The sequence below is a fragment of the Salmo salar genome, chromosome 09 (genome assembly GCF_965601325.2).
Source record: "Salmo salar chromosome 09, fSalSal1, whole genome shotgun sequence".
NCBI classification, from domain to species: Eukaryota; Metazoa; Chordata; class Actinopteri; order Salmoniformes; family Salmonidae; genus Salmo; species Salmo salar.
In genome coordinates this window covers 12,584,516-12,656,604 of record NC_138299.1, presented here as the reverse complement: position 1 = coordinate 12,656,604, position 72,089 = coordinate 12,584,516, and the positions used below count along the sequence as shown (strand labels likewise).

Genomic DNA, 72,089 nt, shown 5'->3' with positions numbered 1-72,089 from the left:
CCAGGAAGTAGAACAACCACTGTATGTGGTGTTCTAATACATAAGTCTTGGGGTTGGGTGTGTTCAGTTTCAAAATGGATGTTCAATACAGCTATTGGGAGAGATAAGTGGCCACAGTAGGCATGTACATACACTAAACTAAATTACTACTTAGAGCTGGGTGGCTGTAAAACAGTGATGTTGACAACCAGCAGCTGAGAGAGATGAGCACGGGTTGCAGTTCAAACCCTCTATCCTACCTGCCACCTGTGCAGCAACCTTCCTAACCCCTCCAACCCCTATAAACCCTCGCAAAGTTTTCCTGAGATAAAGACACTATCTACATGCTAAGTGCTACAAAAACCCAGGAGTTTACAAAGTAAGTAAAAGCTGGGACTACTGTATTTACTAATCAAACACAGCCCACAGATGCTTCTTAGTGATGGCTGTTTTGGGATGTGTGGTGGTTACGGTTGCCAAGAGAGGATGCACTCTCACCAAGGAGGAGAGCGAAACAAAGTCCTTTGGGGGCTCCAGTGGGTCCGGAGGCAGGAGGGAATCGCAGGAGTCCGAGGCAGGGGTAAGGGGTCTGGGCTTGCAGGGGCTGGGGCGGTGTTGGCCCCAGGAGCTCATGCAAACCAGAGCCTCAGCAGCCTCCAGGTCTGTGTACTCCAGGTTGCAGCCTGGGGAGGACTGCTTACTGTCATGTCTCCTCCTCTTCAGATAGGAGCCACACTGGTCCATCACCATCCCTTTTGCCTGGGGAGGAGAACAAAGGGAGAAAAGGAAAGAACATTAGGTCTGATGATGACATCACGTAATAGAAGACTGGTGAGTTACCATAGGGATGAATCACCACAAAAACTGGGAAACGTGTAAGGGAGACCCAATCAAGATCATACAGCTAGATACACATTAGCATACCAAGGGAAGCTTCCAAAATGACTTCAAATGAAGAGTTTATTTTCTCACCAGTCACTGGCTTAATGCTCAAGCACCTGTTGCTTAGATGTTTGTCTCAGAGGGTAGATGGAGCAGGCTTGAGACTACACCCCCATCTACCCTAGGCAATGCGCCAAGCCATCTCCCATTGTCATATTGACCAACTAGTGACATCTCCCTACCACTAGCCACGTGAGACCCCCATGCACAGGGGATGTAAACCAGTGTGAACGCTGTATCAGGAAGTGCCTTGTCTGCACTGACACTATGAGTGATCCTATTGCAGGGTTCCCCAACTTGAAGCCCAGTTGGTGATTTTATTTGGCCCCCCAAGTAATGAGCAAAAAAAAAGTATATATATAATTGTTTTAAAAAATCTCTTCAAAGTATTCTTGCGGTCAATTTGCGGTCTACAACTTATTTGTAATTATGTTCCTGCCCCCTGATCATCCGCTCAAGAAAAACAATCGTCTACGCGGCTGAATGTAGTTGATGATACCCGTCCCATGGCCACTCCCCAGATAAAATTATGTGACCAGTTTCACATAGTGAAAGAGTAGCCCACCAAGGCAAAACAAGACTACTCTACTAGGCTTAAATGGTTATCATAAATTGATGTTGGGTAACATTAATAAATGATTGCATAATTCTGTCAACTGGTCACAGTTGATTTAAAGATATTAGACAAACAGTCAATCATTGGTAACGTTAAGTCATTGGATAATATCATTGGATGTATTAATGTACCAGCTGTAATAACAAATAACTGTCTCAATAAAACAATTTAAAAATCTCAATAATTTTGACATGATTCATTTACAAATTAAATAATATTGTAACCTAAAAAGTAAAGTGCTACTAATAAACTGGAGCCACAAACAAAAACAGTTAGTAGCCCATCCATTTTTCGAATGCTGGACGTTATTCATATGAAATAACACGCTTTAAATAATAATCTTCTTACCCCACATGAGACTTCAAATTCTGAACATTTTCGTGAAGGCATTGTTGAGATATATTTTATTTCAGTTTTGTGTCAAGCCGACAAAAGAACAAAAAAAGCGATGACACTGCCCCCGCTCAGTTAACTGACTGTTGAATTCGTCTTTCACTAGGTCCTCTCCCAGCTGTGTAAAACATGAGGATAAAAAAAGGAAAACAACATTCACAACACACTGCGGGGAGGCAACATGCCACCAATGAAAAACAAATGTGTGTGAGACATTAGCCAATGGCAGGAGAGATGACGCGTGATCAGTGCATGGTCGCCTGAGGATTGGAGGAAATAGGGTGCGTGGCTGTTGGTGGGCGTGCAGGGGGAGTCATCGGTGTCAGAAAGAACCTGATGAACTGCAAGTCTGAAAACTAGGCGAAAGGTCGTAGTGGCGAATTAGGCGAAACCTGAGTTTCTCCCATGTGTTTTTGGCGTACTTTTTTTTTTTTTTTTTTACAGGTTATCTTATCTTTTAGAGTTGGCCAATAAAGGCACACATTCTTTGTCAGTTAGAGTAGCTGGTCAACTGCTATTTAGTCGTGCTTGTGAAATGTAAAGCGCCATGCTCTATTTTACTCTTATGATTTCCCTCCAAAATGATGTGCATTCCAAGATACAACTGTGTTTCATTCTATCAGATCCCAGTTACATTCATGCTCTAGCTGCTACTAATTGCTACTTATAATATATATGTTACTGTATATTACATGTTTAGCACGTGTTACATTTAATTTTTCGAATACTATAAGACCAACAGGAACTACAGAGGCCTCAGGATGCCTAAAGCATCAAATGTATAACAAAAAAAAAACGATTAAAACTAAAACTATAAAACTAAAAACTATTCATCTAAAGAATATTGGAAATTCAACACCCCACAATATTATACACATTGTTTGCTTATATTGGAATTAAAGAGTGTTTTTAGACATAGGATAGACCACTTTAGATCCATACCCTCCCCCCTCAACCCCAGATTTTGGCCTATGGTCTTGAACTCCATGACTTCTACTATGGTTGACCCAGTAAAACAACACATTTCACTGCACCTATTCGGTCAGTGTATGTAACAATAAAAAATCGTAATGAATTCTTCCATTGTAAATAACATCTTTCAAGGAATTCTAGGGTGGAGCTTGTGATCAACCTCACTTCTCTGTTTTAGTCCATAGAGGCAACATTTTCCCCCCCAATCTCATTTGTTATGGTACTGAAAAACAAAGTATGTAAGATATATCATCTCAAAACGTCAGGATGTTTTATAATTAAGCAATAAGGCCCGGGAGGCGGTATATGGGCAATATACCATGGCTAAGGGATGTTCTTAGGCAGGGGCGCAACTTTCACTGGGGACGGAGGGGGGAATCCCCAGTTGTATTATTGCACTGTGATACAAAACGTAGCAGCGGTGTGCTTTAGGAACATGTGGATGCCTCGGAGTGGTCAGATAGGCTGTTTTCCAGTTTAAGACAGCTGGATTTAGGACACCACAAAGCAGAGTAGAGCTTGCAGACAGTCTGTGTGAAGGCAAAGCTTCAAAAAGGATGCCGTATAGGACCAGTACGAGAGGCAGCTGGTGTCTATGTTGTCTATGTTGTGCTTTTTCTCCAAGTTTTAAAAGAAAATAGATCAACATGGGCTATTCTTCAGTTGACTGATCTAGCTGGCAAGGTAACTGCTGTTTCACATAAAAAATCTATTTATTCCCAGTGCTGAATTAGTAGTGTAACTGACATGTTATGTTAGCTAATGTTTCATCCCCTCTCGGTTGAAGTGAACTACTAGCAGCTAGTTAGCTAGCTAGTAGCCATCACAGGCAGTTCAGCTCTAGCTAGCCTCTAGCGATCTGTCAGGTAGCAGTATCAAACAGCTGTTGTGTATATGGAAATATTTTGTAGCCTTTGTTTAAACAGAAGTAAATTTGACCATATACCATTGTACCATTAGCTAGAGCTAGGCAAAAGTTGGCTAACGTTAGCTAGCTCACTAACGTTAGCTATTATTTTTGCCGCAATCACCCTAGACCTGAATCAAACGATGAAACCAGCAGCCAAATGATTGAAGACCGATATTAGGACATTTTTTCAATGCAATGTGAGTTTTATTAGCAAGTATAGCAATAAAACATTATTGATCTGTCAGTTTCCCTAACTAATCCCCTACTTTTCACACTGACACGGTATAAACAGCTCTACAGGCTTCACCGTCATGGTGTACAGTCAGTACACAACACTATGCTTATCATGTCTTAGCAGGATCAGATGGAGACAGGTGTTCGTCCCTGCAGGGTCAGACAGCCAGGGAAGACCAGTCTACGGAGCTCAGGTGAATTTTGCAGTATATTATAACAATCAGTGAATGGATACAAAGCTCCATCTTGAGCTGATGGGTAGGCTACAGTCTGAGATCTGGGAACAATGGTAATTTCAATTATTGAACCATTGATTCGATTAATGGATAATATAATGTATAAATGTACCCTAAGGTCATTCTTTGTCATGCCTCATCTGAGCAGATGATGACAGGATGGTGACAGGAGTCTCATCAGGGTCAGGCAACCAGGGAAGACCAGTCTGTGACAGAGCAGAGGTGTACTTTTGCAGATACAACACTTTATTCTTTCTGTGCAGCAAACACTGGACAAGCAAGAAGCTTCAAAGATTGAAACTATTTTAAGGCAGTCAGGCAAACCTCTAAAGTTGATTTCCAAACTGTATCAATGGTTGATAGAGGCTTTTCCCGATGACACAAAATATTTAAAACAAAAACGTGAGGAAGACCTGGGAGACACTACTGATGATTATGAATGGATACAGATAGGTTAGAATGCCCAGTCGTGTTCCTATAATCTCAGACATAATTTACTGCAGTTTAATACCATCCATAGAACATACTATATGCCAGGGAAACGGAATATCTGCAGGAGATATAAAACACAAAAGGGACATATTTGCATATGTTATGGTCTTGTGAAGGCTGGCTGAATTCTGTCAGAGAGTATGTTATTTTACCTCAGCATGTCTACAGATTCTCCCTTCTCACTGTTTTTGTTTGTGTGGAAATGTTGATACCGGAGACTGTTATCAGAAGAAACTGTGTAACCTAGCATTTATAGCGGCTAAGAAATGCATTGCCTTTAATTGGAAGGTTGGTTATCTACCCACAATGGATGGGAGAAATATCAAGTTATGTATCACTAGATTTTATTTATTACAAGATTAAGGGTGTTCTGTGCAATTTTCACAAGAACTGGATGCCTTATATGGAATACTGTAAGATAAAAGGAGTCTGTATTGAAAACATGCCCACATCAGGGGAGATACCTATTTAGATCATCCCTAGCTGCTGGGCTGCTCAGTCCTGGCCCTGGGGGTCTCCCCTCCTGTTGATTGTCACTTTGGCCTTGGCCTAACACACCTGAATCCAATATTGAATGTTTCACTAAGATCCTAAAGCTAAGTGGGGTGTGTTGGGTTGGTGTGCTGCAGGGCCCTGGATCCCTAGGGGCAGGACAGGGTGACCCAGCTATATTGTGTGCAAGTAAAAAGAGCTCTACAGTACTATTAGGCCAATGATATGAATTATATGGGTGTACTGTTTCTGATTTAATATGTAGGTACATATGTGTTGTTATTTAACCTTTGTTTTCCAAATCTTTACCTTGAGTCGAAGGGGTTGAGGTCAGGGCTCTGTACAGACCAGTCCAGTTCTTCCAAACCGATCTCGACAAACCATTTCTGTATGGACCTCGCTTTGTGCACTGGGGAATTGTCATGCTGAAACAGGAAAGGTCCGTCCCTAAACCTTTGCCACAAAGTTGGAAGCACAGAATCGTCTAGAATGTCATTGTATGCTGGGCCTAGCCCCAGACCATTATTCCTCCTCCACCAAACTTTACAGTTGGCACTATGCATTGGGGCAGGTAGCGTTCTCCTGGCATCCGACAAACCCAGATTCGTTCATTGGACTGCCAGATGGTGAAGCGTGATTCATCACTGCAGAGAACGCGTTTCCACTGCTCCAGAGTCCAATGACGGCGAGCTTTGCACCACTCCAGCCAATGCTTGGCATTTTCACTTCACAACAACGGCACTTACAGTTGACCGGGGCTCAGTGCTCTTCAGTAAGGCCATTCTACTGCCAATGATTGCTCAATTTTATACACCTGTCAGTTAAGTGGCTGAAATAGCCAAATCCACTAATTTGAAGGGGTGTCCACATACTTTTGTATATACAGTGTATAATCTAAAAATGGCAGGATGTTGTATAATTAAGCTATAAGGCCCAAGGGGGTGTGGTATTTAAATGATAATACCCCAGAAGCCGGTGTTCAGAGGATATATTGGCACGAGTGTTGTTAGGCCCGAGATTTCACCTTGCATGGAAAATGTGCTCACTCGTCAGGACACTGTTGTTCAGAGGAGCTACCCAACAACACAGCTAACACAATCACTTCAAACTGAAGCTGGAAAAACTGCAAAGTAGCTGCACTTCGTTTCATTTATTTGTATATACAGTGCGTTTGGAAAGTATTAAGACCCTTTGACTTTTACCACATTTTGTAACGTTACAGCCTTATTCTAAAATTGATAAAATAAATACAAATCCTCAGCAATCTACACACAATACTCCATAATGACAAACCGAAAACAAGGTTTTAGAAGTTGTTGCAAATGTATTCAAAATAAATAACTGAAATATAAAGACCCTTTGCTATGAGACTCAAAATTAAGCTCAGGTACATCCTGTTTCCATTGATCATCCTTGAGATTTTTCTACAAATTGATTGGAGTCCACCTGTGGTAAATTCAATTGATTGGACCTGATTTGGAAAGGCACACACCTGTCTATATAAGATCCCACAGTTGACAGTGCATGTCAGAGCAAAAACCAAGCCATGAGGCCGAAGGAATTGTCAATAGAGCTCAGAGACAGGATTGTGTCGAGGCACAGATGTGGGGAAGGGTACAAAAACATTTCTGCAGCATTGAAGGTCCCCAAGAACACAGTGGCCTCCATAATTCTTAAATGGAAGAAGTTTGGAACCATCTAGACTCTTCCTAGAGCTGGCCGAATGGCCAAACTGAGCAATCGTGGGAGAAGGGCCTTGGTCAGGGAGGTGACCAAGAACCCGATGGTCACTGACAGAGCTCTAGAGTTTCTCTGTGGAGATGGGAGAACCTTCCAGAAGGACAACCATCTCTGCAGCACTCCACCAATCAGGCCTTTATTGTAGAGTGGCCAGACGGATGCCACTCCTCAGTAAAAGGCACTTGACAGCCCGCTTGGAGTTTGCCAAAAGGCACCTAAAGACTCTTAGACCATGAGAGACAAGATTCCTGGTCTGATGAAACCAAGATTGAACTCTTTGGCCTGAATGCAAAGTGTCACGTCTGGAGGAAACCTGGCATCATCCCTACGGTGAAGCATGGTGGTGGCAGCATGATGCTGTGGGGATGTTTTTCAGTGGCAGGGACTGGGAGACTAGTCAGGATCGAGGCAAAGATGAATGGAGCAAAGTAAAGAGGGATCCTTAATGAAAACCTGCTCCAGCACGCTCAGGACCTCAGACTGAGGTGACGGTTCACCTTCCTAAGCACACAGCCAAGACAACGCAGGAGTGGCTTCAGGACAAGTCTCTGAATGTCCTTGACTGGCCCAGCCAGAGCCCAGACTTAGACCCGATCGAACATCTCTGGAGAGAACTGAAAATAGCTGTGCAGCAACCCTCCCCATCCAACCTGACAGAGCTTAAGAGGATCTGCAGATAAGATTCCCCAAATACAGGTGTGCCAAGCTTTTGGAGCCAAAAGGGTTCGACCTGGAACCAAAAATACTTCTTCAAATAGTTCTCAAATGGGGAGTGGGGACAGCCGAAGAACCCTTTTAGGTTCTAGGCAGCAAATTTTTTGTGCTAAGAATGTACAATTTGATTGAAGTTCACCTGTGGCCAATTCAATTGTTTGGACATGATTTAGAAAGAAACTCACCTGTCTATATAAGGTCCCACAGTTGACAGTGCATATCAGAGCAGAAACTATACCATGAAGTCCAAGGAACTGTGCGTAGATCTCTGAACTCAAATTTTGACGAGGCATATATTTGGGGAAGGGTATAAAACATTTTCTAGAGTGCTGAAAGTTTCCAAGAGCACAGTGGTCTCCAACATTGGGAAAAAATGTCTACACAGATTCTGCATAGATCTGGCCTTCCGACCAAACTGAGCAACCGGGCAAGAAGAACCTTGACCACTCTGATAGAACTACAGAGTTCCTTGGCTGAGATGGGAGAACCTGCCAGAAGGATAATAGTCTGTTTCTACAGCACTTCACCAATCTTTACTTTATGGGAGAGTGGCCAGACGGAAGCCACTCCTGAGAAAAAAGCTCAGCACAGCACATGTAACTCAGTAAAATCTTAGGAAAGAGTTTCAAATGAAAGTTATCTTCATTCTCTTTGTAATTCAATAAACCAGTTTTCACACCCAAATGGCACAGTCCTCAGTCTGCCCTGTGGCCAATGGGAATGTGGCAGGTGTGCCCGCCTGGCATCCGGCGTGGCAGGAGTTGCAGGGGAGGCAGTGCCCCGATGTGAGTCACATAAGCAAGACCTCAGGACCTCAGGCAACAGGGCTGAGTAGGGCTTGGTTGTGCAATGCAGCCCAGTGCCAGCAGCGCAGAAGCACGCAGTAAGTAGTGAGAGGTGTGGAGGGAGGAGGAGGAGGAGGGCTAGAGAGAGAGACTGCAGCAGCAGCAGAAACGGTTTGTGATATAAGCGGGGTAGAACCGCATGAACTCGGCCAACAAGGAAACTGGAGGAAAGGTTAACGCTGGTCATATCTAGGCTCATACCGCCCCTCGCCTGCCAATTCCTCTTCTTGCGAACTTCCACGAGGGGGACAAAGGAAGGGGGAGTTGGGGGTAGTCGCCTCGCTAGAGTTAAATATAGCATGCACCCCCAAGGCCATAATTGAATCCCAGCCACACCTTAGCACTGATATGTAGAGGAAATGTCATTCACACAGGAATAGCCCTCTCAGATATGCGTTATTGAAAACTTGTGCTGACTATACTCCAAATAGTGTGTATTAACCATAACAAACATGCTTGGATTTGTCAAGACTCAGGAGTCAGCGCCACAACAGACGGTTTGGTTTAATCAGCTGGTGTGATGGCACAAGGGACAGGAATTTTGTTTTGGTAGCAACATGAGAATAATGATCAAATGCCTCAATGGAACACACAGACAAGGGGCCCTCAAAATGATGGATCAGCTTATCAACATGGTGCATGACAGCATTATAACAAACTACTACTGGGGTAAAGTTAATCCCACAGGCACAAATTAAATGGATGACTTAGAGTTCTAATTGTAACCAATACCCTAATGTTGATTAATAAATAATAGTTTGTTGATAGTATGACCATCTGTAGATCATCTATATGGCACTATCCCAATAAAGTGTGACCGTAAATTCAAAGCCCTTATTAGGACTAATTACTATGTATTATAAAAAGCAAATCATTTTTCATAGTAAATTAAATGTGTGTTCTTCTAACACTATGTCCAGTTCATATGATATCAGCATCTAGTTCAAAGGTGAGAACTGTGTATGGCTCTGGGTTCCAGTGTCCTGGAAAGTACACCAACAGCAGCTGTTGACATCTACATACACACCTGTCTGCACCTGCACTGGTGTATTTCTGCTCTGTCATTCCAGACAGGCAGCCAGGAGGAACGCTGAATCCGTCCCCTAGTGGAAGCTTCACTGGGCATGGGACCATGAGGTCCCGAGGAGGGCCTTCTGAAAATACCTCAGAGAGAGATGACATGTCACTCTGACAGTCGGCCATGACAGTCATGGTCGCCACAGGGGAGTTGGCATCTGGGTGAAAGGACACCAGCATGGGAGAGAATCTACTGTGCCACATGTCCCTGTGCCATACCTGTCATGCCCGGCATAGGTAGGGGATTAGTAGTACCTCTTCCTTTTACGTCATTGATAAATTGCCTATGCTAGGCCTATGCTCTACTTGGATGTCAATCAATGTGTTAGCCTAGAAAATAGTTTTGGCTTGGGTTATGTCATTTTTCCATGGCGCTCATAAAGTCTTACCCTTAAGACTGACTGACTTGACCCCAAGCTTCTTTGTCCCTCCATATTCTATTTCTTTGTCCATTAGATTAATACAAAATCAGGATAAAGATCAAGTTCAAAATTAATCAAATTAAGCATGACAGACAGCAAATTATTAAGCAAATGAATGGCAATACGCAGTTCTCACCAGATTTAAACGTGCAATGCTCGTTAAGCAACAATCTAAATGTTCAGCTGAACCATATTCCATACTAGGCTATCCGTTAAATCGTCCAGATTTACTGTCTATAAATCACCTGACAACAGGCCACGCCCCCCACAGACACAGCAATTCACAACAGGATTCACGCAGGATTGGTACGTATTGGATGCCAAAGCCAATCTGTTACCATGACACACGAACACATTAGCTGCTAATTTGCCGGCTGTTGTCTAGGTAACGGCGGGCGGCGAGGCAGGTTTGAAGGCTTGGCGGTTCACTAGTGGCGCTCCATTGAGACGGTCTGGACATGTGTGGTGTGTCTGATGATTACCTCTGCAATGGAAGGGAATAGGAGATATTTATATTTGGACAAGCTATTGGGATCTGTCATCCACTGTTTTATTGTGTGTAGTCCTGGAAGATATGGGATTTTGGCACCAGGATCAATAAAAAGATAGCAGCATCTGCCATCCATCTGTGCTCCTCATCTCTCCCTATTTAGCAAAACTCAAGCTGAATCTGCAGTTGCATTGATATTTGTGGTGGTTCTTGTATGTACGCAACAAATGAATAAACCAAACCTCTAACTCCAGGGTGTCGAACTCCTTCCATGGTGGGCCTAGTGTCTGCAGGTTATTTGTTTTTCCTTAAAATTAAGCCCTAGACAACCAGGTGAGGAGAGTTCCTTACTAATTAGAGACCTTAATTCATCAATCAAGTACAAGGGAGGAGCAAAAATCCACAGACACTTGGCCCTCTGTGGAATGAGTTTGACACGTGATCTGATGGAACCATCAGGTGGAAGAGATATTGACATCTACTATGGTCCTAGCTCCATGACAACTGCAGATAAAAAAAGAATCGGGTTTCTCATTCTTCATGGGTGCTCTACCGAAAAGTGAATCTAATTCTAAACACTCTAATAATCAAAATAAACTGTGCCCACTAACCAAATATACATTAAAGGCCTTTTTCAGACTCCACTCTGTGAAGATCCCTCCTTGGCCAAGTGCACTTAAGCCCAGTAATGTCACATATGGATCTCCGCTGGACCTCCACTGCCAGCTCACTGTGTTATGTATGGACACATCAGGATCTATGTGCTGTATATACTGTAGACACTCACTGATAGGCTGTGTGTGTGTTTAAGTGTGTGATAGATAGGTGGATGAGTTTATTAGTCACATACACAGGGTTGCAGATGTATTCGCTGGACACAGTGAAAGTCTTCATCTCTGCGCTTCAACAGTGTGTGTGTGTGCGTATTTGTGTATGTGTGTGTATGCATATATATCTGTATGTGCGTGTGCATATACGTGCGTGCGTGTGACAGATATACTGTATCTTCACCCCAGGTCACTGAGCTTAAGTACCTGCAGGCTTAAGGAAACAGATCAACAGTGAGTTGGAAAAGTCAGGGCTTTCCCATGACAGACAGGTTTGGAATGTATCTCAAACAGGGTTCATTCGAGGATTCAGTTTATTTTTGTGTGTGTAGGTCAAATTACCACCAACTAAATAATCATTGTACGTATTCATGTAAAACATTATGACGCTATCTATATATCTATCTATGTGGTGTCCCACCTAGCTATCATAAGATGAATGCACTAACAGTATGTCGGTCTGTGACTAAAATGTAAATGACTAAAATGTAAAAATGTAAACAGTTTTCAAGGAGTGAGTCAGTGAGTGAGTGAGATGACCTCACAAGTGGTTGAGTGCATTCAGTTGTGCAACAGACTAGGTATCCCCTTTCCCATCCAAGACTAAAAAAGGACTTGTTTAAGGGCAGGGGGCTCGTCTAGATCTTGAAGTATGGCTACAGCAGTCTGCAGGGGTTCTGAGAAACTACATTGTATACTGTATACAGGAATTCTTTCCACATGACTTTATGTAATGTCACCATTTCCCAGTAGTATTTCAACCAGCGTTGTTAATCATGACTTGTGTGATCGAGAATGTCCTCCTACTATATGACCAAACACCTAAGAACCGACCAATCATTAATGAAGGCCTTTCACAGAGTCAATAGTCCTCACAATGAGTCCACACACGAGGATAGACTAAACAACATTATACAACTAATACAGGATGTTGACTCCAATGGACTCCCTATAAATATCTCTTCAATCTCGCACAGACACACAGACTAAAACAGAACTATCACTGATTAAAATACACATGTTGACCCGCATTTGAGGTCAAAAGTCTGTCTTACTGTCCAAACAAATAAACATTATACAGTCAGGCTTTCCCTGGGTTTTCTCACAGTAGATCATTCCAGAGTTACAAGCCCTTGGAAGCAAAACAAAACAAAGATGTTATTATTATTAATAGCAATTAATAATGAGTATTAATAGCCCACATAATGTACATACTGAACTGTTCAAACTCAACCTGAATGTGTGTTTTGAGCAAATAATGACTTGTTATGGAGATAAAGACTCAAAACAAACATGTGAGTGGCAACAGGTGAGACAAAAGAGTCTTTGGGGTAAAAAGCAGAACATTCTGAGAAAATGCCACTCAAGCTGCTAAGCAACCATGTCACCATGTCTTCCCCATCCCCCAGTCTACAGCCAGGCCCAGTCAGTCTCTAGTACTACTTCCCTCAAGCTATTCAAGTCCGTCTCTCTCTCTCTCTCCATATAAGGGCAGAGTCTATGGACCCCAGCCAATAAGAACTTTACAGGAGGTTGCCTTTCTTCTCGGGTGTTCCTCCTCTACCCAGACCTGTGCCAGACAAGAGAAAGGGAGGGAGAAGAGAGCAGATGGATTAGGGCTCAAGGGTAGCGCCTGAGGCTCGACTGGGTGGAAGTAGAACTAAATTTGGCTGCCTTACCTTTGATCTCCATATCCAGAAATCTCAGTTAGTGGCTCAGTCATGGCTGTATACCTCCATTCTGTCCACCCACTCAGCCCCAGATTTAGATTGCTTTCACAAAATCATGCTTTGGTTATAGCAGGCCAGGCCCATTCACATCCATAGCCATTTAGGGGTCTCTGACGATCGGTCTTGTTGGATGGTGTACTTAGAGTGTCTAGGATCCAATGAGCCACTTCAAACACACTAAAAAGAAAAGGTTCCTGGAGTATCATTTAGGGGTTCTTCAAATTGAAACTGTGGTGGAACTCCTATAAGATCTTTGAAGAACCCTTTAAAAGGGTTCTTCAAATAACCCCTTTTAATGGACCCTCAAAGAACCTTTTGAAGAACCTTTTGGGGTTCATTTTTGAACTATACATAACAATAACAACAATAACACAATATTTTAGTTGTCAGTGTTTATGATTTTAGTGGCAAAGCAGAATAAAAAAATCGAAATATGAGGTAAACTCCCAGCAGAGCCCCAAGTCCAATGGGTATATCCTCTGGTCTGTTGATGTTAATGTCTTGATGTTCTCCGTATCCATAGCCAGAATAATTTTGCAGTACATGGTGATCGAACAGGTTTCCTGTTAGAATCAGAGGTGTAGGGAGGGTGTAGTCTGTGTATCCAACATTTAATTATACAGATGATTAACATCTGTATAATTATTCATACCTTAGTTTTTGTACCTTAGTTTTTGTGGTAAATGTGAATGAAAATAAACTGTTTTGATAATTATCAGGAATCAAGGTAAAACCCAGATGCAGACTGTCAAAGTAACAATGTTTATTGTAGCAAAAGGGGCAGGCAAAGACAGGTCAAGGCAGGCAGGGGTCGAAGATCCAGGGTAAGGCAAAGGTACAGGATGGCAGGCGGACTCAGGGTCAGGGACGGCCAGAGTTGAGTAATCCAGAGGTGGAGCAAAGGTACAGGACGGCAGGCAGGCTCAGGGTCAGGCGGGCAGGTACAGGGTCAGGAAATGCAAAGGTCAAAAACCAGGAGGACGAGGAAAGAGAGGCTGGGAAACGATAGGAGCTGACAGGAAAAGCTCTGATTAGCTTGAACGAACAAGACGAACTGGCAACAAACAGACAGAGAACACAGATATAAATACACAGGGGATGGTAGGTAAGATGAGCGACACCTGGAGGGGGGTGGAGACAAGCACAAGGACAGGTGAAACAGATCAGGGCGTGACAATGATTTTCATACACATACCTTGTCCATAATGTAAAGGCCTATGGGATGTTCATTGAATAGGTAAGGAAGGAGGATGGTAAATGTGATCTGCATAACATACCAATAGACATACCTTTGTATGCCTCCTCGTCTGTATACCTGCAGGCACAGACACAAAAGTGAGCAGTTCAGTCATCTGCACCCAATACAGCTAGCCTTCAACATATTCTTACCTCTATCCATTGAATTGTGTCCATTTTCAGTTTTTAGAAAGATTTCCACAAATATGAAAAGATAGATGGTGTCATCATAAAACAATATCAATTGAGAAGAAACATTATCTTAAAATGAGGAAATCTTTAGATTTGAGTTAAGTGCTTGCACCGGCTGTACTTTCAAATTCAAATCCAAATGTTTCAGTTGGGCATTTAGGTTCCTGCAAGAACCCCCGCCGGCTAAGGAGGTTCCTCGAATAACCCCACCTCCTATGGGGTTCTTGGAAGAACCTTTTGTAAGAGCCATTTTCAGTGCCAAGAACCCTAAGGTTGTTCGAAGAACTTTGAGGATCTTAGAAGAACCCTTGTTGAACCACAATTGTTTTTGAGTGCATCCTTCAACATATTCTTATAGCCTACTGTCATAATTGTTGCCGTGTTGAATTGACCAAACCGCAGCAGGAATGTGGATACTCATCTTTTTAATATTTTAGAGCAAAGTATACACAGAAAACAATAAACACGAACGACTCCAGACAGGCTAACAGGCTACTTACAAAATCATAGCAGTGTTAACACAACCACCCACAAACCCAAGTGACAAACATACTCCTAAATATATGACTCCCAATCAGGAACAACGATAACCAGCTGTCCCTGATCGGGAGCCACACAGACCAACATAGAAACACAACACCCAGAACAAACATACACAGACATCTTCTGCCACGTCCTGACCAAAATACTACACAACTACACCCTCTGCTGGTCAGGACGCGACACCTACATATTATTACCTCTTTGTTGATTGATATCCATTGAATTTTTCAGTTAAGTGCCTGCACCTGCTGTCCTTTCAAATTCAAATCCAAATGTTTCAGTTGGGCAGTTAGGTTCCTGCAACAACCCCCACCAACTAAGGAGGTTCCTCAATGAACCCCACACTACCTGTTGAATGAGCTCGGTTTGTTGTTTTGGAAAGTTTGTTGTTTTAAAGTGTATTTAAATGTTTATTAGTAGCTAGCTAACTTTTTAGTTTGGCATTCGTTGCTGGGACTGCTACTCTCTGTCCAGTGATCTGACCAAGGCCGGGTCTGAGGAGCTATTTGAGGTAGTAGCTAGCCTAGCTGCTAGCTAGCTGCCTATCAAGCTAGCGGGATTTCTTGAGGGCTTGAACGTAGCCCGCGACGCAGTTAGCCATTGTGGCAGATTGTCCCGGGTTTGTTGCTGTCTAGATCTTTGCAGTTTGTTGTTTTAAAACTTCCCGGCAAGATTACAGAAATCTGTAAGTCATTGAGAGAGAGGACATCAGTTCTGTGTGTGAGTCCATGATAACAATGACGGATAAAGCAGACAATCTCGAGGGACAATCAAGGCGGAATAACATGGTTGTGGACGGAATTGCAGAATCTCCACATGAGACCTGGACAGTCTGAGGACAAAGTGAGGGAAATTATCTCAGAGAAATTGAAGATGGACCACAGGAAGATTGAGGTGGAGTGCGCCCAAAGGACTGGAAAACCCACCATCGGCCCAGCTGACAGGCCCAGGCCGATAGTGGTCCAGTTCCTGAGGTTCAAGGACAAGATAGCTGTTCTGGAAAGAGCCAACAACTACAGAGGAACGTTAATCTTCCTCAACGAGGAATATCCTGAAGCTGTCATCCCTTCCCAGAAGCCTGGAAGGGATGAGAGAGCCAAGCCTATGGGTTCATAGTTTCATAACATTCATATATGAACCATTTCTGAGACTCACCTAGATAATTTATTTGATGATATAGCAGTAGCAATACAAGGATATAACATCTATAGAAGAGACAGAAATGCTTATGGGGAAGGTGTTGCTGTATATGGCTCTTATGGGGAAGGTGTTGCTGGATATGGCTCTGTATATATTCAGAGCCATATCCCTGTAATGCTTAGAGAAGATCTTATGTCAAGTGTTATTGAAGTGTTGTGGTTGCAGGTTCAGCTGCCTCATCTAAAGCCTTTTCTTTTGGGGTGTTGCTATATACCAGGTGATAACAGTCAGTATCTAAATAATGTGTGTGAAATGCTTGATAGTGTATGTGATGTAAACAGAGAGGTCTACTTTCTTGGGGACCTGAATATTGACTGGTTTTCATCAAGCTGTCCGCTCAAGAGGAAGCTTGTCACTGTAACCAGTGCCTGTAATCTAGTTCAGGTTATTAATCAACCTACCAGGGTGTTTACAAACACTAAAGGAACAAGATCATCCACATGTATCGATCACATTTTTACTAATACTGTAGAACTTTGTTCTAAAGCTGTATCCGTATCCATTGGATGCAGTGATCACAATATAGTGGCCAAGAAAGCCATATATATCCAAGAAAGCCAAAGTTCCAAAAGCTGGGCCTAAAATAGTGTATAAGATATCATACAAAAGAGGTTGTTGTGAATCTTATGTGGATGATGTTAAACATATTTGTTGGTCTGATGTGATTAACAAGGAGCATCCAGGCTCTGCACTTGATGAATTTATGAAATTGCTTCTTCCACTTATTGATAAACATGCACCTGTTAAGAAACTGACTGTTAGAACTGTTAAGGCTCCATGGATTGATGAGGAATTGAAAAACTGTATGGTTGAAAGAGATGGGGCCAAAGGAGTGGCTAAATCTGTCTGCACATCTGACTGGCTGACTTACTGCAAATTGAATTGAGAAATTATGTGACTAAACTCAACAAAAAGAAGAAGAAACAGAATTATGAAGCCAAGATCAATAATAAAAACTTGAGTATTATGGGCAGGAAGACAAATACAACTGCATCTTTCATTGAATCAGATGGCTTATTCATCACAAAACCATTTGATGTTGCCAATTATTTTAATGATTGCTTCATTGGCAAAGTGGGCAAACTTAGACAGGAAATGCCAACAACGAACAGTGAGCCATCGTATTCATGCATAAAAAAATGAATAATGAAAGAAAAACATTGTAAGTTTGAATTTTGTAAAGTTAGTGTGGGGATGTGAAAAAATAATTGGTGTCGATCAATAATGAAAAACCTCCTGGCATTGATAACTTTGATGGAAAGCTACTGAGGAGTGGCTATAGAGTCAGCTGCCACTCCTATCTGTCATATCTTTATTCTGAGCCTAGAGGAAAGTCTTTGTCCTCAGGCCTGGAGGGAAGCCAAAGTAATTCCACTACCCAAGATTGGTAAAGTGGCATTTACTAGTTTAACAGCAGATCTATAAGCTTCCTTCCAGCTCTTAGCAAACTTTTGGAAAAAATGGTGTTTGACCAAATACAATGCAATTTCTCTCTAAACAAATTAACAACAGACTTTCAGCATGCTTATAGAGAACGGCACTCAACATGTACTGCCTGACACAAATGACTGATGATTGGTTGAAAGAAATTGATAAGAAGAAGATTGTGGGAGCTGTACTGTTAAGATTTCCGTGCAGCCTTTGATATTAATGACCATAACCTGTTGTTGAAAAAACATGTGTTATGGCTTTTCAACCTCAGCTCTGAATCCACGATATGGCAATCTATCTAATAGAACTCGAAGGGTTTTCTTTAATGGAAGCTTCTCTAATGTCAAACATGTAAAGTGTGGTGTACCGCAGGGCAGCTCTCTAGGCCCTCTGCCCTTTTCTATTTTTACCAATGACCTACCACTGGCATTAAACAAAGCATGTGTGTCCATGTATGCTGATGATTCAATCATATACGCATCAGGAACCACAGCTAATAAAGTCACTGAAACCCTTAACAAAGAGTTGCAGTCTGTTTTGGAATGGGTGGCCAGTAATAAACTGGTCCTGAACATTTCTAAAACTAAGAGCATTGTATTTGGTGCAAATCATTCCGTAAGTTCTAGACCTCAGCTGAATCTGGTAATGAATGGTGTGGCTGTTGAACAAGTTAAGGAGACTAAATTACTTGGCGTTACCTTAGATTATAAAGTGTCATGGTCAAAACATATACAATTGAAGTCGGAAGTCTACATACACTTAGGTTGGAATCACTAAACTCGTTTTTCAACCACTACACAAATTTCTTGTTAACAAGACATCTACTTTGTGCATGAGACAAGTAATTTTTCCAACAATTGTTTACAGACAGATAATCATACCACGCAGACATCATACCGCTCAGGAAGGAGACACGTTCTGTCTCCTAGAGATTAACGTACTTTGGTGCGAAAGGTGCAAATCAATTCCAGAACAACAGCGAAGGACCTTGTGAAGATGCTGGAGGAAATAGGTACAAAAGTATCTATATCCACAGTAAAACGAGTCCTATATCAACATAACCTGAAAGGCCGCTCAGCATGGAAGAAGTCACTGCTCCAAAACCGCCATAAAAAAGCCAGACTAAGGTTTGCAACTGCACATGGGGACAAAGATCATACTTTTTGGAGAAATGTCCTCTGGTCTGATGAAACAAAAATAGAACTGTTTGGCCATAATGACCATTGTTATGTTTGGAGGAAAAAGGGGGCGGCTTGCAAGCTGAAGAACATCATCCCAACCGTGAAGCACGGGGGTGGCAGCATCATGTTGTGGGGGTGCTTTGCTGCAGGAGGGACTGGTGCACTTCACAAAATAGATGGCATCATGAGGGAGGAAAATTATGTGGATATATTGCAGCAACATCTCAAGACATCAGTCAGGAAGTTAAAGCTTGGTCGCAAATGGGTCATCCAAATGGACAATGACCCCAAGCATACTTCCAAAGTTGTGGAAAAATGGCTTAAGGACAACAAAGTCAAGGTAATTGGAGTGGCCATCACAAAGCCCTGACCTCAATCCTATAGAAAAGTTGTGGGCAGAACTGAAAAAGCGTGTGTGAGCAAGGAGGCCTACAAACCTGACTCAGTTACACCAGCTCTGTCAGGACAAATGGGCCAAAATTCACCCAACTTATTGTGGGAAGCTTGTGGAAGGCTACCCAACACATTTGACCCAAGTTAAACATTATACAGGCAATGCTACCAAATACTAATTGAGTGTATGTAAACTTCTGACCCACTGGGAATGTGATGAAAGAAATGAAGCTGAAATAAATCACTCTACTATTATTCTGACATTTCACATTCTTAAAATAAAGTGGTGATCCTAACTGACCTAAAACAGGGAATTTTTGCTAGGATTAAATGTCAGGAATTGTGAAAAACTGAGTTTAAATGTATTTGGCTAAGGTGTATGTAAACTTCCGACTTCAACTGTAGAATCAATGGTTGTAAAGATTGGGAGAGGTCTGTCCGTAATAAAGAGATGCTCTGTTTTTTTGACATCACACTCCAACAAGCAAGTCTTGCAGGCCCTAGTTTTGTCTTATCTTGATTATTATCCAGTCGTGTGGTTGAGTAATTCAAGGAAAGACCTAGTTAAGCTGCAGCTGGCCCAGAACAGATCGGCACGTCTTGCTCTTCATTGTAATCAGAGGGCTGATATAAATACTATGTATGCCATTCTCTCTTGGTTAAGAGTTGAGGAGAGACTGACTGCATCACTTCTTCTTTATATTAGAAACATTGTGTTGAAAATCCCAAATTGTTTGCATAGTCAACTTACACACAGCTCTGACACACACACTTACCCCACCAGACATGCCACCAGGGGTCTTTTCACAGTCCCCAAATCCAGAACAAATTCAAGAAAGCGTACAGTATTATATAGAGCCATTATTGCATGGAACTCCGTTCCATCTCATATTGCTCAAGTGAATAGCAAATCTGGTTTAAAAAAAAACAGATAAAGCAACACCTCACAGCATAACACCTCTCCCCTATTTGACCTAGATAGTTTGTGTGTATGTATTGATATGTAGATTACGTGTGCCTTTTGTATTTTTTTATCTATGTAGTTCTATCGTTGAGCTGTTGTCTATTAATGTTCTGTATTAAATCATGTTCCAGGTTCTGTGTGGACCCCAGGAAGAGTAGCTGTTGCTTTTGGAACAGCTAATGGGGATCCTAATAAAATACCTCCAAAATACCAAATACGTCCTTTGGGGTTCTAGGAAGACATTTCTGGGGGCCATTTTCAGTGCCAAGAACTCTAAGGTTCTTCGAAGAACTTTGAGGGTCTTAGAAGAACCCTTGTTGAACCCCTACTTTTTAGAGTGTAGGCCCAGGTACAGTTTGTGATAATACCATAGGCCACAGAAATAGAATCAAGATTATTTTTCTATGCCATAGGCGCCATGGAAGTATCTAGTCTTCTGAAGTCTGAGGATTCTACATCACTTTGAGCTGGAAAAAGGAAAGCCCCGATCCTTACTTCTAATACACATACTTTCAACTGTCACATTAGCAGTAGGCCTACTGTGCCTTACTGTGTGTGCCTATGTCTCTGCTGCATTCGCCTGTTTCTCTAGCCAAACATGTTTGAAAATGGTCCTGTAGTACCCAAATATACTTCAGTCTGAATAGTGTGGATGTACTGTACCATAAATGCCTTACCACTACCGTTGTATCTTTTGTGGAGACAGGCAGATGGAGAGACTACGTTAGCGAAGACATTGGCGTGTTTTCGGAGCAATGTTTCCCTGTCAGTTGGGCTTTGGGGTTGGTGCCCAGACATATGGACCTGTGGAAGACTGGGGCTCCAGCCACGGCTGAGTTTGCTCTAGGGCTGAAGGGGAATGTTAATGAAGCCAAGGCCCAACACCGAGGCTTACATTCCAAATGGCACCCGATTCCCTATATAGTGCACTACTTTTGACCAGAGCCTCTGATCAAAAGTAGTGCACTATATAGGGAATCGGGTTCAATTTGGGACATGTGACACCCACACACAGACCACCAGTATAGCTACTGGAGCTAGTTTTATTGGACAGTTGGACACTATATAATATACACGAGAGAATATTCCCAACATCTGAGAAAAGACATTTCAAAAACAAAGACATACAAATATTTCAACCTATCCTTGACATGTACTGTAAATACTATGTTAGAATAATTTCATACAAAAAAAAACATAATAAAACATTATATTAGGAATAATAGTAACATTCTGTTTGATATGTACGGTAAAAAAGAACCCATTTCCCATTCTCTTAATAAATATATACACATGAAGTACTCTGGTACAAAAAGGAGCTTCTACAGTACACAAGGACACATTTTTTCAAACATTTTCAAATGTAATGTTATCGCATTATTACTGTATCTGATGTGTGGATACAAAGACATAGGGAGAATCTGTCAATCTGAATGCGGTTGAACTTAACTATCTGACTTATTGGACTTTTCTATGCCGTAATAGACATTCGCAAATCTATTTTGTTGTGAGTCTGCAATCTATTCAGGCCATAGCTGAGTGAGTGAATGGTTGATACTTTTTCATCTACTTAATAGAAAACATGTAATACTTATGAAGAGGCCATATGCTAAAGCGGTATAAGGAAAAATGCCTGCTCTCGATTCTATTCAGAAATCCATGTGAAAACCACATGCAGTACATGCTCTTACTCAACACATACAGTAGCAACACACACAGATCATATCAACTGCCAGAATGAGTGTACATACATACTAAATACTGCCAGGATGTTTAGTATCAACAGTGAGCCAACCATCCCCCTCTATTTACAATACAATTCGTGTTTGCAATCCTTACTTTGTGTGCTAAATATCCTCTTTAATCGATTAAGATCTATCTTCAGTGCTATATTGGGTTCCACTGGGGCAGAGACAATGCAGTCTGAGGCATAAGGATAGCTAGCCTGGACCCAGTTGTGTTTGTACTGTCTTGCTATGTTTGGCAAGACAATCACCATAGGAATTGGCAAGACAGCCCAAACCGATCTGGGACCAGGCTAAAGGATAGCATGCATCTCCAACCACTACTATGATGCTAATGCGAATGTAAAAAGCAGTGCATTATTAGCCTGTTTCTCTTACGTATTCCATGTACAATACAAAGATACAGAGAGAAAGTTGTCTGCATAGCGTGAGGTATTACAGCCACACAACAAATACTCCGCTCATAGTGTAACAAAGATTCTCAAATGGCCTTTACATATATATATATTACAAAACAAAGAGGGCTTCTTGTTAAAACTCGATTCTTATATACAAAAGGTACAAAAAAAATGTATCAAAAGTCTATATCAAGCCATCGACACAATGTCATCAGATAAGAGCAGTGGCTTTGTACCTTGGCTTAGTGACATTACAGATAACAAAAGAACACCGTCTCCCAGGTGGACAGTTAAGCCTTGTCCCAGATCGATTTCTGCTGTCTCAACAACTGCAATGATCATTGGCATGACCGATAACAACAGATCTGGGACGATGCTAGTGGACTTAAGATATTGCTAATAGTGTCAGACACATCCTGCTCCCGTTCGGTGACTGGGCTAAGGCCATGTGTAAACCACAAGTCTTTACATTTACAAGCTGCCCTATGTCCACACTCTTTGTGGACTGGGCGGTGAGAGTGTCAATCACTCCCCACCCCTCCCCTTTGGGCCAATCAGATTTCAGTCAGGGTGAGTTTGTACACGCCCCCTAGCTCCTCCACGGTGATCTGGAAGGTGTCTTCGTTGGAGTAGTGCTTGATAATGTTGTCATCCATGTTGACTAGAATCCTAACAGAGGGACAGATCGGGATGTCAGTATCACAGAAAGAGAGCATCTAGGCAGTCTATTTCCAAGGTTATTATGTAATACATAAAAAGCCTGATTCTCCACAAATATTACCTTGACTTGTTGTAGAAGGATCTTAAAATCATGGTAAATAGACTTAACCATGGACGTGAACCACTTACCCTTTCTTGCATTTCTTGTAGACTTTCCCCACTTTCTGGAGCGGCACGTTGTATTTCTCTGATATCTAGAAGAAGCGGAGCAACAAAGACTTGTTATCCAGTAGTCTCTTGTTTGAAAGAAGAGACAATGTACAGTATGTGAGGGTGGTTGAGATGTTAGAAATAGTATTTGAACCCAGGTCTGGTGCTTGCGCTGTATTGAAGTAACATTATGTTGCATACTTGTTTCTTTATTTGTATTATTTATAAACGCAACTCGCTGACTCCTTGGCAACGCAACTCGCTGACTCCTTGGCAACGCAACTCGCTGACTCCTTGGCAACGCAACTCGCTGACTCCTTGGCAACGCAACTCGCTGACTCCTTGGCAACGCAACTCGCTGACTCCTTGACAACGCAACTCGCTGACTCCTTGACAACGCAACTCGCTGACTCCTTGACAACGCAACTCGCTGACTCCTTGACAACGCAACTCGCTGACTCCTTGACAACGCAACTCTATGACTCCTTGACAACGCAACTCTATGACTCCTTGACAACTCCTTTATAATGTAACTCAATGACTGGGGTGGGGGGGGGGGGGGCATTTTACAATGCCATAATGTTTTGTTTTGCATCTCCTATGAAAATAGACTATTTAAACAAATGAATCAGGTTGAATGACAGAAACACTTAACAGAAGCAAAATTCAACCAGGAAAGAGAAGAGACATGGGAAAAGACATATGTATGGTATCTTTGCCTCTCTTTGCCCCCCAGCTCTGTCACAACTCATTTGGCCTGTTGTGGACCCATATTGAGTTCCCCACAGCCTGGTGGCCCCTGCTGAGGGATGTCCCCTATACCGTTTGTCTTAGTGCACTATACCAGACAGACCCCCTAACCAGACAGACCCCCTAGCCACCACGGCCTCCCACCTGAAGGGAAGGCTTAATGATTATACAGCCAATCAGAGGACCCTACACGTGGCAATGCCTTGGTCCTCCTTGAGCACCCTTTCTCTTTCTCCATCCGACCCTCCATTTCATCTAGGTTGAGTTGTGTCTTCTCTCTCGCTCTCTCTGAGATGCTGGGTTGAATTAGGATCATCAAGCTGAGAGAGATAGATAGTGGCCATGGGTAATTGCAGGGTAAACGGGAGAGGAGTTTGTGTGGCAGAATGAGCCGTGACACAAACAGAGCCACCCACACTAGTGTCACTGGAGTGATGCGATGTGACCAGCCTCTCATAACGGACACCATATGGCTGGCTGTCTCCCTGTGTGTCCCTCCCTGACTGTCCCTATGAAATGCCACTAGGGACAGACTAACCCTATATCTAAGCCACTATCATGGTGGTTCTGTGGGTGTGAAGTTTGACTTTATGAGTAAAAGTGATCTGTTTCATGAACTTGAGTGGATTGTGGTTCTGAACCCGCAGTTGTTTAAAGCATGTTTTTGCACTAGGGTTCTGGGTTTGATTCCTGCACGGGCCATATACAATGACGATTAACTGTAAGTCACTTAGGGTAAAACTGTCTGCTAAATGACAATATTACTGTGTTATTACTATAATATTATGACTGCTCTAGTTGTATTGCGTAGAAACTTACAGCTTCCACCAGGCCTTTCAGTGTGGGGTTCTTCAGCATGACAGCGTCAAACACCTCATCGGTATCCTTACGCACGTACAGCAGGACTACATAGGCGAGAGGACGGGCACAGTGAGACATGTTGATCACACAATACACATAAATATATACACACAGATACACTCAAATGGGGATAGGTTTCACAAAACCAAAGTCATAGCAGGACACATCCCCAAATCACACAGCACATGAGCTTGTTGGCAGAGTCAGATATCGGTTTTGCTGAAGATAAGTGGCTTGACTGGTGGTGAGGCCCTTTATGTGAGTATGGACTGAGATTCTCACTATGTCCCTGTCTCAAGTGACTCATACCTCACACAGTGTTCTATCAGATCTGGGACATACGCACGCACGCACGCACGCACACACGCACACACGCACACACGCACACACGCACACACACACACACACACGGACGTCACGCCGTTTCCTAGCGAGCACCGCTTCCTCCTGTTACACACACACAGCAGTCTCACCCACAAACCACAATGATTAACTAACAACCATCTGCCCCTGTCGCCCAAGCACAGGACATTCCAGTCTGGGAAGTGGCCAAACTCAAGGCTCTGGTCCCTCTGTTACTCTGGTACCGGGAAGACAGAGTCATTAGACCAGAGATTTTGTCTTCTGCCCAGCCTCTTCCCAGACCTCTGGGTTAGCATTGGCAGGATGCCTAGTCAAACTCAGCCCCAGTCTGTCATCCTGAGCCAGGCAGCACACTGCTCAGGGAGGGCTGGAGTGTAACTTCCCACACGTGGAGGACACTTGGGCACTCATCATGCTGCCCACTGTCCACCCACATTCACTCCAACATGATACTCAGAATAAATGTGCTCTAAATACATCTATTGATTTTCGGACACTAATTAAGATAAAGGGAATTTGGCAGCCCTAGTACAAGTGACTATAAAGGGGATTTTGACCAAGGGTGTGTGTGTCTACCGGTTCTCACAGTCTCACGTCAGAATTAGACGTTCATCCATGTTTCTCAAACGTCACATTTCAAACATGTTCCAAACGTCACATTTCAAACATGTTCCAAATGTCAAATTTCGAAGCGTTTAAGATTAAGTTTAGGCATTAACTCTGAATTTTTAAAGGTTAAGGTTAAGTTTAGACATTAACAGCAAATTCTTAAGGTTAGGCATTAACTCTGAATGGTTAAGGTTCAGGATAAGCTTAAAACAAAAATCTCAAAAGCAACTTTTGGAATCAGAGGCAGATGCTTACACCCATCCACCATCCCTGTCCACAAGACATTAGCAAAACCGAAACCTACTTCAAGGTAACAACGCTTAGTGTTGCCCCTAATTGCCGGTTTCCACGTCATCTCCCGACGTCCTCAGACATGGATAGACGTCAAATACTGACTTGTATCAGGGGTGACCTGGCCCGTGTGTGTTCTGACTTCAAGTTTCTGCAATGGTGACTATGACATCATTCGCTATAGTAAGCTTCCCCTACTACATACAAAAAAAAAGACTTTTCGATAATAGCTTCTCATTACAAACAGTGTGCAAAGAGGCGTGTGCGTGCGTGCATGCGTGTCCATATGCTGATAAAGGTTGAAGAGTGTGTGTCCTTGTGTGTGTGTGTGAATTGTGAGTGAGAGGTGAGAATGAACAGTGATATTGGGTTGTGTCGTCGTCGGAGGATTGGGGAATACAGCATGTGTGTGTTTCAGAGACTGGGTGAAAAGGCGTCAGCATGCTTCAGTTGGGCTGGTGCCTAGCCAAACGAGAAGACCTTCGCTTGAAAAGCGAGAAAAAAAGCGTCAATAGTACCGTTTGTCCATTTTGAGATGCCGTAGTCAGTATACACTTCCTCAAAATAGTATGAATTAATCAAAGATAACTCAAGAAATCTGTCGTGCATTTTTACAGAGGAGATCTTAGTCACGCAATTTTACATCTAACTAAGATGTTTGGCGCAGTACTTCCCCAATTAAAAAATGTGCATGAAAACGAGTCGTGTCTCGTTGAATGACAAAGACTTTACTGAAGAATCTCTACTGTTGACCAATCACCGAAAAAGAGGCATAGAAAAAGTCCAAAACGAACAAAAATGTCACAAAATGTTGTCTTAATATATGCATGAACTCTACCGAACTGTTTGGGCTGGGAAGCATGCGGATGCCTTAATGAGTCATGTGATCTGTCTACGGGAAGTGATTTTTAAGGAGGGTAGGTGGCCTTCAGGGAGCAAGCCATAACATTCACAAAAACACACACACAATAATACAACCCTCCCTCAGCATACCTCCCCCTCTCTCTGGTCTCATACCAGGGAGGATGGTAAGTGAGTGTGAAACACCTTATCAGTAGTGCATACACAGTGTATTGGTGGACACACACACACACACACACACACACACACACACACACACACACACACACACACACACGACTCAAATAGAAGACAAACACCACACATCATACCTTTCTTGGGCTCGTCTATTCTGGCCAGCTTATTGGGAGGGGAACCGAACTCATCCTCGTTGGCGTAGGGTAATTTCTTCATGCCCGAGCTGCTACAGACACACACACACACGACAAGTTGGCTTAGAGCGTTCACACACACACACACCCACCCACCCGTTAAGCCTGTGAGGCCCTCTCCCAGAGAAGTAGCAGGAAGGTCCTAAGCCATACTGTCTTTATTCTCTCCAGCCGTTTTCCTTAAATCAAAATCACAAACAAACGAGTGTCAAATTAGTGTTTCCAGGAACTCACCTTTCCTCTCCATCTTCTTGTGAGAAGGGCTGCATGGAGAGAGAAAGAGAAGAAAGGGAGAGAAAGAGAAGAGAGGGAGAAAGAGGAAAAAAAGAGAGCAAGAAAGAGGGAGAGAAGAGAGTAAGAAAGGGAAGTGAGTGATATGGATCAAGGGTGAAAACACACATTCCTACATATCAAAGAGGGGATTTTATCTGATATGGACCGCATTGGGAAATAAGTGCAAGACTATAGGTTGATTGGATTTTGTGGGCAGTGAAAACAATCCTTGGGGAACTCTTCAATCAAATTTCATGACTGTTTTGGATATACTATATTTACAGTATTTTTAGTCACACTTTTAGGATTTTCTTGTTCAGTTCCCAACGAAGGCCATTATTGCAGCACAAGAGGAGTGATATCTCTCTGAACCCGACATAAACCCGGCAACTTGTGCTATAATCAATATTAGTTCTGGTCCAGGTTGTTATTGTGCACTCCTCTACTATGGTGTGGAGCAACGCACACTAACGACTCGGACCAGAGCTAAATCAAGGTAGGGTATTCTCAGAGGAAACCCAGTCACCCTGCTAATCAGTAACAGATAAAAGTGCTGGAGGTTTACTGGGTTGCTAATTTGGATCCAACTGCCAATTGTGCACCAAAATAAATGTTTTCCCTCCAGGCTGGATCAGAAAAGTAAACAGGAAAGGTTTATTTTCAGCTCAGTCCACTCAGCAGCGCCATGTGGCCCAGAAACCAGCGAACTCATTGAGCTGGGTCATGTTCATTAGGCAACAAACGGACTGAAACAGGGAGGGAACACTACCAATGAAAAACACAGATTTAGTTTTCTGTTGCAATAATGTTTCCAAACATTTAAACCTAATGAACAAGACCCTGGTGCCACTGTAGCCAACAGGGGGTAGTCAAAGTTAACATTCCACAGAGCCATATGGGTTCAGCAAAACAACTGTCTATCCTGATCATCAATGTTGGCACCAGACCCACTTTACAGACAACATTCTCAGAGCTTTGCAATGACTTGGGCCCTGTTATATACTAAAGCATCCTTCCTTACCAATTTCCTCGAGATATCAGTGATCTATTGAGGTTGAATAAGTGAAATCAAAAATGTGGCTTTGACCAATTTGGTCTGATTTCTGATGACCTCACAGCAGGAAGGAAGGAAGAACCCATTCATAGTGTTCAAACAGGGCCCTGGAACGTTTGGTCTCAACACACCTGAAAACATGTTAGATGGACTTCTTTTCTCTAAAAATAGAGGCAATATGCTTCACTCTAGGCTTCCTGCATCCAACCTGAGGGCCATGTGATGTCACGCTGCAGGGAGCACTGCTAGAGGTGTGCTGTTGGGTAATGATGAGAGACCTGACATACCACACGCATACAGACAGAGCTACACTACCCTCTGTCTCTTCTCACCTTGGCGTCAAACCAAGTCACAGGTGCAGTCTACTGTAGACATATAAATACCATTGATGTCCCGGGGATCTGCTGTGCATTATGGGGGATAAGGGTTGCATTATTTATTCAAAGAGCACTGGGCTTAAAATAATAAATGATGTTGAAAGTATATATATATATTTTTCTAAATCAGCTACAGATGCATAAGAGTGATTCCAAACATGTGTTGGTTCGTTGAAGCACCATGTAAGATCTTTAGCACATAAACACACACATCAGCCAATCCCAAGGCTAACTCGCCCCTATCAGAACACACTGGAAAGTCCCAGTCTGTATAACCCCTGATCCCATTATATTACAGGATTACAAAGTCCTGGCCAATTGGCAAGGCTATCCTGTGAGTTTTGATTGCCTTGAGGTCACCTTGTCCGGAGTTGTGAAACTGTTTACCCACCAGGAACTATGTGATGTGACCCACATCTTACCTTAAATCAACCAAAACAAAACTATGGCAGCATCTGAAACGGCACCCTAAAGCCTATATAGTGCACTTCTGTTGACCAAATGTAGTGTACTATATAGGGAATAGATGCACTTCTTTCTACTAAGGCCCATAGGGCTCTGGTCAAAAGTAGTGCACCTCATAGGGAATAGGGATCTCATACTGTGTTAACATGGCAGGAGTGGCCTGGCAAAGTGACAATGACATTGGCCAGGCACCAGATTCAAATACTCTCTTCTCTCTAATAGGCTCTTAAGCAGGAACAGCTACTTGTCCATGGTGATCTCATCTACAGCCCCTAGAGAGAAACAAGTCTCACTAACTACCAGGGGTTGGAACTGGTTCAGGGAACAGAACCAAAAACAGGAAAATAATAAACATTTGGGGAACAGAATCAGAACTGCAAATGAAAATGATCTATGCTGTGCTGGAACAGAACCGTTATTTTAAAAGCATGGGAACCGGTTAATAACATTATTTTAGGTTCTGGGAATTTTTTTCCAGTCCCACAAAAAAACGCAACAAATCGCCTATGCAAAGCCCTCACTCTGTCACTCAGAAATGTATTCCAGTGTCTGCCTGCCTGCCAGCTGAAAATCTTTGCCAGTGTGTGTCTAGTAGCCTACTGACTTTACAAGCGTAATTCAGAAATTAGGGAGAGAGATTTTTTATTAGAGAAAAATGTATTAACCTTTTCAATACTAGCTAAGGATACTATAGTTATCAAGTTTCACATTGGATTTATTAACTACAAAAAGGTAAGACGTGTTTTTATTTGAATTCTAGTGCTGCTCTGCACACACAAGCTTGTTAACTAGCTAGCTGGTCCAACGTTAAGTCAACTCTCTGAAGTTCAAAGACATTCAAAGTTCCTTCATATAAGCGGTATAAGGTATAATTCTGTGGGCCTAATTCAGATAACGCATGTCATAACAACAAGATGCCCAGCGCTTCAAGCCAAGCCGCCTCCTCTATCCTCTCTCACTCTCTCCCAACCTACAAAATTTCAGTTGCATCTTGCGATCTACACTTGTCTGTCCAATGCATGTAAATAGCTTACCCACTCCATAGCAAGCTGCTCTATCCACACTGATTGGTGAAGTCATTTATTGTCGAGCTAAATGTAAAAATTATTTGATTTCAGGGGTTTAAAAAGGAACAGCTACTATTTTGGGGTTTATGAACCGGTTCAGAACTTTATTTTGCTGGTCGGAACAGTGGAACGTTTTTTTTTTTTTAAATGGGGTTTTAAACCCTGCTAAGTACCACTCTCTGAGCAGCGAGCTCTAGCGCAACGATCCAGTGTGGTGTCTGGAATATGTCTTCAGACTGCCACCCTGACCCAATCAGCTGGGGAGGAGTGACCGATAGGAGGAGCGCTGGGTATGCAGGGTCACAAAACAGCACAGACATAACACATTCCCCTACAGGGTTACAAAAGTCCATAAACTTTCCCAAAATGTTCAAGTCGTCTGGAACTTCAACTAGTATTTCTGGAAAACCTGGGAATTTTGTGAAAGTTTCTGGAATAACGCAACCCTGATCCCCCCATAATGCACAGCAGATCCCCTGGGACATCAATGGTATTCAGGGCTTGGCCTTTTAACAATGCATAGGCAGAGCCTCTACACTCTAAAGTAAGATAGCCTTAGGGGGATATCCAGCCACTAAAGAACACCTGGTATTTAGTGAAGGAATGTCAGAATGAGGGGCTCTTAGAAGTCTGAAGGAAACATTGAGGAGGTGGTTTGGACTCTTTGGTAGACAGGGGCTGGTGGGAGTAGCATTTAAATGCCAATTGATAAGATTAAGTATCATTGAATCTGCACCAATTACAGTATAATTTATTTAACCTTAAATTAACTAGACCAGTTGGTTAAGAACAAATTCTTATTTACAATGACGGCCTACACCGGCCAAACCCGGATGACGCTGGGCCAATTGTGTGCCGCCCTATGCGACTCCCAATCACGGCCGGTTGTGATACAGCCTGGATTCGAACCAGGGTGTCTGTAGTGACACCTCTAGCACTGAGATGCAGTGCCTAAGACAGCTGCACCACTCAGGAGCCCCCATTTTACCAGTACTCTATAGTAAATTCTACCTTGCACTTGCATGGCAATTAAGTAGGTAGTTAAAGTCGGAAGTTTAAATGTATTTGGCTAAGGTGCATGTAAACTCAGTTTTTCACAATTCCTGACATTTAATCCTAGTAAAAATTCCCTGTTTTAGGTCAGTTAGGATAACCACTTTATTTTAAGAATGTGAAATGTCAGAATAATAGTAGAGAGAATGATTTATTTCAGCTTTCATTTCTTTCATCACATTTCCAGTGGGTCAGAAGTTTACATACACTCAATTAGTATTTAGTAGCATTGCCTTTAAATTGTTTAACTTGGGTCAAACGTGCTTCCCACAATAAGTTGGGTGAATTTAGGCCCATTCCTCCTAACAGAGCTGGTGTAACTTAGTCAGGTTTGTAGGCCTCCTTGCTCACACACGCTTTTTCAGTTCTGCCCACAACTTTTCTATAGGATTGAGGTCAGGGCTTTGTGAAAGCCACTCCAATACCTTGACTTTGTTGTCCTTAAGCCATTTTGCCACAACTTTGGAAGTATGCTTGGGGTCATTGTCCATTTGGAAGACCCATTTGCGACTAAGCTTTAACTTCCTGACTGATGTCTTGAGATGTTGCTGCAATATATCCACGTAATTTTCCTCCCTCATGATGCCATCTATTTTGTGAAGTGCACCAGTCCCTCCTGCAGCAAAGCACCCCCACAACATGATGCTGCCACCCCCGTGCTTCACGGTTGGGATGGTGTTCTTCGGCTTGCAAGCGTCCCCCTTTTCCTCCAAACATAACAATGGTCATTATGGCCAAACAGTTCTATTTTTGTTTCATCAGACCGGAGGGCATTTCTCCAAAAAGTATGATCTTTGTCCCCATGTGCAGTTGCAAACCTTAGTCTTGCTTTTTATGGCGGTTTTGGAGCAGTGGCTTCTTCCTTGCTGAGCGGCTTTTCAGGTTATGTTGATATAGGACTCGTTTTACTGTGGATATAGATACTTTTGTACCCGTTTCCTCCAGCATCTTCACAAGGTCCTTTGCTGTTGTTCTGGGATTGATTTGCACTTTTCGCACCAAAGTATGTTCATCTCTAGGAGACAGAATGCGTCTCCTTCCTGAGCGGTATGACAGTTGCGTGGTCCCATGGTGTTTATACATGTGTACTATTGGCTGTACAGATGAACGTGGTACCTTCAGGCATTTGGAAATTGCTCCCAAGGATGAATCAGACTTGTGGAGTTCTACAATATTTTTGTAGTGGCTGATTTCTTTTGATTTTCCCATGATGTCAAGCAAAAGAGGCACTGAGTTTGAAGGTAGGCCTTGAAATACATCCACAGGTCCACCTCCAATTGACTCAAATGATGTCAACTAGCCTATCAGAAGCTTCTAAAGCCATGACATAATTTTCTGGAATTTTCCAAGCTGTTTAATGGCAGAGTCAACTTAGTGTATGTAAACTTCTGACCCACTGGAATTGTGATAGTGAACTATAAGTGAAATAATCTGTCTGTAAACAATTGTTAGAAAAATGACTTGTGTCAAGCACAAAGTAGATGTCCTAACCGACTTGCCAAAACTATAGTTTGTTAACAAGAAATTTGTGGAGTGGTTGAAAAACAAGTTTTAATGACTCCAACCTTAGTGTATGTAAACTTCTGACTTCAACTCTATAACTACGATGTATTCTAATTGCATGGCTGGTGTGGTCCACTTATGCAGCCTACATAATATGATTTATGTGGTATGCATACTTTGCATAACCCCTTCAATTCGTGACCTGGCCCAGGATGCTGCCTTTTGATACATATCTAGGGTCAGCTTACCCTGCCCAAATCCTAACCTTAACCAACAGAAGGTCAAATGCAAGACGGACCATAGATCAGTGTATAGGGGTACTCACATGGCGCTGAACATTGGAGAAGTGGATGTCAGGGATGAAGAGAACCGGCTGAGTCTCAAAGTCAGTCATCATCTTGAAAGATGTGACATCATTACGCTTCTGAAGGATAGGGACTTTGACATCACCATCTGTGGGTGGGGGGGGAATCGAAAATGACAAATGTTGAGACTTGTTGCAAGAATAGGTCATAAACAAAAAAAGAAACGTCCTCTCACTGTCAACTGCGTTTATTTTCAGCAAACTTAACATGTGTAAATATTCGTATGAACATAACAAGATTCAACAACTGAGACAATATCTGAACAAGTTCCACAGACATGTGACTAACAGAAATGGAATATTGTTTTCCCTGAACAAAGGGGGGGTCTAAATCAAAAATAACAGTCAGTATCTGGTGTGGCCACCAGCTGCATTAAGTACTGCAGTGCATCTCCTCCCCATGGACTGCACCAGATTTGCCAGTTCTTGCTGTGAGATGTTACCCCACTCTTCCACCAAGGCACCTGCAAGTTCCTGGACATTTCTGGGGGGGAATGGCCCTATCCCTCACCCTCCGATCCAACAGGTCCCAGACGTGCTCAATAGGATTAAGATCCGGGGTCTTCGCTGGCCAGGGCAGAACACTGACATTCCTGTCTTGCACGAAATCACGCACAGAACGAGCAGTATGGCTGGTGGCATTGTCATGCTGGAGGGTCATGTCAGGATGAGCCTGCAGGAAGGGTACCACATGAGGGAGGAGGATGTCTTCCCTGTAACGCACAGCGCTGAGATTGCCTGCAATGGCAACAAGCTCAGTCCGTTGATGCTGTGACACACCACCCCAGACCATGACGGATCCTCCACCTCCAAATCGATCCCGCTCCAGAGTACAGGCCTTGGTGTAACGCTCATTCCTTCGACGATAAACGCGAATCCGACCATCACCCCTGGTGAGACAAAACCGCGACTCGTCAGTGAAGAGCACTTTTTGCCAGTCCTTACAACAGGCCTACAAGCCCTCAGTCCAGGTTCTCTCAGCCGATTGCGGACAGTCTGAGCACTGATGGAGGGATTGTGCGGTCCTGGTGTAACTCGGGCAGTTGTTGTTGCCGTCCTGTACCTGTCCCGCAGGTGTGATGTTCGGATGTACCGATCCTGTGCAGGTGTTGCTACACGTGGTCTGTCCATCCTGTCTCCCTGTAGCGCTGTCTTAGGCGTCTCAGTACGGACATTGCAATTTATTGCCCTGGCCACATCTGCAGTCCTCATGCCTCCTTGCAGCATGCCTAAGGCACTTTCACGCAGATGAGCAGGGATCCTGGGCATCTTTCTTTTGGTGTTTTTCAGAGTCAGTAGAAAGGCCTCTTTAGTGTCCTAAGTTTTCATAACTGTGACCTTAATTGCCTACCGTCTGTAAGCTGTTAGTGTCTTAACGACTGTTCCACAGGTGCATTTTCATTCATTGTTTATGGTTCATTGAACAAGCATGGGAAACAGTGTTTAAACCCTTTACAATGAAGATCTGTGAAGTTTTGGGGATTTTTACAAATTATCTTTGAAAGACAGGGTCCTGAAAAAGGGACATTTCTTTTTTTGCTGAGTTTATAACACTGAACAAAAATATAAATGTAACATGTAAAGTGTTGGTCACATGTATAATTTTCCATATGCACAAAAAGCTGATGTGTGTGTGTGTGTGTGTGTGTGTGTGTGTGTGTGTGTGTGTGTGTGTGTGTGTGTGTGTGTGTGTGCTTGCGCCTACGTGAGTCTATGCTCAGTGGGCACTCACATGCTCCCATACTGGCGCTGAGGTCAGTGCACTTGCCCTTCCTACGAGACTGCTTCCTCTCCTCGTCTCTGATCTTCCTCTCAGCTCCCTTGTCACAGAACACCTTGATCTGGCAGAAGGCTCGGTGGATGGGCTTGTTACTGCGGTTGTTGTAGCTATAGGTGTCTATCTGCAGGTTCAGGGGAAGGCCCTTCACCCCCTTCTGGGAGGAGAAGTCTGTGCTGAGGCAGTTGACCGAGATGAAGATCTGAGGAAGAGGAGGAGGATTTAGGATGTTGTTTTTAAGTGGTCATTTTAGTTGTTGGGTTATTCAGGTAATTCAGGGGGGGTTACCATTGCCTCACTATTTTAAACACCATAGTGATTGTGCACAATGCATGGTACAGTATCTTACACTTTTAGACCCTGCTCATTCTGTGTAAAATCAGATTTTTATTGTTTTCGGAAGAAAAAAATAATCGATAAAACGCAAATGGGAAAATTGGATTGTATTCTTTGTTAATGATTGATGTTCCATGCACAGTAAATTAGGTCATATTTATTCGAGAGCATTCCCACTGGTTCCACTCCCGTTGAATTCTAAGGAGCATAGTATCTCTTTGTCTGGTTCGTTGTTTATGTACGTGCAGTCTTCACTGAACTAGTGTGTGTCTCCCTCTGTTGGCAGACCGTGGTAATTACACGTTGACTCAGTTCTACTGACAACTACTAAAACAAGGTTTGCTGAAAGCAATTTCAATACATCGCTTTCTTTAGAAAGTACTATTTCAATATGCTTACTTAATATTCTAACCACTATACTGAGAGATTTTAACTTCAAGTTTGCACAGATATCATGTAGTTACAACTGTTAATTTCTATAATCACATAGTAACTATATATTAACTACATTTTGTAGTTCATCTAAAGCTGATTTTGACTTGTTTTCTATATATGATGCTTGCTTTAATCAAATAGCCGACTGGTTAACCAAAGTAGTAAGTCATTATTTGACTTCATGTAAAGTCATGTCTGTCGCAACATAGTCTCATGAGCTACATGTTCCATTTCAACGTTTTTGCTATTACACATCTTCAGTAAAGATGATCTCATCGTATAATGAGCCATTCTCACGATCCTAGGAGTATGTTCTATCAAGAAACTCAAAGGGTGTGAACATCTGGGAAAGGCTGCTCCTACTTCTGTTTCACTTCCGTCTCCCCAAGTAAACTGTGTGTGCCTACGTTTCAAATCACCAGAGGGCACAGCGAGAGAAGGTAAAGCGTCTTTCGCGCACGCGCACACACACACATGCATCCTATCAAACGTGTCCTATCAGTCTTACACATCATCCTTAGTGCGAAACCTTACACCTGGCTCATCTGTGGCTCTTACCAACAGGCAGTGTGGTGCATACACAAAGGTGATTGTACACAGTACAAACAGGTGATTATACACAGTACACACACAAGGATGAACATCCTCTATCCTATGGACACAGGCCTCGGGTCACGAGACGAGAAGACCCACATCCTGGTTATGCGTGTGTTTGTCTGTGTGTCTCCGTCAGGGGATCGAAGGGATAGATGAACTGTCGTGTCTGCCCGTCTATTTGTTGGCCTAATTCTGTTAGCATCCCAGTCTAACGGTCGAACGATCAACAGTAGCAGTGTCCGAGCACTACACGAAGACAAAGCACCAGCTAAAACCTCCGGGAGGTTGGCAGTTGACACCATCCCTCACAACCAAACAAACTGGTCAGGAACAGTGAAATACTGCTCTTGCCTCGAACCCGGTCGGACAGGATTCCATCGCTAGCTGTCAAATCCAGTTTTCTGCCCCCCTGCCGTGTTTCCTCATTCCAACTCCCATTGTTAGGCTCGGCTTAGCCCCTAAGGCCTCCCTTGTATGCGCATCACATCAGCTCAACAATGGGGATGACAGGTAAAACGAGTCAAGAATGTGGCCTCAACGGCAGACAAACACCTACCGATGTAGCTGTAGACTACCTCCGACCTGTGTCTACGGTCTCTATGCAACTGAAGCACCCAGCATACAGGAAAAACTCCCTCAACTCCCTTAGGAACAATAAACATATTTTTTCTTCTATCAAAACTCGAGGGACCACTTCCATAATGGGCATTTAGAAGAAAATAAAGGACAAAGCATGTGACGATATCTTTTTGACAAATTGGTCCGAATCACCTGACACCTTTGATGGCCAAGACACATCCTAACCTTTAGATCAAGGAAATGCAGTCTATTTTTGGAAGAGTCTTCTGCCGCTGTCACAAAGAATGTTTATGGTTTATTAAGGAAGTAGTGATCAGGTTTACACCTAATCCTTTAAAAACACTTCTCATCATTGTCTAGGACAAAGATCTGTCCTCACATTCCCCATAATCCCTAGCCGCGTCCTCAGAGCATGCGTAGAACAGCTGGCTGGAGTGTTTACGAACATATTCAATCTCTCCCTATCCCAGTCTGCTGTCCCTACTTACTTCAAGATGTCCACCATTGCTCCTGTACCCAAGAAAGCAAAGGTAACTGAACTAAATGACTATCGCCCTGTAGCACTCACTTCCGTCATCATGAAGTGCTTTGAGAGGCAAGTTAAGGATCATATCACCTTCACATTACCCGACACCTTAGACCCACTGCAATTTGTCATAATGCCCCAATAGATCCACAGATTATGCAATTTCCATCGCACTGCCCTATCCCATCTGGACAAGGGGAATACCTATGTAAGAATGCTGTTCATTGACTACAGCTCAGCCTTCAACACCATAGTACCCACCAAGCTCATCATTAAACTCGAGGCCCTGGATTTGAACCTCACCCTGTGCAACTGGGTTCTGGACTTCCTGACGGGCCGAGCCCAGGTGGTGAAGGTAGGCAACAACACCTCCACTACAGGGGTCCCACAAGGGTGCGTGCGCAACTCCCTCCTGCACTCCCTCTTCACCTATGACACACCTCCAACTCGATCATCAAGTTTGCAGACTACACAACAGTGGTAGGCCTGATTACCTACGATGACGATATAGCCTACAGGGAGAAGAGCGCCCTGGTGGAGTGGTGCCAGATAAATAACCTCTCCCTCAATGTCAACAAAATGAAGGATCTGTTCGTGGACTTCAGGAGACTGCAAAGGGAGCACGCCCCACATTGACAGGGCCGCCGTGGAGAAGATGGAACGCTTCAGGTTCCTCAGCGTACACATCACTGACAATCTGAAATGGTCCACCCACACAGTGTGGTGAAGAAGGCGCAACAGCGCGTCTTCAACCTCAGGAGGCTGAAAAAATTAGGCTTGGCCCCTAAGACCCTCACAAACATTTACAGATACACCATTGAGAGCATCCTGTTGGGCTGTATCACCGCAACGGTAAGGCAACTGCACCGTCCGCAGGGCTCTCCAGAGGGTGGTGCGGTCTGCCCAGCACATCACCGGGGGCACACTGCCTGCCCTCCAGGACATCTATAGCACCCGGTGGTACAGGAAGGCCAAGAAGATCATTAAGGACCTCAACCACCCGAGCCACAGCCTGTTCACCCTGCTATCATCCAGAAGGTGAGGTCAGTACAGGTGAACGTACTTTGGTGCAAAAAGTGCAAATCAATCCCAGAACAACAGCAAAGGACCTTGTGAAGATGCTGGAGGAAACAGGTACAAAAGTATCTATAGCCACAGTAAAACAAGTCCTATATCAACATAACCTGAAAGGCCACTCAGCAAGGAAGAAGCCACTGCTCAAAAACCGCCATAAAAAAGCCAGACTACGGTTTGCAACTGCACATGGGGACAAAGATCGTACTTTTTGGAGAAATGTCCTCTGGTCTGATGAAACAAAAATAGAACTGTTTGGCCATAATGACCATTGTTATGTTTGGAGGAAAAAGGGGGAGGCTTGCAAGCCGAAGAACACCATCCCAACCGTGAAGCACAGGGGTGGCAGCATCATATTGTGGGGGTGCTTTGCTGCAGGAGGGACTGGTGCACTTCACAAAATAGATGGCATCATGAGGGAGGAAAACTATGTGGATATATTGAAGCAACATCTCAAGACATCAGTCAGGAAGTTAAAGCTTGGTCGCAAATGGGTCTTCCAAATGAACAATGACCCCAAGCATACTTCCAAAGTTGTGGAAAAATGGCTTAAGGACAACAAAGTCAAGGTATTGGAGTGCCCATCATAAAGCCCTGACCTCAATCCCATAAAAAATGTGTGGGCAAAACTGAAAAAGCGTGTGCGAGCAAGGAGGCCTACAAACCTGACTCAGTTACACCAGCTCTGTCATGAGGAATGGGCCAATATTTACCCAACTTATTGTGGGAAGCTTGTGGAAGGCTACCCAAAATGTTTGACCCAAGTTAAACAATTTAAAGGCAATGCTACCAAATACTAATTGAGTGTATGTAAACTTCTGACCCACTGGGAATGTCATGAAAGAAATTAAAGCTGAAATAATGCTCTACTATTATTCTGACATTTAATCATTCTTAAAATAAAGTGGTGATCCTAACCGACCTAAAACAGGGAATTTTTACTAGGATTAAATGTAGGAATTGTGAAAAACTGAGTTTAAATGTATTTGGCTAAGGTGTATGTAAACTACCGACTACAACTGTACACACACACGTGTGTGTGTGTGTGTGTGTGTGTGTGTGTGTGTGTGTGTGTGTGTGTGTGTGTGTGTGTGTGTGTGTGTGTGTGTGTGTGTGTGTGTGTGTGTATATATATATTTATAATCCGGACTCCGACATTGATCGTCCTAATATTTCTATATTTCTCAATTCGATTATTTTACTTTTAGATGTGTGTATTATTAGATATTACTGCACTGTTGGAGCTAGGGACAGAAGCATTTTGCTACACCCGCAATAACATCTGCTAAATATGTGTATGCAACCAATACTAATTTCATTTGATTTGATGTGTTTCTAAGGTAAAACAAGTTGACCTACAACTTTCTCTCCAACTCCCTTTACCCTTTTTCCTCGCATTTCCTGTATCTCACCTTAGCCTCCTCGTTGATGTCCCAGGTGAAGGATATGGCATTGTATGAGATCTCCTCAATGTTGCTGATGGTGTTGAAGCTCTCCTTGTAGTCAGCTAGGAAGCACAGGACACATCATGGACTGTACTGTTAGCATTGACATTAGACTTTTAATGAAAAAGGGCTGCAGTTGTGGCTAAGTTATGAAACTAAGTTGGCTAAGTTGATGTATGGAGAGGTGGAAGGAGACTTTGATATTTTATTGGAGGAAGGATGGCAGTATTTTAAGGATATGGTTGATTTCATTGTCTTAGGAGCATTGCATAAGAATGAAGCACAGGTCAGTAGCTTGTTTCAGATACAACTAGTAAAAATGTGCTCCCAGCCTGGTGAAGTCCCAACCCACAACTTAGCTGTTTGATAAACAAACAAGCTTTTTGTCCTCAAAGGTGTGGATAAAAAAAAAATATCGTACTTCTAAGTCATTCGGAATTGTTTTCAAAATAACACAAGAAAACAGGAAATCAAGGTGCTTGGTTCTCCAACATTACGTTCTGACAAATCCCAACCAACTTCCTTAATAGGAATCACCAATACACTCACACCTTGGCCTATAGTACAAACCACACTGTTTAAGTAGGGCGCCTCTACATTTCTGACTGACTGACTACTTTAATCCAAAGCAAGCAGAGTATCAACAGTAACCTTTCGCCCATAGTCCTTCCATCAAAGTCAGACTGCATGTGAGACAATGCACTTTCCTCTGTCAAGCAGAACAAACCTTTCTTTTCACAGTGTGTGCGTGCAGAGTAAGATTGATCAGTCTACCTCCAGAGAATTAAGTTGCTGTATTGTCCTGACAGGGAGCTACCATGGGTCCCAGGGCAACTTGCCTTGTCCCATTTCCACCCACACTCTCACCCGCCCTCATCCAATCAGGTGTATTGTTCTAAAGAGGTTTGTTAAGATTCAACCAATGAGAACATGGCCTGTATTCATAAAGAGTCTCAGAATCGTATTCATGAATAAGATTACGATTATATGGACTAGGGAGAACTCCTACTCTGAGACACTTTCAATACAGGCCCAGTTTATCCACATTGGGTGGATCTGTCTGTCTCGCTCCTTGGCGAGCTGGCTGCCTCTCCTTGAGCTGAGACAGAGACAGCATGTGACAGGAGGGAGGAAATGGAGGGTGATGGTTGCACAACAAGTCAGGGAACAACAGTGAATCACACCAGTGGCAGTGCAGGTTGGTATGGTAAGAGTGTCAGGTAGATATGATCGAATGCCTACATTACCATTCAGGCAGTACTTCTGGAGACTTTATGTAACATAAGAAACTACGGCCTGATTTAATAAGCATTTGTAATGCGAATTTTGCATCTGTTATTTCCCAGTGGTAATAAAAACAGGTTCATGAACAATCTTTAAGGGTAAAGCAATTCATGGTTTAGCCAGTTTTTTTTGCTTTTCTTTGAAAACTTGTAGCAACTTGTGCTTCGCACCGTAAATCTGGCCTTTAATGTATTCGCTAGGCCTTTAAACTTCCCTTTAAGAGTTCTTGTGGAGATTTGTGTGATGTAGACTACAGTAGCATGGGCTCTTACCAATATCAAGACACCTCTGCTTGGCCGTGTGCTGTCTGGAGTGCCAGTACTTCCAGTGCTTCAGCTGGTCGTCTCTGCACTTCTCTTCCCCGAACACCACCATCACCACACTCTAAAACGGAGCACACAATCGCAGAGCCATCAAACATCTTCGCCCAACTGACACGTTCAATTTAACGAGATCAGACCGGTTAGTAGCCAAACGCTACTATTAGCATAAGAGCTCCCGACTAAGCCCAAGATTTCTCTGTTTATTCTGTCTAACTTTTCGCCAGAGGTATCTTTTACATGAGAGACCTACTCGTGTCGTGTATTGGTACTTGAACAATGAGGCTAGACTAGCTAGCTTGGTGGTGTGGTCTTACCCTGACTTTGCTGATGGGGTGGTGGAGCACCTTGCTGTTGTCCATCTCCCTGAGGCTGATGGGGTAGAACTGACCCTTGTTCAGGTACGTCATGGTGCCGTCACCCGTCTTCTGACGCAGCGACTTGGAAGCATCCACGGTGTACTCAAAATTATTCCTAATAGAAAAATCAGTATTGGTTCCAATAGTACATTTGTATTTTCCTTGAGGGAAAGAGTAGCCTGAAATCCAGACACGTTTTTTTTGCCGACATTCCACTACTTGTACTCTGTGTCATATGTTTGGCACAAAACAGGTCTGGATTTCAGGCTAGGGAAAGGGTAGGCCTACACATTAAGGCCACACTCATCAAGCCCTTCCCGTTGACCAAATCCTCATAGTGTCACAGAGGCCCTGTTAACATTGGGTTTGGCATTGTGCCTTTTACACTGAGGGAATCTGGTGACTCCCAGGTAACTGTAGTGAATGAGGCTATTCCCGGGAGTCTTCTATCAGGGCCTAAATGGCGACGGCGGGCGGCCAGCGGGCTTACCCCGGCACGGTGTCAAAAGTGCTGTATTCCTCCGGCGCGATGGAGGCCAGGCGTAACTGGAGATCCCCTGGGAAGGAGAACACCTGCAGAACACAAAGAGGAGAGAAGGAGAGGGGCTGGATTTAGACAAGCATCCATGACGAGGCTGTAGCTAGTGCTTTCAGGGGTTAAAGGGAGTCTAGGGAGCTCTCGCTCTCTCTCTCTTGCCCTCTTTCTCTCTTTTTTAGTGAAGGGGAAACAAACCACTTCCCTTCCAATCCCTCCCTCCCCTGTGTGAAGGGGTTTGTGTTGGGTTATCCCTTTCCAAGGTAATCCCCCTCCAGGTTAAATAGAGAAAGAGAGAGAGGAGAGGAGACAGAAAGGGCTTGGGCTATTGTAGGGGGGAAATAGTACAGCACTTTATTGTGTGGGCGAGACAATGGCATAATAACACGCTGGTTCGCTATTTTGGCATGTTCAAATAAAACAGGGAGGGCTGAGACCCACCGTTGTAGGCTCTAGAGGCTCAGGTAAAAGGGGGAGAGAGAGAGAGAGAGATATCTGAAAGTGGGGGAGGGGTGGGGGAGTTTTAGATTAGAGAAGAGCCTATTGGTTTCTTGTTGTTGTGTATGTGTACACACACCTCTTGGGAACTGTCCTTATAGTTCTCTGGGAAGGTGGAGTCGGGGGTGCGTGTCTGGGTGCTGGGGCTGAACTGGCTGTGGGTGAGCTGCCGGGCGAACTCCACCGTGTGGCTGTCGGACTCGGAGCAGTGGTTGGGGACTGTGACAGAGAAGCCATTGGAGGACCCCTCCATCTTGATGTTGGGGTAGTTGGGGACGGTGGCGATGGAGACGGTGACAGTGGTGTCCGGGGAGGGGAAAGGGACTCCCCTCTTGTTGTCCTGGCCATGCAGCTGGTTGGGCAGGAGAATATTAAAGGGCCCTTTCAAAACCTGGATCCTGCTCTCCGCTGATGCCATTGAAGCCTCTTGCAGGGGGGCCATCAAGTGCCTGAGCAAGAACAATTAATAATAACAATTAAAAAACAGGGCAGGTAAAATGTCAGTGGTTTAATATGAAATAAGGACCATAGACAGTGTGGTGGCAAGGTGGGGTGTAGGTAACGCGCTCACTTCCATCCATCCAAATACACCCCCCCCCCCCCCCCACACACACACACACACACACACACACACACACAGAATCAAAACAATGCATCACCATGGCAAATTCTGGTTTGTAAAAAGGATGTTATACCTACATGTACCTTTTGTTGGGATCTACATCAGAGCCCAGTGAGTCTGTCTTGGTCTGAGATATTGTTCTCTTATCCCGGGGAACCTGCATGGGAAGGTAAACACAGCCACTGTGAGTTTGACCACATCCAAAAGAACCAACTCTGTCTACATGGAAAACTAAACGACAACCAGTCTGTGCTGTGGCCGCTTCACAAATGAAGTCTGGAAGACACAGGTCTTAAGTGAAGCTACTTCAGTGGTTTAGTTTATAGACCGTACTAGTGGATGTGGATTTATAAATCATTAATAAAAACACATTGGTTCGAATTGTGTGATCGTCATTTTGATGCTTGCCAAGTAGGGGGCTTATTTGTGGCTGTGCTGCTTTTAATAATCAATTGATAATAATCAATTACAGTGCAGCCATAAACCTTACCGGAGTGTCACGACACCTGTGAGGGAACACAGTACCTGTACCGGTAATAACCAGCATTGGTTCTGTCACTTCTATGTTACCTTGTAGTAGTCGTAGAGCAGGCCCAGGGCTGCGGCGCTGTCTTCGTCCCCGTTGATGCTCATCATGGCCTTGGTGGCGGCCGTCAGGGGGTTCTCCAGGAACGACTTCCACGCCTCGTCCTCGTTGGTGAATGGCCGCCGCTGACTGTAGCTGGGCTCATTCTGCAGCACCAGGACTGCCCTCTTACTGGAGGGGGAGGTTAGGAGGAGTGCCGTCACAATGTAAACGGGAGAAAGCAACTCACGTGCTACATACAGTACATGTCAAAACCAGGAGCTGCATGATAATCAGAATAACAAGCTGCACATTAAAGATGGACTGAGTTAGAAATGTGTAGTTAACAGGGCCCCGTTTCTCCACCTGGTCCTTTCAGATATCAGACATACGCCAGACTGACGGCACGTAAATCAACAGGCAGTCAGAGCAACAATCAATGCCTTGTTCACAACCGACTAACTGGTTGGAGAGATCAACAATGTCACACTTTATCTTCCAGACCTGTTGTACAAGCAAGACGATTGTGCAACAAATCTCAGCAACTTGTGAGATGATGGCGTCTCGGAGAAAAGCCTCTCTACTGGCTCTTCCAGTGTGACAGCTCATGATGATCAACAGTTTCCTGTTCGTTATCCGTCTGCCGTTAAGTGTTTCCTATTGGTTACCTGTCTGTTATCTACACAGAAGGATCCAGTGCAACATTCCAGGGTTTACCAGACTGAGTTGTTGTTTCATTTTTTAGAGAACCTGTTTGAGAACATTTATCGCCGCCATCATCATCATCATCATTTTATTCTGGCTGGTCAAGGTCAATGTATTATTAATAATCCAATATCTAATTGCTTCATTCACGAACTGTTTCCCTGGTAAAATTGAGGCGTTAGTGATATGCAACCCGATAGATTCGCTATTAACTTGCAATATAATTGATAGGATACGCAATAACGTTACATTGTTAAAACAAAGCAGCATGAGCGTTTTTATACTTGGGAAAAAATAATTGAATTGGACACTGGATAAATAGCGTTGTCTACATTGCTTTTCCAGAAAGGTTGAAGAGGAACCCCAATTGCCTCACACACTGCATTTGGATGTCCCATGAAATAAACTGGCCTAAATTACACATTTTAAATTTCGAATTACATTATAAACATATTTATAGGCCTACCCCCCCTCCCCTTCTACTTTTCAACAATGGCCTGTTTGTGAATATCAAAATCCCTTCTTTTTTATATATATATATATATATATATACAGTCACTGGACGAATCATTTATTTTGACAATTATTTAGTTGATTGAGATAGTGAATGTGTGTGTGTGTGTGTGTATATATATACACACACACATTCACTATCTCAATCAACTAAATAATTGTCAAAATAAATGATTCGTCCAGTGACTGTATGTCTGTCTGCAATACAGCGGGGAGAAAGCTTGCTTACATTGTTCCTTTGACTATAGTGGCCAACGCCTAATAGGTGTACGATTTCACTGGAGTCAACAGTCTCATTGTCATTGCCCTCAGACAAAATACATCCACATTTGAGCAAAGATTTTAAAAAATATATATTATACAAATAATTATTCATATTTTTTTTTTAAATTCAAATGTCATTTCCGATTAGAAATGCCATTACAAGCATGGATTAGGAATCACAATGCATTTCAAACCTAAAATAAAATAGGAAAACATATGCATAATGCCTCAACTTCAACAAAGTAGCCTAAAACAATAGGTAAAACGTATGGCTCGCTATGGTAAAGCCAAATCAAACACCTCCAGGGGTATTATTAAGACACATTTCTTAACATTTAAAGTCGAACCACATAATCAAATAATGAACCGCACATCAATAACACACACGGAACCGCAGAAGGTTGCTCGGGAACAGGCGCCTGAACGAGCACGACAGGTGGAGAGATACAGTACACCTGTGCCGTACAGGCTGGAACACGACAAGTGAAACTGCTTGTAAGCTCTCAATGGCGCTCTCACGGATCCCAAGCACGATAAATACAGATACTGAATCATACTCGTTTTGGCAGACAGGCAAAAAGTTAACTTTCCCACACTCCAGGGAACTCTATTAGAATCCACCTGCACCAGGTAAAACCCCCTAAAAAAAACCAGTCAAATATCGACGGGTCATTATTGCACCAAAGCAGAGAACGCTGTATGAGTTCAACACGTTGGTTCTGCCGGACTTCCAGTCGTGATTGAAAAACACTTACTTGTCATGCTCCTGTGACATCTCGGTTGGTAGAACTGGACTTTCTAGTTAGTACTGTAAATCCGATCCGTCTTCTTTCCGCAGGAAAAACTAAATTGCGACTTGGGATGAGGGCCACAGTAAAAGTGTCTCGAACGGGTTTTGTCGGCTTTTCTCGCTTTTGGGGTATAGTGTGAGAATATGAGCCCGGTTTTACCTGTGACAGGGCATCGGATTGGATTACAACGCGGTAAGGGGTGGAGCCCAATACTCAATAACGTGTTGGTACTTTGTGTTGCTCTACCTGTGGGCTTGGTTCATTAAGAGAGGAAGACCATGAGGAGGAGAGGGACACAGAAAGTGACAGAATTAAAGGTGACCCACAATGCAGTGCTTTTATTGTAGCCTATACTATCTATCACAATTTGTACTATTTTAGGATAAGAAAATGCTCAATTCTAGTTTGCATACATGTTGACTTTAGATAACCATCAAGCTATAGAACAACGACACGACGCAACCAGTGTCAGCACTTAATTAGATCTCACTTGTGTAAAGTGGTTGATTGCTTTAGCTAACAGCAGGCAACTTAAAAGGCATATCAGAGTGCCTGTGGTCAAGCTCACCAAAGGCTTCTAGGGTGATAATACTATAATAATTTTGGGGGTGCTTATATTTGTCCTGTTACACACACGTTTTTTTTTACATATCCCAACTCTCCCAGAGACACCAATGGGGTTACGGTTAAATGCCTTGCTCAAGGTGCACAGAGACAGATTATTTTTATTTTTTTACCTTGTCGGCTCTGGTATACAAACCTGCAACCTTTCAGGTTACTGGCCCAACGCTCTAACCTCAAGGCTACCTGATGGGATATTAGTAACGCTTGACTTGGACTGAAATAGGTGTAAGTACTCATTTTGGGTGCTGGTATTGTTTATATTTAGGTGCAGGAATTCCACAATACTTTTGAGCTAATATTCTATTGGAGGTGCAGGAACTCAGGTAGTAGAGGTGTGGTCGGATACTCAGTTCCAGTGAGCTCTTGCCCAAGCACTGGATATTAGCAATTACATGACACCCAATTGGAAATGGAATTTGTTTGAGAGAAAAGGCCAAAATTGTAATTTATAAAACAACAAAACAACTCTTGCATTTACCACTGTCATAATAATAAAAGGACGTTACTTTGGTCGTTATTATATTATTATTACACAGAGCAATGAAATGTAACATGTTGCCACCAATCCATTTGTGAATAATAAATGAATGAATTGTAGTTTGCCTTTATAACGTGACAACTATTTACACTGTTGGCTCCATACAGTACGTCATTCTCATGGAATTCCACACTGAGAACATATTTCTCCCCTAATCTTCAATACACAGCTTTTACGCAGATCAGAGTTAAAAAGAAACACACAGAGAGAAAATAAACAGCAGTTCTTCTTAGTCGGAGGGGGATTTAGAGATGCTATCAGCATAGCAAAATTGATTCCAACGCACTGTTGGAATCAACACACACCCCCCCCCAAACGCACACACCCACGTCCTGTTTAATTGTTTATCTATCCCGTTGGAAAGACACCTGCTTTTCCCGACAGCCGTGTTTGTTTTTGTTTGCACTCGGAGCATGGGATAGAACCAGAGGGTAGGGATACAGGCAGGGAGAGAGCTAGGAATATCCAGCCAGGTCTGGAGATTGGCCGTAGATACACTGGGTAATACACTAAGTAGCAGAGCATGTAGACTAGAGTGAAAGCATGGGCGGAAATAGGCAGGAAAAACCCATGGGATCAACCTATAGGACTCATGAGGAGAGCATAGGTTACAGATAAGGTGATCCTACCTTGAGACATTGTTTTCAGAAAAATAGAATCAAACTATTGCCGTTTCCAACGCGAATGTAGAACAATTTATATGAAACATCAACGTCTAAATTCAGTTGAGTAACAGACACATTGCTTTCATTAGAACTTAGGCCCTGGGTTTTTCCTTAGCATATGATATGACTGCGGTGAGGAGAAACTCAAGGCCCCCTGACTACGACTAGCCACTAGAGTATAACCAGGAATTGACAGAGAGAGAAGCTAACTGTTTCTTCCTTTTGAAGACTTTCAAATTGTTCCAAGGAATAAGTCTTGGCAAGCTTTCATAGAGAATGCTCTGAGCTAAACAACTGACCCAACAATGGGATGAGTGATGTCATCTTGATTGGTGGAGAGAGACGAGTGATGCGCTACAAAATGCTTTTTGCTGTTTCATATGACTACTGTACATTTTTACATTTACATTTTAGTCATTTAGCAGACGCTCTTATCCAGAGCGACATACATTTCATACATTTATTTTTATTTTTTTCCCGTACTGGTCCCCTGTGGGAATCGAACCCACAACCCTGGCGTTGCAAACACCATGCTCTACCAACTGAGCCACACGGGACCGTACATACTGTATGTGGAAAATACGGACCAAATACAGTACTACAGCAGATCAAGTGATCTGAGGCAGATCGCTTGCATTATATCAATCACCAAACCAGCATCTCTGATATGAATTATTATCATATAGTTATTTTGCTAGTACAATACCAAAACCTACTAAAAGACAGCTCTGAATCCTGGGGAGCCCATTTAAAGCTAACTAACAACATCTGATAGTTTCGTTTTCCTCACCAAGTATTGACATAGATTATAAGCTTTCAGTGTCTTATTGGGAATTGTCTGGGCTTGAGTCTATCTATCTAAGGAACAAAGCACAATCAGTGAATAGTGTCATCATGTTATCTTTGTGAAATCAGAAATAACATCATCTCACCATGAGTTTGTCTGAGGTTTCCAACAGTTAACAGCTCACCGTGGTTGCCTGATCCTTATCTGTTAAACTGTCTATTTATTGAGTGAGTTTGGGATGATATATCTGTTTTGTTCGGGAAAAGCCTCATATCCCGTTCATTCTCACACCCCCTTTCCCATTGGTTCATCCTGGAATCCCTGACCGTTGGCACTAACAGCCTGCTCTACACTCCTGGCACTCGACAACTAACCAGGATCTCATGGAAATGACATGCAAATGAATCCTCTTATCCAGGTTTGTTAGCGCTTGTCTTAGCTGAGCCTTATACCGTGGTGAGTGAATTATGTTACGTTGTCCCTGGCACATGAGGGTTGATGTCACTTCTCCTGTATTATCGCTGAAACTAAGTAAACCCGAGTATGAATATTTATTTAATAGAGTTTCCTATTTGAACAAAGCAACGGTATGCTTATTTGAAGAGCTCCATCAGACAGTATTCCTCTTAGGCTAATTCCACGGTAACAGAATTACACCGAGACTCAGATTCTTCACTTAAAATGGTGTGCCAAACAAAAACCATTGATTTCAAAAGTTGAACAAACCGTACAACTCTAAACCCTTTTAACAATTTACACTGAACAATTTACACTGAACAATTTACACTGAATATTTTACAAAAGCACATTTAGAACAGACACAAAGATCGGTAATAGAATTCCTGTAAAACCTCCCTCCGTTTTTAATGTCCACATTTTCCCCAAACTCTGTTAAATATCTGTTCCGAATTACGATTCGACATGACACATTGAAAAATGATAGTGGTTATTGAACTACAGTAAGTGAAGTGGATTAACACCCAGTAACGGAATTTCATCATGGGTCCCTGATCTGTACTATACGGTAATGCATAATTATGCATATGAATGTTATTCTCTTCATGGTGATGTATCCTAAATAGGTACACAAATGTAGAAATATGGCTTTTATTTTAATGAGCTCTGCCCCCAAACAAGCCAAATGCTCTGCCCTCAAACAAGCCAAATGACAAATTAATACACCTTTTCCAAATATGCCTGAATGGCACATGGCACACATCCAATAGCCTCAAGAGGGGAGCAGGTAATAGGAATTAAACCCATATAGTCACAACAGACACAATCACCTATGGAAAACACAAGTAGGAAAAGCTGTAGAAGTAAACCATAGCAATCATCTATGCACAATATTCCACGTTTGGCCAAGGAGAAATAACACAGAGAGTTGGTACACACAAACATGATGACTAAGGCAGAGCATACGGATATGATGAGTTGAAGAGGTATTTTGCTGAGGCTCAGCTTAGATGTTATCACACTGCTCTCTATGCTTACAGTGCAAACACGGAGACAGTGAGGGTACCATAGACCTGTATACTAACCCCACCACCACCCTCCTCCACCCTAGCCCTCTTCACAATAACCTGTGTGTGTGTGTGTGTGTGTGTGTGTGTGTGTGTGTGTGTGTGTGTGTGTGTGTGGTGTGTGTGTGTGTGTGTGTGTGTGTGTGTGTGTGTGTGTGTGTGTGTGTGTGTGTGTGTGTGTGTGTGTCAGAGACCCTGAGATCCTTAATGGAGTGTGTTGTTGCTTCACACAACAGAGATGTTATTACCCTCAGCTGTGTGGAAGTTAATGGGGCTCTTAACGGACTAAAAGAAAGGACCGTTACCAACCAAAACGAAGCTACAGTGCATTCGGAAAGTATTCAGACCGCTTGACTTTTTCCACATTTTGTTACGTTACAGCCGTATTGTAAAATGGATTAAATTGTTTTCCCCCTTCATCAATCTACAGACAATACCCCATAATGACGCAGCAAAAATGTGTTTGCATTTTTGCTAATGTATTAGAAAAAAATAAACAGACATATTACATTTACATAAGTATTCAGACCCTTTACTCAGTACTTTGTTGAATCACCTTTGGCAGCGATTTCAACTTCGAGTCTTCTTGGGTATGACGCTACAAGATTGGCACAGATGTATATGGGGAGTTTCACCCATTCTTCTCTACAGATCCTCTCAAGCTCTGTCAGGTCTCCCAGTCCCTGCCGCTGAAAAACAACCCCACAGCATGATGCTGCCACCACCATACTTCACCGTAGGGATGGTGCCAGGTTTCCTCCAGATGTGAGGCTTGGCATTCAGGCCAAAGAGTTCAATCTTGGTTTCATCAGACCAGAGAATCTTGTTTCTCATGGTTTGAGAGTCCTTTAGGTGCCTTTTTTGCCATCTCCAAGCGGGCTGTCATGTGCCTTTTACCGAGGAGTGACTTCCGTCTGGCCACTCTACCATAAAGGCCTGATTGGTGGAGTGCTGCAGAGATGGGAGAACCTTCCAGAAGGACAACCATCTCCATCTAGAGCTCTGTCAGAGTGACCATCGGCTTCTTGGTCACCTCCCTGACCCTTCTCACACGATTGCTCAGTATGTCTGGGTGGCCAGCTCTAGGAAGAGCAGGTGTGCATAATGATGGGCAGCCTGGCGTCCTCGAGCGCCAGAGAGGGGGAGTGGGAGCAGGCGTGACAGTACCACCCCCCCAGGAGCGCCACCTGGGCGAGCCTGACAGGCCAGCCGAGACATGGGAGTCGGACGTGCCGGCTAAGGCATGGAAGCCCGAGGAGCCGGCTGAGGTGTGGGAGCCCGACGAGCCGGCTGCGGTGTGGGAGGCTGACGAGCCGGCTGAGGTGTGGGAGGCTGACGAACCGGCTGAGGTGTGGGAGGCTGACGAACCGGCTGAGGTGTGGGAGGCTGACGAGCCGGCTGAGGCGTGAAAGCCTGACAATCCCGCTGAGGCGTGGGAGCCTGACGAGTCGGCTGAGATGCGGGAGCCTGACAAGCCGGCTGAGGCATGACGTGGGATGTGAGCCTGATAAGCCGGCTGAGGCGTGGGAGGCTGACGAGCCGGCTGAGGCATGATGTGGGATGGGAGCCTGCCGAGCCAACCGAGGCAAAGAAACCTCTCGCGCCAGCTAAGGCGTGGAAGCCCGACGAGCCAGCTGAGGCACCCCCGGTTCCTTCAGCAGTGGCACCCGGTCCCGACGTCACCAACAAAACAAAAGAATCCCTGATGCTTCAAATATTGGTGTCAGCATTCTGTAAGGACAGACGCTGGGAGTTGAGAAGCAAGTACAGGGAGTGAACATTTAATAAATAACTGACAAGGAACAAACAAGGACAGCGTCTAAAGAGGGGAAACATAAACGACAATAATGCTGACACGGGAACAAACTAAGGAACAGACAGATAGAAGGGGCAATCAACTAAGTGAAGGAGTCCAGGTGAGTCCAATGAGCGATGATGCGCGTAATGATGGTGACAGGTGTGCGTAATGATGGGCAGCCTGGCGCCCTTGAGCGCCAGAGAGGGGGAGCAGGTGTGACAAAATAAGGTATTTCAGTTTTTTATTTGTAATAAATTCGCAAACATTTCTAAAAACCTGTTTTTGCTTTTTCATAATGGGGTATTGTGTGTAGATTGATGAGGATTTTTGTTTATTTAATCAATTTTAGAATAACGCTGTAACGTAACAAAATGTGGAAAAAGTCAAGGGGTCTGAATACTTTCCGAAAGCACTGTATCTTAAACCTGGCACAGATCCCATAGGACCAGGATGCTATTGTAGTGGTTATGTTAATCAGAATCCTGTAGGAAAGGGAGTTTACCAAGTAAACAACTTTATAACGTTATTACACATTATCATTCAAAGAGTGCTGGTCCATGCCACACTTGGATTACATTGTTTGTTCAGGCCCTAGGTTTTGCTGTACTATGAATGCATGTATTTCTCTAATATTGACGCATGCATGTATTTTACACAGTATAATCAAAACAGAGTGTCTGTGAAAGTCAGTTATATACAGAACCTTAAGGTACAACAGTAGCTCATTTAAGTTAGCTACAGGTAACTATTGTCGGTACAGTATATACACAAGTATGTTTGCTATACTATTTCAGGAGTTCTTGTTTTAGTTTTTTCTTGTTTTTGTCTGTTCATGGCCCTATTAAAAAAACATGGCGGCCCAAAATATATACAACTTTCAGCATGTGAGACGAACTTTGAAAGACAAAAGGCAAGCACCCCAACCGTCAGAGGGTGAGATAGGACATAACATGACAACAGCAGAGTAACCTGAGCAGTGGAGTGCTACAGGCCCAGACATTTCCGTGGATAAATGTGGCGCTGCTGCAACTGACATACTTATCCAAATCAGCCTCTGCCCCCTGATCTCACTCGAACACTGACAGAAAATAAAACTAGTTCATAAGTCATGTCAAGTGTTTAGGACTTTAGACAGGTTGCTATACATTGAAGCTTTCTTACGGTGTAAGGAGACCTGAAAAGACCTCTATAAGAAGCAATCCATTGTTATCAGTTTCGGTTTGATGGGCCCAGCTGCTAAGGCAAATAGTTCAGGTCAAAATACTAGGAAGATACTTGAGATTGTCTTGGTCCTTGTAAACACCAGTGTCCTTACAAACTGTATGTGTCTGTACTAACCACTGCAACTGACCTATCATTATCGCCGTGACCAACACTGCACCCTCTGGCCTATTACTGAAACGTCATCATGGTGGAACATTCTATCAGATCTCATTCAGGTTATAACATTTACACGGTTTGGGATGTCTTGCTACGCAAATGGTATTTCTCTCTCTGTCGCTCTGCGGTGTTAACTAGGCTACCTTTGTGAGGAACTTATCCGAAAATATGACCAGGAATTGTTGACACACTATCTGTGATCATAGTTTAGGACCAATGGTGACACTACCAGTGACAATGTCCTGTAGATGAGGTGACAGTCATGTCATTTGTAAGGGAACTGGTTCGCTAATGTTTAGAGACGGATGCCTTCTTTCGGAAAGCCAGCAAACAGAACTTAGTCCATTCCAGTTTGATCACAGGATTTTAACATGTTCTTTTGAAAACTCACACCCATTTAGGTTTGGTACATTTTGTATTATGTTCATTGGAAGATGAAAAGGTATAATGTGGCTTCCGTCTGGCCACTCTACCATAAAAGCCTGATTGGTGGAGTGCTGCAGAGATGGTTGTCCTTCTGGAAGGTTCTTCCATCTCCACAGAGGAACTCTGGAGCTCTGTCAGAGTGACCATCGCTTCCTTGGTCACCTCCCTGACCAAGGCCCTTCTCCCCCAATTGCTCAGTTTGGCCGGGTGGCCAGCTCTAGGAAGAGTCTTGGTGGTTCCAAACTTCTTCCATTTAAGAATGATGGAGGCCACTGTGTTCTTGGGGACCTTCAATGCTGCAGAAATGTTTTGTCACCCTTCCTCAGACCTGTGCCTCGACACAATCCTGTCTCAGAGCTCTACGGACAATTCCTTCGTCCTCATGGCTTGGTTTTTGCTCTGACATGCACTGTCAACTGTGGGATCTTATATAGACAGGTGTGTGCCTTTCCAAATCATGTCCAATCAATTGCATTTACCACAGGTGGACTCCAATCAAGTTGTAGAAACATCAAGGATGATCGATTGAAACCGGATTATCCAATTTCGAGTCTCATAGCAAAGGGTCTGAATACTTACGGTACATAAGGTACATTTTTATATATATATAACTTTGCAAAAAAATCTGTTTTCGCTTTGTCATCATGGGGTATTGTGTGTAGATTGAGGAGGAAAATGCTTTATTTAATCCATTTTAGAATTCGGCTGTAAAATAACTAAATGTGGAAAAAGTCAAGAGGTCTGAATGCTTTCCAAATGCACTGTAAATTCATAACAATAATGTTTTTAATGAAAACATGTCAATCATTATTTGAATATGTTTGCCGACCCTCGACTTTGTCTCGGGCCTAACAACACCCATGCCAATATGTCCTCCAAACACCAGCTTCGACGGCAGAAAAGAGGCGGAAAGACACTCAAGGCCATTTTTTAACCCTTTCTTTATTTTCTCTGTGTGGAATACTGACACACTCCATCTGTGTGCATGTGTGTGCCATAGCATACAGTATGTACTACAAAACTGTTTTATCTCACAGGCTACTTAGGAGAGCAAAACATGACATCCTACAGACAATGAATATTCATAACTATTGGAGAATTTATCATTTCATCAGGCTGGGTCACAATCAGGTTTGTGTCAGAGTAGGTTTGTGTTAGGTGTGCGTGGGAGGCCACCAAACACGCTCACCTTGTCTCGTCCGATTAGATTTATGAAATACATTTGTGTGTGTGTGTGTGTGTGTGTGTGTGTGTGTGTGTGGTGTGTGTGTGTGTGTGTGTGTGTGTGTGTGTGTGTGTGTGTGTGTGTGTGTGTGTGTGTAGTACACAGATTTGTTATCAAACCTGAAATAATCTTAGAGGAAGTTGGAACTCATTTTTGTTGTATGGCAAAAACACTCGGTTCCATTGTGCCTTGGCCTAAGATCCCACACTCTACCTGTTGGTGGAGATGTTGCAACATTTCTCTGTTGCTTTGAGAGAGTTCCCATACAGGCCCACTTTTATTCGTTTTTTTCAGAATCCATTTTAAGAACCCTTTACCGTTTTACTTTACTGCTGAAACAAATGATGGTTGAACAAGATTGAACTAACGGATGACGTTGAATTGGTCTACAAATCAACACGTTTCCTGCTTACAAAGCAGCTTTACAGACTTCATCTCTGCTTTACATCCACTTTCATTGAGGGACTCTCACGTGCCAATCAAAAATCAAGAAAATAACCATTCCACGAGTCTCAAAAGGGAGTCACACTTTGGTCAGTCAGTCAACACCAGATTCTAGGCTAAGGTGAATGAAAGGTAACAGCAGAAGCCAACAACAAAAATATCAGTTTCGCTACCAGCAGTCCTTATATTCATTTCACTGAGAGGGTGTGAAAGAGGGGCGCTTTGGTTGTTCCCTGTCCCACAATATCCCCCCTAATCCCATTAACCACAGACACACACACACTGTATGTGTGTGTGTTTGCGTGACGTGTGTGCGCAACATGTGTTTGTGCTTGCTTGTTCGTTTGCGTGTGTGTGTGTGTGTGTGTGTGTGTGTGTGTGTGTGTGTGTGTGTGTGTGTGTGTGTCAGGACAGGGTTTGGGAGGCAGGTGAGAGAGAGAGAACAGACTGGATCCAGTTCGTAAAGGATCTCAGGGCAGGTAGGAACAAGCCGAGCTGAGTTTCTGTTGTACCACAGCCAAACTCAGCAGGTTGTTGATTACTGTCATCTTCACGTGGAGAGAAAGGAACCACAACGGTGCTCCGAAAGCCATTTATCCTTTACTCTCAGTCTATTGCTTCCCATGTGGGTGTAGCACAGTGAAGAAAGCAACTGTCAAAAGGGCAGAGAGCTAAACCACATACTCATAAAGGGCTTTTATAGAGGCCTTTACCACTCATTCCTTAACATAATAGTGTGGTTTAAACAGAGGTGTCACTTGTTTCTCAACAGACTAAACATTTCAGTGAACTCAAGTGTTATTCCATACATACTGTAGTTATCAACAGCCCATGTCTCATGCCATTATGTGAGCTTGGGAATTTTTCCCACGATCCCTGGGAATTCTTGAATGAGGTGGAATTCTCTATAGGAAAAATACCCATGATGAGAGATCCCTGTCTATATTGCATCATCATTAATCCTATTCTGGGAAAAGCTAAGCACTTGAGTCCAGGCTCTCTGTGGTCACTAAAGATCCCATGGCACTTATCGTAAGAGTAGGGGTGTTAACCCCTGGTGTCCTGGCTAATCTCCCAATCTGGCCCGCATACCATCATGTCCACCTAATCATCCCCAGCTTCCAATTGGCTCATTCATCCCACTCCTCTCCCATGTAACTATTCCCCAGGTTGTTGCTGTAATTGAAAATGTTTTTGAAGTAAACGTACCTGGTAAAATAAGGGTTAAATAAAATTATTTTAAAAAATACATTCTTGACGTTGTGTCCTCATTAGTAAAAAAAAAAACTACAGGCCATAATAATGAGCCAGGTGGATGACCATTGACCTTTCATGTTGATTGTGAAAGAAAAAAAAACGTATGAGACCTTTCGATGACCCATCCAGTTCAACTTCTTTCTTTCTCCTCCCCTCTCAAGATACTTATAGTCTTCCTGTGTGAGACACCATTTTACTGCAATGTCATCTAATTAACCCCTTGTTAAACTTGTCTAAAATCCCTCTGGTAGGAAGGATCTTCATAAGGGATTAGATCTAATGCCACTGCCATGTCTGTGCTAATTTGAAGTGAAAAAGTTCGGAGGAAAATGTCAGGACAACCCATACACTTAAGGCGAGACAACAGCCAGGGGAAAAACAGAGTTTCACTTGAACCTAAGCCAAGCCTCTAACCCTGCAGGGCAGTGGATTGGTGTGTGTGTGTGTGTGTGTGTGTGTGTGTGTGTGTGTGTGTGTGTGTGTGTGTGTGTGTGTGTGTGTGTGTGTGTGTGTGTGTGTGTGTTATTGATGTTTCCAATGAACTGGTGTCTGTGTGTGTTTCTGTGTGTGTGAGTAAACACTTAACTAATGGTCTAAACAAACCTGTCATTGTTAGAATGCTGTAATTATTTCATTAAACTATGGCATTCCCATAAATCAAAGTACTGTCTTTAAGGAGTGTCTATATTAAATCTGAAACATCTTTGGGTTAGTCTATTGTTAACAGAGCTACACCTGTCAGACCTGTAGTAGTTCAACCCTGACAGACAAGTAGGCCCATCCCTGGGTGGAGCGGATAGAAATCACTGCACTTCACAAAAGGCAGAGGTTAGTCCAACTGCTACTAAGGAAGTCACATCAGAGAGGACAGGAGCAATAGTATCCATATGATTACTTTATTTAGTTGTGCTCAATCCCCCTGGTATTGGTCCCTGGGTCACTAGGGACCAATGGTCAGATGGTTAGTGTATGCCAATTTAGAAGGCCAGCATCCCGGAGTCGCCTCTTCCCTGTTGAAGCTGCCAGTTGAGGCCTTGTGAGGCGTCTGTTTCTCAAACTAGACACTCTAATGTACTTGTCCTCTTGCTCAGTTGTGCACCGGGGCCTCCCACTCCTCTTTCTATTCTGGTTAGAGCCAGTTTGCGCTGTTCTGTGAAGGAAGTAGTACACAGAGTTGTACGAGATCTTCAGTTTCTTGCAAATTTCTCGCATGGAATAGCCTTAATTTCTCAGAACAAGAATATACTGATGAGTTTCAGAAGAAAGTGCTTTGTTTCTGGCCATTTTGAGCCTGTAATCAAACCCACAAATGCTGATGCTCCAGGAACTCAACTAGTCTAAAGAAGGCCAATTTTATTGCTTCTTTAAAATCAGTACAACAGTTTTCAGCTGTGCTAACATAATTGCAAGAGGGTTTTCTAATGATCAATTAGCCTTTTAAAATTATAAACTTCGATAAGCTAATACAACGTGCCATTGGAACACAGGAGTGATGGTAGCTGATAATGGGCCTCTGTACGCCTACGTAGATATTCCATTAAAAAAATATATACAAAAATCTGCCGTTTCCAGCTACAATAGTCATTTACATACTTATTTCACTGTACAGCCTTACCTGTGGATTGTGGATCAATGACATGGGTTATCAGTCTACTCAGTGACACCCAGAGAACATTAAAGCCATAGCTCTTATTGTGGGACTCTGAAACAACTATGAATTGAGCCACATGTATTGTCAACCTAAATGTATTGAACACTGTGACCGAGGAAAAACATACTGCGTGGATGTTTTGGACTTGGGTATTGAGTAGACTGATACCCCATTTCATTGATCCCCAATCCTTAGGTGAAGCTGTAAAGTGCAATATGAATGTCAATACACACAATAGGCTGACTGGGGAGGTGATTTCACATAGTCACAGTCATAAGAGCTACAACGCTAACATTTGCGTAAACTCTTCACAGTTGTGTTCTGTGGGTGTCACCGAGTAGAATGATACCCCATTTCATTACTTCACATTCCAACCTTGTTTAACTTTATCAAGTTTAAATATGGCATGATTCCACCAATTGTAACCTTCTGCATCACTTTCAAAGAGGTGCTTTTATTTGAAGGCAAACCGCAAATTCCACTATTGTGCCTAATCCTTATTGTGGCTAGCTTCACAACACATAACCCGGTCAGGTCGAGCTTCACTAGCCAGATGAAGCTAGCTGGCTGCTTTTAACGTTAGATTTGGGCAATAGGGTTAAGTTGCTGGCTAGCTATTTATTTGTATGAATTGAAGTTCAATTTCAATAGGCGAACAACAAGTGGCTACCTAGCTAATATTTACTCACAAGGATTCCTAAATCATTGCTAAGAATAGTGAAAATGACTGCAGTTTCTACTGGTCATTGTTTTCAGGCTGGTTGTATTGGTGCTAAAGCTAAAGCTAGCTAGCTACCCCAGAAGTTTCGGTCAAACAAATAATGCTTTATTACCAACGTGGTATTGTAAACACATCATTCGTGGCTGGCGTTTGCTTGTTTGCAGACTTTTTTGCGTCAATTACCCACGTTATATAGGTATGCATGTCAGCTTTGACATCGGCGTTAAACTAGACATCGGGCCGATACCGATGTTGGCATTTTTAGCTAATATAGTCAGATTCCGATATGTTCACCGATATATCGTGCATCCCTAGTAATTTCTACGTGTAGGTAGGGGTAAAGTGACTATGCATAGATAATAAACAGCGAGTAGCAGCAGTGTTAAAACAAAAGGGGGGGGGGGGGGTCAATGTAAATAGTCCGGGTGGCCATTTCATTAATTGTTCATCAGTCTTATGGCTTGGGGGTAGAAGCTGTTAAGCAGCCTTTTGGACCTAGACTTGGCACTCTGGTACCGCTTGCCATGCGGTAGCAGAGAAAACAGTCTATGACTTGGGTTACTGGAATTTTTTACAATTTTTTGGGCCTTCCTCTGACACCGCCTACGCACTACCCTTTGTAGCGCCTTACGGTCAGATGCTGAGCAGTTGCCATACCAGGCAGTGATGCAACCGCTCAGGATGCATCTGTAGAACTTTTTGAGGATTTGGGGACCCATGCCATTAACCGTTGAGGTTAATGGGGGCCTGTTCGGCCCTCTTTTTCCTATTATCTACGATCAGCTCCTTTGTCTTGCTCACGTTGAGGGAGAGGTTGTTGTCCTGGCAGTCTCTGACCTCCTCCTTATAGGCTGTCTCAACGGTGTCGGTGATCAGGCCTACCACTGTTGTGTCGTCAGCACAGTTAATGATGGTGTTGGAGTCATTGCTTGGCCACGCAGTTGTGGGTGAACAGGGAATACAGGAGGGGACTAAGCATGTACCCCTGAGGGGCCCCTGTGTTGAGGATCAATGTGGCAGATGTGTTGTTGCTTACCCTTACCACCTGGGTAAGCTTAGTGATGAGCTTTGTGGGCACTATGGTGTCTAACGCTGAGCTGTAGTCAATGAACAGCATTCTCACATAGGTGTTCCTTTTGTCCAGGTGGGAAAGGGCAGTGTGGAGTGCGATTGAGATTGCGTCATCTGTGGATCTGTTGGGGCGGTATGCGAATTGGAGTGGGTCTAGGATTTACAGCATGATGGTGTTGATGTGAGCCATGACCAGCCTTTCAAAGCACTTCATGGCTACCGACGTGAGTGCTACGGGGTGGTAATCATTTACGCAGGTTACCTTCGCTTTCTTGGGCACAGAGACTATGGTGGTCTGTTTGAAACATGTTTGTATTACAGACGCGGTCAGGGAGAGAATGAAAATGTCAGTGAAGACACTTACCAGTTGGTCCGCGCATGCTTTGAGTACACGTCCTGGTAATCCGTCTGGCCCGGGGGCTTTGTGAATGTTGACCTGTTTAAAGGTTTTGCTCACATTGGCTACGGAGAGCCTAATCACACAGCCGTTCAGAACAGTTGGTGCTCTCGTATGCTTCAGTGTTGCTTGCCTCGAAGCGAGCATAAAAGGCATTTAGCTCATCTGGTAGGCTCACCTCACTGGGCAGCTCTCGGCTGGGTTTCCCTTTGTAGTCCCTAATAGTTTGCAAGCCCTGCCACATCTGACGAGCCTCAGAGCCGGTGTAGTAAGATTCAATCTTAGTCCTGCATTGATGCTTTGCATGTTTGATGGTTTGTCTGAGGGCGTAGCAGGATTTCTTATAATCGTCCGGATTAGTTTCCCGCTCATTGAAAGTGGCAGCTCTATCCTTTAGCTCGGTGCAGATGTTGCATGTAAATCCAAGGCTTCTGGTTGGGATATGTACGTACGGTCATTGTGGGGACGACAACGTTGATGCACTTGTTGATGAAGCCGGTGACTGAGGTGGTATACTCTTCAATGCCATTGGATGAATCCCGGAACATATTCCAGTCTGTGCTAGCAAAACAGTCCTGTAGCGTAGCATCCACGTCATCTAACCACTTCTGTATTGAGCGAGTTACTGCTACTTCCTGCTTTAGTTTTTGCTTGTAAGCAGGAATCAGGAGGATAGAATTATGGTCAGATTTGCCAAATGGAGGGCGAGGGAGAGCTTTGTATGTGTCTCTGTGTGTGGAGTAAAGATGTTCTAGAGTTATTTTCCTCTGGTTGCACATGTGACATTCTGGTAGAAATTAGGTAAAACAGATTTAAGTTTGCCTGCATTAAAGTCCCCAGCCACGAGGAGTGTCGCTTCTGAATGAACATTTTTCTTGTTTGCTTATGGCCTTATACAGCTCGTTGAGTGTGGTCTTACGGCCAGCATCGGTTTGTGGTAAATAGATGGCTACAAATAATATAGATGAGAACTCTCTTGGTAGATAGTGTGGTCTACAGCTTATCATGAGGTATTCTACCTCAGGCGAGTGTCGTGTCTTTGGGGGTGGTACCATTAAACTGAAGATATGTTTATCAATTAGCTCCCTGTAATTATTATCACGCGATTAAACTGATTAATCGTTTAATTGTAATTAACTAGGAGATCGGGGCACCAAGGAGAATATTCAGATTACAAAGCTATAATTTTCCTAATATAACTTTCCTGTACTATAATATTATATCCTATTATAGAAAAGGCCGATTATCTTCTGGTTTAAATGGTGTATTTTACCTCGAGTCCAGTCTCATTCCAAACGTCGTAAATTGTTGTATCTGCACGAACCCAGTCTTTACTAAAATCATCCATACATCAATTGTCTTAAAATCATTTATTTACTACACTAAGTAATTAACAGAAAACATACAAACAGTAATTATCGTCACAAAGGATTGGTAGAGGAATGTGCCCTTGTGGGCTAAACAGGCAGGTCGGCCTGTTGAACAATGGAACATAAAAGGTCAGCTGTGGCACACAGAGTTCATTAATATTAACAATTGACAATTGAAGGCTCGCTCATTCGGGAACAATTGCAATCAATATATATTTACGCTCATGCGTCGTCGAGATCCTTGTTCGAGCGTCGTTCTGATGGAGAGTCTCTCTCTCGGTTAGAATGGATCTTTCAAAGCGACATTCATTAATGTCGTTATAGAATGGTTGTTTCGTTGGTCTTCGCGTTCGATGATATAATTTACTTAGCTGCAGAGTAATAATTAATATCAAAGACTTGTTCTTATTCTGTCGGTATCAATAGTCTAAAAGTTAACCACGTGGTATGGTTCACTTTCAGTAGAGGAATTGGATGGTAAAACCTATTGGCCATCGAGTGGAGGCCTGGTCTGAAGAAATGTAAATCAGGGGGTGTTTTATAGTGCCCATCGAACAGGCTTGTCAAATGACGCCTGGTCCTGTATGTGTCCCTGGGGCGTGCCTATGACTGAGCTAGACTTGGTTACAGAAATACAATTCTATCACATTAACATCAGTACAATAGCATCTCATGTGTATTATAACAGCTTCATCCTTATTAATACATTCTATACACCCATTATGATGCAAGTCTCAAGCTGAGTCTATTATATAAACAGTTTTATGGTAATATGGCTATATTGTCTCTTCTGAGTATCACAAAATTGTACCAAGCGGATCAGTTCGTAGCTGGATTCTTCACCAATCTTCCATACCTTCTCCAGCACACACATGTCGCTCGGTTCTCCAATTCTATGAGTTGGAAGAATTTCCTTTGTCTCTCTATGGGCCATGTGGCCAGAGACTCTCCTGGAATTTTGGAGTTTTTACAACCCTTTACACACAGGGCCTGGGTTGGGTGTGGTAGGTTGGGTGGTGGTGCAAAAGGGAGGGGGTCAACTGTCCTCCCTGTACCAAAAGAGGCCAACGTCATGACACGAGCAATACCTCGAGACTTATTTAATATTAGAAATCGCGCACCAGCAATTAGTGACAAATAGACACACAACCCCGCACCTCATCTTACCAGAAGTAGCTGCTCTGTCCTGCCGATGCACGGAAAACCCAGCCAGCTCTATATTATCCATGTAGTCGTTCAGCCACGTCTCGGTGAAACATAAGATATTACAGTTTTTAACGTCCCGTTGGTAGGATTGTCTTAAATCGTAGATCGTCTAGTTTATTTCCCAATGATTATTGTTGGCCAATAATACGGAGGGTAGGCACCCCGCCCTCCTCCCCTTTTTTCTCCGTCTTTTCTTCACGTGGATGACGGGGATTTGGGCCTGGTCTCGACAAAGCGGTATGTCCTTCGCATCGGACTCATTAAAGAAAAATCTTTGTCCATTTTGTGGTGAGTATTCGCTGTTCTGATGTCCAGAAGCTCTTTTCAGTCATAAGAGACAGTAGCAGCAAAATGATGTACAAAATTAGTTACCAACAATGCAAAAAAACAAACAAAATATCACAGTTGGTTAAGAGCCCATAAAACGGCAGCCATCACCTCCGGCGCATGTATTCATGACCGCTCATGATGTAAACACAGTCCAGTTCAAAGTAAATTGTACAGATCCATATATGGCAATGGTCTATTTGTACAGTATATAGGCCTACTGCAGCTGTAATTGGTTATGCCACACCGGTCTTTGTAGAGTACAGGCTTGCATGTCAATGAGAATAGTATCCTACTCCGAAGCGTTCTTCCTACAACAAAATCTCTTGCATAGTTAGTTTTGCATACAAAGTCTTGCAAAATTCTTTTTTTTCTCGGTACGTTGCATTGAAAGTGGCTAATATTTGATCACAATTGCCACAGTAAAGGGAAATGTTGATAGAGTTTTCCCTGTTAACACTAGAAAGTTGAGTGAAGGTCAATCTCGTGATTCTCTCAGTGGGCGGATATTTCTTCTGCACAGCAGTCCCAGGGAGCTGCGCCTGTGCATTCACGGCATAGAGGGAACATTGGTCGAGACGGTGATCAATGATATTTCAACCTTTATTCACCCACTCAAAAAGACATCCAGAAGTTTGTTTAATTCTCAAAGTTAGCACAACCAAATTCCAATAGAAAAATAATGACAACTAAACCAAAAATCTGACATCTAAACGTGTCATCACTGCGCTTTTAACTGTTTAAAAGCAAAACAAAGTTAAAATGGGAATACAATGGCAGGTATTTGGTATGAACAGTATACAACAACTTAATGTGTTATCACTGTGCTTCATCGAATAGCACAACCAAATGACCTGGATTACAGTTGAGATTACCTTAAAAGTACATGGCGCAAGTGATCAATGCTGTTCGAGATTCTGCACAGATTATTATAGCAATTGTGAAGATCTCCACAGACCTGCAACCTTTGCATGCCATCTTGAACATACACGCTTTCTATGGTTACATAAGACATTTATAGTTACAGTAACCTCAAAATGTGGCCATGGATGTTACTCAATTTAGGCCATTTGCTGTATTACAAAAGTAATAATGGATAGTGTTTGGATTACAACACAACCAAATATTAACATTTAAAGAGTAGGTCTAAATCAAATCAAACTTTATTGAAAGTGCTTTTAAAGTTTGATTTCATTTAGTCCTATTCTTTAACTCTTTGGTTGAGATGGAGATGTGAATCCAACATATCAATTATTAATTTGTAGACAAACTGGAATTAAAGATTGCACTATCCAAGCAGAAGATACATCTCCTTCAAATGTGGATATTTGGTTCTGTTGACAACCAAACAATTCAATATCCAGTTTGTCTACAAATTAATAATTGATATGTTGGATTCACATCTCCATCTCAACCAAAAAGGCTAAGTTAAAGAATATAACTAAATCAAACTTTAAATGCACTTTAAATAAAGTTTGATTTGATTTAGTCCTACTCTTTAACTTAGATTTTTGGTTGAGCTGGAGACATGAAATCAACATATTAATTAATTATTCACCTGAAGATTACATTTGAAATCAACCAAAGCTTGAAACCCTAGGCCTATTTGTATTGTCTATTTTCAGTTGAACCCTGGGTTGAATTGAAACAATAGCTGTTGATAACTTTACAAATATTATATAAGCCTAGTATCATTTTAAGAGATGTGTCAAAAGTCATTCTCATGATAGTACATTCATAGTAGTCAGTGACAAATATCAAAGCTAAGCAGGGATGGCCTTAGTTAAAATCCTGGATAGGAGACCAAATTGATAGCTGTAGACAGAGCAAATCTCCAGTAGAAAGTGCTGCCCAGCTTATTGTTAAAATATACAAATTCAACAGACAAACCTTGTATAAAATATGTTGAAAATTGGTAAACATGATCCTGTGGTTAAAATGTTACCCTCAACACAACAGTTTAAGTTGATGAGTTTTTGCAAATCCAATGCGTTTCCCCTTAGATTCCACGTCACAATACGTTGACAAATTACGTTGAAACAATGTTGATTCAACCAGTGTGTCCCCAGTCGGAAAATACATGTTTTAATCTAGACTAATGTATGCAGAAAGTTTATTACTTTATATTATTAAAACATATTAAACTCTATAATTGAAAGACTATGAGGGAAAACTGACCAAACTATCACCGTTTTTGATGCAAACATCAGCTCTGAAAGTGAGTATCTGTAGCAACTGCTCCATCTGGCTGCTGCTCGCATTCACCAGACAGTTACCTGCCCTGCACAGCACACCCCAGCTGAAAACAACCACATTACAAGATTTTGGCAAGGAAGGCAGCCCTTCTACTTACCCAGAGTTGGATGAACTCAATTCCTCACCTGAAGGCTTCATCATTCACTGACGCATGTTGGATTCTGAGGTAACAACCGGGTCTCAAAGCATTTCATATTATTCTGTACGTAAATCCAATAAACTCGATTTCATATGATATTGAAGGGTTAGCTAAAAAGGGGTTAAGGTTAGGGTTTGGGGAAGTGTTAGCTAGCATGCTAAGTCATTTAAAAGTTGCAAGTATAATGAACAAAAATATAAATGCAACATGCAACAGTTCAGTTACAGTTCATATAAGGATATCAGTCAATTTAAATAAATTCATTAGGCCCTACTCTATGGAATTCACATGATTGTGAAAACAGATATGCATCGGTTGGTCACAGATACCTTAAAAAAAGGTAGGGGCATGGATCTGAAAACCAGTCAGTATTTGGTGTGACCAAATAGACAAGTCTCCTTCACATAGAGTTGATCAGGCTGTTGATTGTGGCCTGTGGAATATTGTCCCACTCCTCTTCAATGGCTGTGCGAAGTTGCTGGATATTGGTGGAAACTGGAACATGCTGTCATACGTGTCAATCCAGAGCATCCCAAACATGCTCAATCTGGTCTGGTGAGTATGCAGGTCATGGAAGAACTGGGAAATGTTCAGCTTCCAGGAATTGTGTACAGATCCTCGACCTGGCCAAGGCTTTCGACTCTGTCAATCACTGCATTCTTATCGGCACTCAATAGCCTTGGTTTCTCAAATGACTGCCTCGCCTGGTTCACCAACTACTTCTCAGACAGAGTTCAGTGTGTCAAATCGGCGGGCCTGTTGTCCGAACCTCTGACTGTCTCTATGTGGGTGCCACAGGGTTCAATTCTCGGGCTGACTCTTTTCTCTGTATATATATATATATATATATACAGTGGGGGAAAAAAGTATTTAGTCAGCCACCAATTGTGCAAGTTGTCCCACTTAAAAAGATGAGAGAGGCCTGTAATTTTCATCATAGGTACACGTCAACAATTACAGACAAAAATGAGAAAAAAAATCCAGAAAATCACATTGTAGGATTTGTAATGAATTTATTTGCAAATTATGGTGGAAAATAAGTATTTGGTCACCTACAAACAAGCAAGATTTCTGTCTCTCACAGACCTGTAACTTCTTCTTTAAGAGGCTCCTCTGTCCTCCACTCGTTACCTGTATTAATGGCACCTGTTTGAACTTGTTATCAGTATAAAAGACACCTGTCCACAACCTCAAACAGTCACACTCCAAACTCCCCTATGGCCAAGACCAAAGAGCTGTCAAAGGACACCAGAAACAAAATTGTAGACCTGCACCAGGCTGGGAAGACTGAATCTGCAATAGGTAAGCAGCTTGGTTTGAAGAAATCAACTGTGGGAGCAATTATTAGGAAATGGAAGACATACAAGACCACTGATAATCTCCCTCGATCTGGGGCTCCACGCAAGATCTCACCCCGTGGGGTCAAAATGATCACAAGAACGGTGAGCAAAAATCCCAGAACCACACGGGGGGACCTAGTGAATGACCTGCAGAGAGCTGGGACCAAAGTAACAAAGCCTACCATCAGTAACACACTACGCCGCCAGGGACTCAAATCCTGCAGTGCCAGACGTGTCCCCCTGCTTAAGCCAGTACATGTCCAGGCCCGGCTGAAGTTTGCTAGAGAGCATTTGGATGATCCAGAAGAGGATTGGGAGAATGTCATATGGTCAGATGAAACCAAAATAGAACTTTTTGGTAAAAACTCAACTCGTCGTGTTTGGAGGACAAAGAATGCTGAGTTGCATCCAAAGAACACCATACCTACTGTGAAGCATGGGGGTGGAAACATCATGCTTTGGGGCTGTTTTTCTGCAAAGGGACCAGGACGACTGATCCGTATAAAGGAAAGAATGAATGGGGCCATGTATCGTGAGATTTTGAGTGAAAACCTTCTTCCATCAGCAAGGGCATTGAAGATGAAACGTGGCTGGGTCTTTCAGCATGACAATGATCCCAAACACACCGCCCGGGCAACGAAGGAGTGGCTTCGTAAGAAGCATTTCAAGGTCCTGGAGTGGCCTAGCCAGTCTCCAGATCTCAACCCCATAGAAAATCTTTGGAGGGAGTTGAAAGTCCGTGTTGTCCAGCGACAGCCCCAAAACATCACTGCTCTAGAGGAGATCTGCATGGAGGAATGGGCCAAAATACCAGCAACAGTGTGTGAAAACCTTGTGAAGACTTACAGAAAACCTTTGACCTGTGTCATTGCCAACAAAGGGTATATAACAAAGTATTGAGATAAACTTTTGTTATTGACCAAATACTTATTTTCCACCATAATTTGCAAATAAATTCATTAAAAATCCTACAATGTGATTTTCTGGAATTTCTTTTCTCATTTTGTCTGTCATTGTTGAAGGTGTACCTATGATGAAAATTACAGGCCTCTCTCATCTTTTTAAGTGGGACAACTTGCACATTTGGTGGCTGACTAAATACTTTTTTCCCCCACTGTATGTATATATATATATATATATATATATCTATGATGTCGCTCTTGCTGCTGGTGATTCTCTGATCCACCTCTACGCAGACGGCACCATTCTGTATACTTCTGGCCCTTCTTTGGACACTGTGTTAACAAACCTCCAGACGAGCTTCAATACCATACAACACTCCTTCCGTGGCCTCCAACTGCTAGTAAAACTAAATGCATGCTCTTCAACCGATCGCTGCCCGCTCGTCTAGCATCACTACTCTGGACAGTTCTGACTTAGAATACGTGGACAACTACAAATACCTAGGTGTCTGGTTAGACTGTAAACTCTCCTTCCAGACTCACATTAAGCATCTCCAATACAAAATTAAATCTAGAATCGGCTTCCTATTTTGCAACAAAGCCTCCTTCACTCACACTGCCAAACATAACCTCGTAAAACTGACTATGCTACCGATCCTTGACTTTGGCGATGTAGTTTACAAAATAGCCTCCAACACTCTACTCAGCAAACTGGATGTAGTCTATCACAGTGCCATCCGTTTTGTCACCAAAGCCCCATATACTACCCACCACTGCAACCTGTATGCTCTCGTTGGCTGGCCCTCGCTATATATCCGTCGCCAAACCCACTGGCTCCAGGTCATCTATAAGTCTTTGCTAGGTAAAGCCCCGCCTAATCTCAGTTCACTGGTCAACATAGCAACACCCACCCGTAGCACGCAGGTATATTTCTCTGGTCATCCCCAAAGCCAACATATATCTCCCTCACCAACACATATACATACATATATATATATATATATATATATATACACACACACACACACACACACACACACACATATATATATATATGTGTATATGTGTATATGTATATGTATGTGTATATATATATATATATATATATATATATATATATATATATATATATATATATATATATATATATCATACATATACATATACATATACTATATATATATATATATATATATATGTGTGTGTATATATGTGTATATATATGTATATATATCTCCCACTAACTATAAGCATCAACTGTCAGAGCAGCTTACCTATCACTGCACCTGTGCACCTGTACCCCATATTGTTATTTTTTTGCACCCCAGTATCTCTACTTGCACATCATCATCTGCACATCTGTCACTCCAGTGTTAATGCTAAATTGTAATTATTTCGCCTATTTATTGCCTATCTACATATGCACACACTGTATATAGATTTTTCTATTGTGTTATTGACTGTACGTTTGTTTATTCCATGTGTAACTCTGTGTTGTTGTTTTTGTCACACTGCTTTGCTTTATCTTGGCCAGGTCGCAGTTGTAAATGAGAACTTGTTCTCAACTGGCCTACCTAGTTAAATAAAGGTTAAATAATTTTTTTTAATAAACTGGATGACATGGCCATTTCCAATGTACAAGGCCCAGTGTTTGTATGAATCCATCTTTATCTCAATCATGTCACCTATCTCCATCTAAGTTTAAGGTTGGGAAGAAATGTACAGTTAAGTAAAAAACAGAGAGAGATGCATTTTACTTTCATGCTGCTATTTATTAATAGTAATTAGTCCATGCTTAGCTACAATGCTTACTGTGGTATGCTCTACTTCTCGTCAATGTGTCAACATTGATTGTGCTCCTTGTCCCCAAATCTAAAACAAATTCAAGGAAATGCACAGCACAGCAGTATATAGAGCCATGGTTACATGGAACTCCAGTCTCAAACGACTCAAGCAAACAACCAGTGACTGACTCATCATGTAATCGCTGATACAATCAGACTTTAATTTGGTGAAATCGGCCTTTACCTTCCTGCAGTCGCTATCTCCTAAGCCATGTCAAAGTTTATTACAAATATTTGAGAGCGGAGAAAAAAAAACAATAGCTTGTGCGTCCTTCGTGTTTGTGTAGGATGGTCTCTCTTATATCTCTTTGGTTTAGAGGGCCTTTTGAAGACCCCGAGGGCCATCAAAAGGACACAAGGTCGCAGGTTAGAATCCATCCTCTACTTTCACTTCATAATGCATTCAACAGCGGATTATCTCAGAAATTCCACTGCCTTAACAAGTATAGTGTGATAAAGGCAATTTCTAATACACCTTCCTGTCTTCAGAGAGCAATTTGAAATATCAGATGTCAGGGCATGTGAATGACCAGGGGAGGGCACTACATGATCAAAATGTATATCCTCGCAACATCCATTCGCTTTTCCCACTGACGTTCATAACAAGGGCAGAGATACTGCATATAATGATGTGATGGTCTTGTCTCCACACTAACAATATGAGTCGTTATGCCAAAGGCGGGTAGGCAGGCAGTCTGCCTATCGCTGTATTCCCGTGTGGACAGATTTTCACGGGAGTGGACCCTCTCTCATCGTATCTTCCTCTGACTAGGCAAGGAGTTTTGGGGCACTTTGAGGCACTAGGCTTTTACCAGTATTTCTAGCATTATCCACTAGTGTTGCTGCTGGTAGGAAATGTTCTGTAATTGACACAAGCTGCCAATGTCTGGTTGTGCGCGTGTTTTTGGCATAGCTCTCTGAATCTTAAATCGCACAAAACATATTTGGCAGGGAATACTATTTGTAGATCAGTGATTCTACACCTCAATTTGCCCAAGCTGATCATCTCTATTTGAGTATCACTTCCATTTGAGTACTCCATCAAAGTACAAAAATAGGTTAACCACCTAACTGAGGAACTAAATTTAACCGTGCGTAATACCCTAGATGCAGTCGCACCCCTAAAAACATTTGTCATAAGAAACTAGCTCCCTAATATACAGAAAATACCCGAGCCCTGAAGCAAGCTTCCAGAAAATTGGAACGGAAATGGCGCTACACCAAACTGGAAGTCTTCCGACTAGCTTGGAAAGACAGTGCCGTGCAGTATCGAAGAGCCCTGACTGCTGCGCGATCATCTTATTTTCCAACTTAATTGAGGAGAATAGGATCAATCAAAAATGTTTTTTTGATACTGTCGCAAAGCTAAGTAAAAAGCATCATTCCCCAAGAGAGGATGGCTCTCACTTCAGCAGTAATAAATTCATGAACTTCGTTGAGGAAAAGA

The 72,089-nt window shown here is 42.8% G+C and overlaps 2 protein-coding genes across 9 annotated transcripts in view; both read right to left on the bottom strand.

The window, feature by feature from the left end:
* The window catches only part of LOC100194692 (Krueppel-like factor 11), a 3,981-nt gene extending 1,909 nt beyond the window's left edge, over positions 1-2,072 (bottom strand). Inside the window, exons 1-2 of the mRNA XM_014210229.3 lie at positions 1,886-2,072; positions 478-738 (exon numbers count right to left, since the gene is read on the bottom strand). Coding sequence (XP_014065704.1) covers positions 478-738; positions 1,886-1,927 — 303 coding nt within the window. The 5' untranslated portion in view covers positions 1,928-2,072. The remainder of the gene's footprint in view (positions 1-477; positions 739-1,885) is intronic.
* Positions 2,073-21,274: 19,202 nt separating this feature from the next.
* Positions 21,275-46,971, bottom strand: grhl1 (grainyhead-like transcription factor 1). Of its 8 annotated transcripts, none has more exons than XM_014210236.3 (15): positions 46,716-46,971; positions 44,484-44,670; positions 43,997-44,070; positions 43,371-43,740; positions 42,749-42,831; positions 42,217-42,373; positions 41,852-41,963; positions 40,263-40,357; positions 35,295-35,505; positions 33,488-33,615; positions 27,605-27,633; positions 27,311-27,399; positions 24,834-24,919; positions 23,244-23,308; positions 21,275-23,063 (listed from the first exon to the last, which is right to left on the bottom strand). In XM_014210236.3, exons 1-15 carry the CDS (start codon positions 46,733-46,735, stop codon positions 22,949-22,951), a joined length of 1,821 nt encoding a protein of 606 aa, XP_014065711.1. In that variant the 5' UTR covers positions 46,736-46,971; the 3' UTR covers positions 21,275-22,948. The 8 variants fall into 8 exon arrangements, with proteins under 8 accessions (XP_014065711.1, XP_014065709.1, XP_014065710.1 ...); XM_014210234.3 differs by having other exon boundaries at positions 27,311-27,402; positions 43,991-44,070; positions 46,716-46,967; XM_014210235.3 differs by having other exon boundaries at positions 27,311-27,402; positions 46,716-46,964.
* Positions 46,972-72,089: the final 25,118 nt, after the last annotated feature.

Excerpts from the sequence above, each read along its gene's own strand:
- grhl1 (XM_014210230.3), bottom strand. The coding sequence starts at position 46,735 with ATGTCACAGGAGCATGACAA. Across the intron at positions 42,374-42,748 it reads ACTTTTGACACCGTGCCGGG|GAATAATTTTGAGTACACCG; the intron begins GTAAGCCCGCTG and ends TTTTTCTATTAG. Across the intron at positions 35,506-40,262 it reads ACATCAACGAGGAGGCTAAG|ATCTTCATCTCGGTCAACTG; the intron begins GTGAGATACAGG and ends CCTCTTCCTCAG.